This window comes from Micromys minutus (assembly GCF_963924665.1).
Source record: "Micromys minutus genome assembly, chromosome: 33".
NCBI classification, from domain to species: Eukaryota; Metazoa; Chordata; class Mammalia; order Rodentia; family Muridae; genus Micromys; species Micromys minutus.
Window position 1 is genome coordinate 5084304 of NC_137968.1, and position 71791 is coordinate 5156094.

Here is a 71791-nt window from a genome sequence, read left to right on the forward strand (position 1 = left end):
AGGCAAAACAAATGATAAAAAAGGTTGTTTTTTAAAAGGAACCAGAAATAAAGAATGCCTTTGATGAGCTCATTAATATTAATGGACTGAATATGGATGAGAAAAGAAGCTCTTAGGTCAAGACAAGGCAATAGAAACTTTTAAGCCAAAAGCAAAAACAAAACAAAACAAACAAACAAACAAACAAAAAAAAAAAACACTAGAAAGCTGCTGCCTGGTTCTGGTATTCTAGCCTGGTCGGAAAAGCGTCCACAAAGCTTGTAAGAGAAAGGGAGGTGTAAATACTGTTTTTCCTTCTGTATTTTGATCAAGGGCTCTCACCCTGTACTCCCGGCTGACCTTCAATTTGCTCTGAAATCTCCGTTGGTCTTGCATGTGAGATCCTTCTGCCTTGGCCTTTCAGGTACTGCAGTTCCAGGCCTGTGCAACAACACCCAGCTGAGAAATATTCCTTCTATATAGAAACTTCTTTTTTTTTCTGAGACATATTCTTCCCATGAAGAGGGTTAATTTTCTACACAGAAACATCTTACACAGAAAGCCGTTCTTCAATACAGAAGCTGTCTGGCTTTTAATGGTGTAAAGATTAAGACAAACAATATTAAAATGTCTTTAAAAAGTTCTCCTCCTTTACCGCTGTCCTAAGCTTTTTTGTTTGGGTTTGTTTTCGAGGCAGGGTTTCTCTGTAGCCTGGCGGTCTGGGAACTCAGAGATCTGCCTGCTTCTGCCTCCCGAGGGCTGTGATTAAACGTGTGTAACCACGACGAGCTGGCCCTTTGATAAAGGTGGGAAAGAATTCACCAGATTCCATCTCCATTTTGATGTTTGCAGATCTCAAATCTTGTCTGGTTATTCGGCGGTGTCCCAAGTACTGAAATGTGATATATATATATACTGCAGCACAGTGATTGAGCTAAGAGCATTCTCTATTTAAGTCATTTTACAGGATGGAACTGTAGCGTGACATGGTAAGCACACTATTGCCAGTAAGCATTAGGACCCTAGTTCTATCCCCACTAGGAACAAGAAGAAAAGTCACATTGCATCTGCCAGTGCGTTTCTACAAGTTCCTCTGCACCTCATACAGAGTCCCGCGGATTAGGCATTATTGAATGCAAAAGACTAAAAAATAAGCAGGCCATCCATGTATGCATTTTCCCTGCGAGGACTCTAAGCCTCCCCACACCCCCCTTTTAGGTGATTTATCTCAGGCGACAGTGGCAGAGCTGGACTAAAGCAGCTAACTTTCTGTGGGGCTTTCGCAGCGGGAAAGCTGTAGAACCGGCCGAAGCTGGAATTCCACTGGCACCTGCCTTCCAAGGTGGTGGCCAGACTCCCCCCGACTGAATAGGCTTTTCAGCCAAGAACCCGGGAAGTCCCTCGCTAAGTCCAGTCTCCGCGACAAGTGCCACCCAGCAGATCCCCGCGGCCCAGGCTGCTCCCTGCCCGGCAGAGCGCTTTCCCCGCGGACGAGCCGAGGCGACGGCTCGGCGGCCCCCGCACCGCGCCCGGGGCTGGGCTGGGCTGGGCGGGGCGCAGGGCCGGTCCCGCCGCCGCCGCGAGCCCCAACCTGCCCGCCCGACCTGGCGGCGCAGTCTCGCGGGATCGCCCAGCTCTCGCTCCCGGTGCGGGCCCCCGGGACGCTGCCCCCCAGCGCACGCTCGCCCCGGCTGTCCGAGGTGGCGGAGGAGGGACCGCGGCCGCAGGTGCGTCGCCTCCGAGCGGCTCGCAACTCCTGGGAAGCCCCCCGGACGCAGCTGCTCGGCTGCAGGCCGGGAACAGGTGCCCCGACCCCCGGGGGGTTCGGGGGAGCGTCCGGAGGTCCCCGGGAGCTGCCGGTGGAAGGTTTGCGCTGGGCGGGATTCGGGGCGCAGGGGGCTGGGGGTGAGCGCGTTGGAGGGGAAGGTGGGTGCTGGAAGTTTCCTAGGGGACCTCGGTCAACCCTGGCAGACGGATTGGCCTTTGCGAAAACAGGAAAAGCACATCCGCAGGAGACTGCCATTGTAGAGAGAGCTAACGTCCAAGAACTCTGGGTCTTAGGGAATCCCACTTGTCCTCATTTCCCCCATATAGTAAGGTGACCAAGGGGCTCCTAAGTCCCCCTCTAACCACCCGCACCCCTTTCCTTGTTCAAACTTGCTTATGCCATGCCTCTTAGACACTATAAACCTTCATCAGCAGTTCCCCAGAATTGAGGCTTCCTTAGCAAAATGATACACTCTGGGCAGGTGGAAAAGTCTCTAAGAATTGTCCACATTTTTCTTTCCAGCATCAGTCACCTAGCATGAAATTTGTCTTGGGTTTGACTTACAAATGTTGCTGATAACACACTCTGCGTTTGCTTTTACAGCATTTTCAGGACACAGCACATCCTTCAAAATGGTAAAAATAACGAAACGAGGAATCTGTACACTTTATCTCTGAGTTGAGACTCTTTGGTGCGGAAAGGAGCCCAAGACTAATCCAAGCCATGTGGTAAAATCTGGGGAAGATGGAAATGTTCCGGTTTCTGTTGACGGGCATTCTTCTGCCCCTCGTAAGAGGACACAGCCTTTTCACCTGTGAGCCAATCACTGTTCCCAGATGTATGAAAATGGCCTACAACATGACATTTTTCCCTAACCTGATGGGTCATTATGACCAGGGCATAGCTTCTGTGGAAATGGAGGTGAGTCGTTTTTCATGCCGATATTAAAAGTTAGATTATGCGCAGTGTTTTAACTATTACTTTTAAATCTTTAAACATGGTTTCCCCCCCCAATCATATCTTCAAAGTACTTTTAAAAATTAAGTTCCCCCCTCCACTGACATATTTTGTCTACATTTGGGCCGCTCGTTAATTTGCTTAAAAGAAACGTTGAGTTCATAATGGAGGGAAGTTACAGATAATAAAAATGCTTTGCTTTTCTGAATTTGTGTTTTTGATTCTCTAAGACTGATTTCCAAATTTAAAATTTTTCAATGTTTATTTGGTTGGGTTTTTTTTTTTTTTTTTTTGGTTTTTTGTTTTTTTTTTTTTGTTTTTTTTTTTTGTTTTTTTTTTTTTTTTTAAGATAAGGTTTCTCTGTGTAGCACTGGCTGTCCTGGAACTCACTTTGTAGACCAGGCTGGCCTCAAACTCAGAGATACACCTGCCTCTGCCTCCCGAGTGCTGGGATTAAAGGTGTGCACCGTCACACTCTGCTCCAAATTCTGAATTTTTAAATGGTTGACTAAACCTATAATCTGTCTTGCTTGAGCGAAAATGGAAGAAACTTCCATGTTTTTATAAAGTACTTGTCAATTTATTTGGCTTAGTTTTCCCAAAGTTAATACATGATTGGAATGTTTTGGTGCTACAGAGTGTTTTACTAAAAGGTTCTTTCAGGCCTAGCGTGTGCGTATGTTTTCTGCTTATGAGATACTTGTTAAAAGAAAGGCCACTTCTGGGGCGAAGGGCCCGGTGACACTAAGGATTGCCTCAGGTGCCTCAGTTAACTTGTCTCTGGTTTAGAGATATGCAAATGTCCCAGGGAGGTGTGGGAAGAAAGCTGCCTGTAGAGACAGGAACCTGTCCTACCACACTGATCTGTTTGGTTGATAAGTTTCAAGAAGTCGAAAGGAAAAAAAAAAAAAAAAACAAAGAAAGCCAGACAAGAGTGTAGATAAAGGTTTTTCCTCAGGTTATCTCTGAGAGGCGGAAACCCCTAGAAATATAATGTAGATAGGTCTTTTACAACTGACCACATTTGATCTTATAGCTTTGAAGGTCTTTCACTGTCTGCTTGGATAGTTACTTGTCTATCTCTTCGTGACTCCTGTCTGGGTAGGGCGGTTCTTAAATACTAAGATATAATTTTCAAAGATTTAAACGGTATAGTGTTTTTACTCTTTCAGTAGTTTCGCCAAACTAGTGCAAAATGAGGACCGAGCACGGAGCCTCTCAGACCCAGCGAGGTCTCACCTCACAGCTACATCCTCAGCCCTGCAAGGCGTTCTTTTGAACACTCAACAAAGGATGTAGGGAGACTTCCATCGATTAATCAGAACCATAAGTGTATAGTGGATACCACCAAGCAGTAATTACAGCGTTCAGTTCAGTCTGGCCGCCTCTGATTATAATGTTTTATAATACGTGCCTCAGTAAGTGTTCGAGAAGCGTCTTATTTTAATCTGGCTTCCTCTGTCTGTAGAAGCAACGCACATTCTAGGTTTGAGCGCTAACAGTGACCTTAGAAATTCGTAACCTTACACCCAAGGTCCTTCCTGTAGCAGCAGAGGAGCAGCCGGTAACGTCTGCTGTTTTAAAGAGCTTTGAAGGCAGCAACAACTACTTAATGCTTTGGGTCATTGTTTTTAAAGACAGGTGTTTCTGTTCTGCTTTTTTAAAGTTTTTGTTGTTGTAGTTTTGTTTGTTTGAACTTACCTAGCTAGCTTCCCAGGTCATTTCATGTCTGACATCATCAAGATGGTTTTTGGTTCTGCGTGCAGACATCACCAATCTCTTCTGGTATATGATCGTCATGTGCCAAGGGCTCCTAGCTTTGGGTCCAGGTTTCCTGTCACATTTCCGGTGGATTAGTTTTAAGATAAAGGCTGAAGAATCCCTTGGTGCTTACGGCACCCACTTGTTCCTTCTTTGTCTTTTTGCAAAGAGTCTTTGTTCTGAGACAGGATCTTCCTTGGTTGCCAGTCTGGTTTTGAACCGTCTCTGTAGCCCAGGTAGGCAGTGAAAACATTAAACCCTCCTTCTCTCCCTTTCCCAGTGGCAGGGTTAGAAGCGTTCTTTTCTCGTTAAATTAGCGGGGGCTTCTTGTGTTTCCTATACTGGCCTGTGACTTGCTGTATAGCCTGGGCTGGTTTTGAATTCATGAGCCTCCTGCCTCCACGCTCTGAGATCATTGGGCACTCACCACCATGCCTACAACAGAGGTCCTTTTTTTAGCTAGCAAGAATTCCATGTAAGTCAAGAGATTTCTCTTATTTCTCTCTTTAAAAATGTATTATTGTACGTGTGTATATTCATGGTATGTGTGCATGTGTGTGCATGTGTGTGCGTGTGTGTGTGCACGTGTGTGTGTGTGTGTGTGCACGTGCAGATGTGCCATGTACACTGCCAATGTGGAGGTCAGAAAACCATGTGTGGGAGTTGGCTTTCTATTTCCACCAAGAGTCCTGAGCATCTCACTCAGGTTACCAGGCAGATGCCTTCATGCACTGAGCCGTCTCATCGAGTCTCCTCTCTTTCTGTGCCTAGGCTTTCACTTTGTACTAGCTAACATCTTTTTACTGAGATTAGGTTGCTAATCTGTGATCAGATAAGATAGGACGGTGGCTCGTAGTTTAGTTCGTAGACAGCAGCTTCAGAGCACTTTAGGGACCTTGATCTCTGAGAACAGCGTGTGGCTGTAGCGACCAGCTTTCCCACCAGATGTGATTGTTAAAGTTGAAGACCCACTCAGTAAGCCTTTTCTGTGACGGGCCATTATTTTCAGGTTTATAGAGCATGCAGTCTCTGTCACGGAGAGTCGCCTTCTCAGCTGTGGCAGGGAAGCGGCTGTAGACAATGTTGACTGAATTAATATGGCCGTGTCTCAGTAAAACTTTAATGCGGTTGCAGAAATGGTCTGTGGGCAGACGTGTGAGCTGCACTTCGCTAAACCTGTAAGTACTTGAAAGTGTTTAACAAGTAGTTTATCATGGAATAAAAATAAGCATTATTGTGCATTCTTAGCAATATGTTACCTAGGTTCTATCTCACTGTCCACATGAATTATTTATCATTTATTTATTTGTGTTGTGTGTGTGCGGGGGGTTGGGGGAATACAGAAGCCAGACAGAGGAGTATGTTGGCTGTCTTTATTGCTTTCTACCTTATCGTCTTGAGACAGGGGCCCTCACTGAGCTGGGTCTTACTTAGCTAGCAGTCTAGCTGTCGGCCCCTGTTGCTGGGATTACAGACACACACAGCCACACTCAGCCTTTTATGGGTGCTGGGGATTTGAACTCAGATTCCGACACTTGCAACTCTTGCTTTTTGTGGTGGTTTCAAAGAGAAAGGCCCAATAGGGTAATATGTGTAAATACATGGTCCCCAGTTGGTAAAACTATTTGGGAAGGATTAGGAGGCGTGGTCTTGCTTGGAGGAGGTGTCATTGTGGTTGGGCTTTGAAGTTTAAAAGAACTGGCACCTCTCTCTCTCTCTCTCTCTCTCTCTCTCTCTCCCCTCCCTCCCTCCCTCCCTCCCCCTCTCTCTCCCCCTCCCTCCCTCCCTCCCCTCCCCCCCCCACCTCCGTGTGGATCAGCATGTGAGCTCTCAGCTGCTGCTTCAACATTCTGCCTGCCTGCCACCATGCTCCCCTCCATGATGGTCATGGATTCTAACTCTCTGAAACCTGAAGCCCCACATAAAATCTTTCTTCTGTAAGTTTTCTTGGTGATGGTGTTTTACCACAGCAATAAAAAGCTCTCTTTATATGGCTTTGTCTGGCTTCGAACTTGCTTTGTAGACCAAGCTAGCTTTCAACTCATGGAGATCCACCCTCCTTTGGCTCTGGAGTGCTGGGATTAAAGGTCTGGACCACCACACCCTACTCCATATAAACTTTTAAAATCAAATTTATCACAAGTCAAAAGGATCTGACGGGAATAGCATGCTTCTTCAAGTTTGCTTCAGAAATTACTTGAAATAAGAGATTTCAGTCTCCACCCAGCCCCGTTTTGTATTACCTTCATAAGGTGATTTGTATTACAAAGAGTTAAGTTCTGACTAAGTGGTAACTTGTTTTATCGAAAGGATGCTGCCCAGCTGAACTGTCTGTCCCTGATGAAAGAAAATGGCATCTGGCTTTCCACTATGCCCTTTGTTTTCTGTCTACAGCTTTGTTTCAGAGCTTAGGTTGACATCCTGTGAGAGGCTGACTTCATACCGGAGGACTGAGGTTCATCCAGGGAAAATGGAAACAGGAATATTGTATTATTCTTTGCTGAGGTCTAGAGTCACATATTGTGTTTGGACCAGCATGTGGCCATTTATCTTTAAACAGTTCAAAGGAAGTAAGCCATAAACCTTTTCCTTTCCACTTGTTCGTATGCGCTATTAAAACGTGGATATTCAGTTGAAAATAAAAGGAATGGGCAGGGAATGGATCAGTGGATGTCTGAGAGAAAATGGTTTCTGCTGCAGTGGCTCTTCTGAGACATTTGCAGTTTTGTGCTTTTAGCAGAATCCAGAGGACCCTGGCCTGCCGTTGTTTACCTCCTTTTGTTCTGTGCTTATACACATGGCTCTAAAAGAGAGGAGGTGTTCAGTTTCATCCAGCTACTTTGTTTTTTTTTTTTTAGGCTATACTGTGTAAAATGGCTGTAGCTAACCCATAAGTCATATAGGGGTCACAGAGGTGAGGTAAACGCTTCGAAGTGCCCCCAGTCAGGAGTGTATCTCCGCTGCTACTGTGATTGCAGAACCTCAGCTCCCCTTTCTTTGGAAAGTCAGGCTGTAGGTGCAGGGAAAGGTGTCTACAGTGTACAGGAAACCTCATGTGAACAGAGGCTCTGGGTCTTGGTGTCCTGCAGTCCGGGATGTTGTTTCCCTTTGGAAGAGCCCATCCCTGAGGGGCTGTGAGGAGATACGGCATTGTCTTTCCTGCAGACTGCCTGTGGTACATCTCCCTTTGTGTGTTTGTATTGTGTCCACTAATAGTCACTGAACCTGAATTATAGTTTTCTCAGCTTTCATAGTGGACAGTTGCCATGAAAATACGGCATACTACCATGCAGATGTCTTTCCAATTTTCCAAAGGAAATAAATGAAATGTTATAATGCTATCTGCCAAAAAAAAATCTTCAAATAACAATATATAGAAATACTGTGCACTTTTCATTTTATTGTTTCCAGTTTTATTTTATCTTTGTTTTAAAAAGGCTGACTAGCCCGAGATTGGACACATTGATAAAAGTAAGCAAAAGTGTTTGTAACACAGAAATACAGTAATTGATTGATTTTTTTCTTAAAGCAGTGGTTTTCAACCTGTAGGTTATAACCCTTTGGGGGGAGATCAGAAGACTTTCATAGGGGTCGCATGAAACAATAAGAAAACACAGATACTATATTACACGTAATATAGTGTATTAAACGTTCACACGTAACAGTATTAAAATTAGTTATGAAATAGTAACAAAAATAATTTTATGGTTGGGGAGTTACCACAACATGAGGAACTGTATTGAAGGGTCAAAGCGTTGGAAGGTTGAGAACCTCTGTCCTAAGCAGGAGTTTTGAGCACATATGTTCTAAACTGAAAATTAGACTCTGCGGTTGCTCGCCAAGTACCAACAGGATTCCAATCCGTGCTCCAGTAGCAGGATAAATAGTCTTCTTCAGCACTAACAGAGGAGACAAGCCCATTCGAAACCATGCTAAGGATGGACCTCCCTGCCTAGGCTGACCCTTTATGTTTTTCTCAAAGGGAGAAAAAAAAAACAAACATCTTTCTTCTTTCTTAAAGATCATTTTATTATTTTAAAGTTTTATTTATTTTATGGTATGGGTGCTTTGTCTGAATGTGTGTCTGTGTGTCACCCGCGTGCCTGATGCTCTTAGATCTTGGGAGTTAAACATGGCTGCTGGGAACTAAACTTGGGTCCTCTACACTGCGGAGCCATCTCTCCAACCCTCACAAACACCTCTTTTTCTCAGGACCTCAGCTGAAACCATAGCCTGTACTTTTCAATCCCTCTAATACAATGACCCCAGGCCCTTGTTCTGGTTTTCCCTGTCATCACTGTGATATAGGGAGCTACAGGTCCTTTTTCTGTGTCTCCCTGAGATTAGCTGATGTCCATCCATTCAATGTCCATCCCACTCATCCGAGTGCGTATGTCAATCCAGAGACACCTTTCAATACTGGGCGTACGGTAATAAATCAGTAGACCTCTGTGCTCTCCTGGAATTTATAGTCTCATCGGAGAAATAGAAAACAATCTGCTTTGTCTTACATTTTCATTATCGTTTTTCAGCAAAGGTTTATTAAATTCTCAGATTGCCTTTTGCCCATTAAACAGAACCAGACACACATTCAGATCCACTTTAATATTCTTGCTCTGGTTATTGCTTCGTTTCTTTTATACGCTTTTTGATTATTTGTGCTCTGTAAGAGACCTCCCTGGGTTTTTATTTCCTTCCTAGGAGAGGGCACCTGGAGTAGTTAGGCAGAAAGGGCACCTACTGTTACAGCAGTGGGGCAACTTCCAGACTTCCGAGGCAGAGGAGACTCGGGAGGAGGGTCTGCTTGGGAGAAGTGCACATGGGGTTTCGCTGAGGGCAGATCCTGACTGGAGGGGTCTGGGGTCGGAACCTCATGTCACGTAGCTGCACAGCCCATGTGGTGTCATGGCACAGCAGGGACTTAGGAGTATCTGCTGCCACACATGGTATCTTGGCCGCTGGCAATAGCCAGGTCAGCCTCAAAGGGAAGCCATATTCCTGAGTTTGGGTGTCCCTTCTACCACCGTGACCCCTTTGTTCCAGAACCTAGCCATCAGATCTTGAAGTAAGTAGGAAAAAACCCGATTGACATCCACAGAGTGGAAATTTAGTCTACATGGTTAAGGGCTTGCCTTCACACATAACAAAACCATTGGACATTATAGGCTCATTTTGGAAGAAAAAAAAATGTCACAGACTGCTTTTCCGGATTCCTAACCGCAAGTTCTTCCATCTTCCAAGTAAAGGCGCCTGCAGTGACGATTGATCTGAGTGGGGTCCCTACATGGTCCCTGCATGGTAGAGAAAGCTAACGAGTTGTTCTCTGACCTACCGTGTATACCTTAACGTCTCTCTGTCTCTGTCTGTCTGTCTGTCTGTCTGTCTCTCTCTCTCTCTCTCTCTCTCTCTCTCTCTCACACACACACACACACACACACACACACACGCACACGCGTGGGAGCGCGTGGCTAAGACACTATGTATTTGGTTTTCTAAAGTTCTGTTTCTTAGGGCTATTTGAATAAAATGTAACAACATGTTGCAGTTTATCTTGGCTGGGCCCTCTTGTCATTTAGCCAAAGGGAAGTCTCCACGAAGCCATCGGTGGTGGTGGTGGTGGTGCTGTGTAGTTGCTCGTTTTGTGGTGTCGTGCTGGAGTTCAGGGCTTGGGTGTGCCAGGCAAGCTTCCCAGGGCCGAGGCACACCCGAGTTCACCGGTGACTTTAGGAAAGAGCCTGGATATGGCAGAAGTAGGTGCTCTGAGAACATGCACAGTACGCTTCTGCTTCTGTCCCATGTCTCTATGATGAGCGCAGCCACTTGAAGGTGGGAACTGTGGGGACACCTGTCGCCAGGAGTGGGTGGGTTTGAGCTCCGAGTTCAGGGGAGGTGACGTACGTAGCTTGGCGATCTAGATATTATTTAGATTCTCTAGATACCCCATTGTTCTGTTCAGTCCCCACTGGGAACAGGTAACAAAACTTGGGAGGAAATTCCCCTCACGTCAGTGGAAATGAGCCTGTACGTTTGTTCTTACTGTTGCCGTGGGTCAGGGGTGTAGGTCTATGGCCTCATCCTCTATGGGGACTGACATCTGTGACTTGGTATGGGGTCAGGGTGTCTGGCAGGGAACTGGACATGCAGACTTGAGGAGCCGCTTTACTTTAAGGCAGGGGTTCTCATCCGAAGGGTTGTCAAGTGGACGTCTGGCTCCAGCCCTGCTCCCGAATCAGTAGATCTGAGATAGGATGGAGAATCGGCATCTCTAAGACGTCCAGGGACGACGCTTAGGGAATTCCTTTCTATGGCGGGGCAGCCACGGAGCGCCGTGGTTCTTCTGTGTGCCTGGCCTGAGAAGTGCCAGAGAGGAACCTGGGAGGCTGGAGCAGCACGTGAGCTGGCACGTGTGCATGTGTGCATGTGTGCTGGCATGTGTGCATGTGTGCATGTGTGCTGGCATGTGTGCACGTGTGCAGTAAGAAGACTACATCTGAAAAGGTGCTTAGCCATGCAGTTACAGTTGCTTAAGGCACTTAGAACGTTAACATGGGCAAGCAGTGGTGGTCACTAGCTTTGATGGTGTCACTAACCTCAGAAAGCCCTATTGATCTACATTATTGATTTGTTTTTAGTTTTTCTGTCATGATAGAGAAAAGACTTCTTACTGAAGAGACGGCTCAGTGGTTAGAGCACTGGCTGCTCTTCCAGAGGTCCTGAGTTCAAATCCCACCAACCACATGGTGGCTCACAACCATCTGTAACGGGATCTGATGCTCTCTTCTGGTGTGCATGAGAAAAGACCTCTGAACAGTTTGTTTGTGTTTTCTTCCCCAATAATGTTTGTAGAAAACCAATATTGTTTTACATCCCTATGTTTGCTAGATGTGGCTATTTAAGGCATCCATGAACAGATTTTGTAGATGACAGTGGGCTGGATTTGAAGGTCCCTGGCCAAATCCCCATTTGCTGTCTGATCTCCAGAAAACCCTGTTTCTGAAGCTAACGTCAAGTCTAGACCCTGAGAGACACACCCATATCGATATAAACTGTGTTCCTTCTTTTCTTCTTCCTCTGGACCCTTAGAAATAAATCTCAACAGTGTCTTGCAACTAATTTTAGCTTTTTATTTTCAGATTTTGTTTTGATTTGACCCTCACAGATCACGCCAGAGCGGATCTCTTGGTGGAAGCGTTAGAGAGTGAACAGAAAGCTGTTTACTTTCTTCTTACAAAGTCAGACTTTCCCTCGAGGGCTGTGGGCTTAGAGTGCTGCGTGACACATAGCCTCACTCCCTTCCTCACGCTGTCACTGGTGATTTATGTGACAGAGAAGCACGTCACACTGATAGAACTTGACAACGAGGAACAGTATTTGGTTTCCACTTGCTTACACTCTCGTCCTTTGTAAGTCTGTTTTCCTCCGCAGGAATCATTCTGTTCTCTGACTACACAGTTCCTTAGGACCCTCACTTCACATCCCCGTCCTCGTGACCTTCATTCCGGTCTTCATTTCTCTGGTGGCAGCTGCTCACTGTCTCCTGTGACACGTCCTTCTCCGGTGCACCGAGGGTCCGAGAGACTTTGAGGATAATTCTGTCTGTCACTTATCCATCAAATGTCGCCGCATTTCCTCTCTAGATGATAATAGGATGCTTACTGCTTGGCCTCCAGTTAGGCCTGTAGCTCAGTTCTAGATTGGTTTTTTCCCATTTGCTGAGATCACTTACAATCCATTCTTTATGGAATTTGCATACTAGTCTTTTTGGCTTATTTAAGCTAAAGAAAGAAAGAAAGGAAAAGAAAGAAAGAAAGAAAGAGAAAGAAAGAAAGAGGAAAGAAAGAAAGAAAGAGGAAAGAAAGAAAGAAAGAAAGAAAAGAGGAAAGAAAGAAAGAAAGAAAGAGGAAAGAAAGAAAGAAGAACAACAAACAGATGGAACTTGAATAGCTAATAGATTCAGATTCAGACTATCTGGAGGGGCAAAGGAGCCAGAGCATGGATAAGATTGTGTCAGAGGATGTTTGTCGCCCATGCCGGGCCTTTGGACCCTGGACCCTTTTTATGGCACTGTAGAGGTGGTTGGTCCCCTGCAGCTGTCTGACCTAATCTGTGTATCTCTCTCTCTCTTGCCCACTTTCTTTCCAAAAACCATATACCTCAGGCATCCAAACGGCCAGGCCTATGTGTCTGTTGCCAAAATGCCCCCCTGCAGCCTCCTTAGATTGTCTAACGTTTCCTCTAACAGAACTGCTGAGTAGTCAGACAGTGAGTGTTCAGGCGAGGGCTCAGTGCGAAACAGTTGCTACAGAGATTGTTCTGTTGTTTGGGAGTTTAGCGCTGCTGCTGAGTCTGCCACGTTCTTCATGAACTTGAGCCGTCATGAATGTCCTTAGAGGTCATCTAGGAGGCTTCTCGAATTTCCCTCTGAGACCCAGAGAAAGAATTACCTGTGCAAAGTGACACTCGTGCTTGGACTTAGTTGGATTTAGTTGGAATTAGAGTCCTGGCAGCATATTGGCCAAGATTATGTAAACAGCCTCGAGTTCTTGTCCTCACTAGCCGTCTGTCCTAGTTTAGCTGCGTTTACTTTTGTTCATCAGAACAAAATAGAGGCGAGACATCCTCTTCCCGGTTCCTGCCGGTCCTAACAGCGGCAGCTGTCTAGGGTGTCTGAGGACGGCTGGCCCTGACTGGCCCTGGAAAGAGCCGACTTCTCATTTTTCTGAGGATTAGCACTGCAGTTAGCAGGATTGTCTTAGTCACCATTAAACGCCAGATCCTCGAAAGTGTTGCTGATCCTTCTTTGTTACTGTGTGAGTTTGAGAATTCAACAGAAAAATGAAAAGTGCCTGGGTGTGCCCTGAGGACAGGCCTGCTGGGAGCCGACTCTCACCCAGCAGGAAAAGCAAAAAGAAATAGCACAGGTCAACTTTGTAGTCTTTGCATCTGAAGGTTTAGTTCCCAAATACGGAGTTTGAACATTTGGTGGAAAAATGTTGATTCCTAACAAGACTGGAGCAACTTCAGCATCCTGTTGGACATCGGCATCCCGTCGGACATTGGCATCCCGTCATGGGACCGCTGACCCATTGCTTGAAGCAATACTTGTCTCTGAAGTATTTGTCCTCAGGTTATCTGTGCCTCGGGAGGTCTGCACTGTCCTCTTCTGATATGTCCCTCCTCCATCCTTGTTGGATGAGAGGTTTTTGTTAGTCTTCTGATCCGAGGGAGTGATTGTTTGAGGGAGTTGTTTTCAGCAAGAACCGGATAAGGAGTCAAGAGGGCAGACTGAGGTCGCACAGACCAGAGTCTCCTCTGTCTCTGTCACTGTACAAGGTGACCTAACCTCTTAGAGCTCGACCCCTTATCTGCAGGGGTGTCTAAAAAGCTTGTTGTAGGTATTGATAATAGGATACGGTTTGTAATATTATAATATTTATAATTCACAGCTAGAAACAGTAGCAGCGAGTCTGAAATAAGAACATTCAGATTCTAATTCAGCATAGATTTTAGAACTTCCCAGATGATTTCCAGTAAGAAGTTGGCACACTTTCTCCTAGTGACCTGAAGGTTGTCCTGACTGGGTTGTTGTGGTCTGTGATGTGGAGGTGCTGTGAGGTCACTGTAGTGAAGGAAACCAGGAAATTCTCAGCAGGGAGGGTTCCTCCTGGGCCAGAGCAGCTGCGCCTTTATTTGTTTAATGTAGCAAGCTTTTTTTTTGGGGGGGGGGATAAGTTCCCACTTAACCATCTCTTGGCTAGGTAAGGAATGCAGGAATGTTTTGAGAATAATCGACTGAAAGGTCTCCCAGGCTCCAAGACTACGTCCTTTGTCTGTCAGTCTGAGACAGTTGAAAGCTGACTGTTGGATCTGACCCAAAGACATGACCTTTATCACACCCAGTATTTTAAACGTGTACATAAAAGTGCCAAGATTCTAGTTTTGGGAGATTTTTTTCCTAAAACCCGAGGTTCTCTTTTTGTGTGTACAAAATGGGTGTGCCCAACAGTCCTGTGCACACCTCCAAGCACAGGTTGGTTTGCTTCAGGCGGCAGCTGCTGCCGGCACTTTCCCTGTCTCGAGACCCTTGGCTGACGAGCCTGGCCTTCGGACGTGGCTTCAGTTCTCTGTCAGATTCACTCCCTTCTCTGTATGTAAATATCAGTGTTTCTATGGTAGGAATAGAACAGGAACGGGGATAGAACACACAGAAAGTATGTATTGAAAGTAGATTTATTAGCTGCCTGGCATATGGACTGGGTAGTCCTAACAATGGCTAGCTGGGTGCTGGAACGGCAGGGAAACCCATAGCAGCTCCATATACCACAACTTGCTATATTGCCCTGTAATAAAAGTATATGTGTGACTACATGTGTAATTGTCATGTTGCCTCTGAGCTGGACATCAGATTTTAAATGCTGGCCATCAGCTTACTGCGGCAACTGTGGGATTTCTCTGTTAGACTCGACACAGTGCGCGTGCATTCCTTCTACTGAAGCGTCTGGCTGTCAGCCACTTGAAGGACCCCTACCACATTCATAAAGCTGCCCAAGGGCTTTCGCTTATGCTCAGCCATGTTGGGATATACGGGTCTGCTGTGGTGAGACAGTGTTTTGGGTGTGATTGTGGTTTTACCCTAGCGACTTGGCATCTGGGATCGGGAAGACTGTGCTGATATCTTGTCTTTGTTGGCCAGGCGTTTGTTTTGTCCCTTGGTTTCTGTCTCCTCTCTGTGGTGGCCATGTGTTGCCTGGTAGGAAATTCTTCTCGAGTGTGGCCCACTGGGGACTCCAGTAAGTGTGTCTGGCTATTAGGAGCTGAGGCTTAGGATGGGGAAGGGCCAGGTGAGGTCAAGGGCTTTCAAAAGAGGGAGGAAAGCAGCTGTTACACCAGGAGTGACTACGTTAGTCTCCCGGATATGGGGGCAGAGTGAGGAGAGGCCACAGCGGATGCTTGCTAAGGAGCTGGGAATGAGACTGGACCGAGGAGTAGAAGGGGAGGTGAAGAGCTCAGGTTCCCGGGCAGTGCCCTCTAGATTTGGGGGATAGGGTGGGACAGAGCAAGGAGCTGGGGGACAGAATTCTGTGTGATCCAGCGGAGATGAGCACAGGAGGGAAGGGAGGCTGCAGAGCTGGGGCTGAGACTGAGGGTTGGACTTGGAGGAGCAGAGGGAGCGGTGAAGATCTGCAGTCAGTCCGTCTGCTCCCTGCCCAGTGCGGCCTGTGAGTTCCCAGGGAGGCTGGGAAGTCAGGAGAGGAAGATCTGCCCCATACACTGGAGGTGGAGCCGGGGATAAGACTGGGGATTTGATTTGGGGGAGCAGAAGGTGAAGTGAAGGTCTGTAGTGGCCAGAGTGGGTATCAGACAGGCAGAAGTGTCTAGAATTAGGCTGGTTGAGGACAGCACCAACCATGGCATATTGACCTGCTGTTCACACCTCCTTGCCTTGCCTCGGCCCCAGAAGAGGACTGTCGCACTGCCCAGGCGTGTTCCATGCCAGGTGAAAGGCTGACCATTAAGTGCCCTTTTTAATGGCAAAGGCTCCAAGATGCCAACTGTGGTGGCCCTGTTTTTGTGCAGACAGTTTGCCACATCAGGTCAGGTGAACTTTCCGTGGGTCCAGCATTTCTCAAAAACTATTGCCGGGTGATTGCTGGGTGTGGGTTGTAAGTTTTGTGATGAGATCTCCCTGTGGAGCGTAGCCTGGCCTTCTGTTGCTGCCTCATTGTGACCATGAATTCATCCATCTCTCCTTGTTCTTACTGTTTCTTATGCTCTTTGTATTTTAAGAGTATTTTATTATGTATAAGCTGTATTCAATGTATTTTAAAAGTTATTTGTTGCAGGTTATTCAAAGTCTAAATGGTTTCTGTCAAGATCTGTTTTAGTTGCCCATACTGAAGAAAGCACAGGCCCTATTCCATCCTATCTTCCAGAAGTTTCTTGAGTCTTGTAATCACCAGAAAGAGCCTCCCCTGGGTTTCTTTGCTTGTTTGGTGATACGGCTTTGACTTTAGGAGGGTTTTTGTTTGTTTGTTTGTTATGTTTAAGTGACAGCATTTTTTTCCTTGTGGGGAAACAATGCATAGGTTCAGTACATTCCTCTCAAATCAGAATCTCTGGTCCTCTCATACATTCTCTACATGTGATGTCAGTTTTATGCTGATGACTTTAAGGATGTGTCTTCTTTTTAAAGCTATATCATATTGTTTATTTGTGATATGCATGTGTATATATAGATGCTGTGTGTATGTGTCTGTGTGTGCGTATTTTGTGTGTCTGTCTGTCTGTCTCCGTGTGTATGTCTCTCTCTCTGTGTCTGTGTCTCTGTGTGTGTCTGTGTGTGTCTGTCTGTCTCTGTGTGTGTGTGTCTCTCTGTGTGTGTCTGTGTCTCTGTGTCTCTCTGTGTGTGTCTGTCTATGAGTGTGTCTGTGTGTGTGTGTCTGTGTGTGTGTGTATCTGTCTCTGTATGTGTGTGTGTGTGTTTGTGTGTGTATCTGTCTCTGTGTGTGTGTGTGTGTGTATCTGTGTGTGTGTGTGTGTGTGTGTCTGTGTGTGTGTGTGTGTGTGTGTGTGTAGGGTCTGTACAGGCAGTTATAAACTGCCCGGCATGGATGCAGGTTCTCTGGAAGAATGACAGGCACTCTTCCCTGCGGAGCTATCTCTCCTATATCTTTTAAGCATCTCACCTGAGTCACTCTGTGTGACTTCCTGCTGGTAGTTATTCTACATTCAGACACCCCATACACACTCAGACTGTCCCGTCCACAGTCAGATGAGTGAATTGAAAATGATGGTGCGGCATCACAGTGAGGTACTAGTCAACAGTTAGAGAGGGTGAACAGCGTGGGTGCATCTCAGTGACCTGGGCTGGAGAGATGGCTCAGCATAAGAAAGAGCATCCTAGACTCCTGCATCCTTGATGCCTGCATCCTTCTCTGTCATTTTCCTTTCTCGTGTTTTCATCAGTGTCTTTATCACATGTGCTCCACACTCTACTTTGCCCCTCTCTTATTGAAAATATATTTTTTCATTACATAATATATCCTGATTATGATTTCCCTCTCTCCTCCCAGCTCCTCCTCCCCTCCCGTTTATCCGCTCCCTTTCTGTCTCAATAGAAAACAAACGGGCTTCTAAGGAAGTATAACTTATAACATAGCAATGTAATATAATGTGAGAAAATAAAAACTAATACTTCGGGGTAGAACAAAACCAACAGAAGGAAACGAGCCCAAGAGGAGGCACAAGAACCAGACACCACTTGTTCTCACACTCAGGAGTCCACAAAAACAAGCTGGAAGCCATAATGTATACACAAGGGACCTATAGGATAAAAATAGAGAAGGAAAAATATGTACATAAAATTAAAAAAAAAAAAAGCAAAGAGGAAAGGCCAGCTTAGGGGTTTAGGAATGTAACACAAGGAGCCTCCGCAGATGCCATTGTGCTCTGTCTCCACAGCAGGTGCTGCTGGGCACACAGCCCATCCCCGAGAGTGGTTTCTTTTCCCTAGTGACTCCCTTGGAGGAAACTAAGGTTTTTTTTTTTTGCAGATGGTTATCAGTTGGAGATAGCTGCTGGATTAGGATGGAGACGTGTCCATTTCTCCTTTCTGCTCTAGGATGCCGTCTGACACAGACCTGTGCGTTCATATGTGCGTAGATCCAGTTGACTCGGAGCACTTTGTTTCCTTGGTGTCTTCCAGCCCTTCCACCTCCTCTCCTGATGAGGCTCCCTGATTCTGAGGGGAAGGATTTGATGGAGACGTTCCATTAGGGCTGACTGTCTAAGGTCTCACTCTCTGTGTGGGTCTGTATTTGTTCCCATCTGCTACAGCAGGAACCTTCTTGGTACATAGTCTACTTTTTATTAGAAAGCTAGTTTTTAAAATTCTTTCCAGCTCCCAAAACATCATTATTTTACTCTAACCTAAATACTTGGCTAGATATAAAATTCCTTATTGAATGTGACTTTCCACCTGAATTTTAGAATGATCTATTCATTGCCTTTTAGCACACGCACGATACATGACCGGATGTTTAGAATTATTTCCTTTGCATACTTGTCCCTTGGTGAGGTTGTGCTCTTCCTTTCTGGCTAATGGTTTTGACGTCGTCATTGTTCATTCTGCCCATCTGCACAGGTGTTCACTATCCAGTGATATGTAGAGAAGATGTCATGGGGTAGCAGACACTGCTCAAGGTTCTGGGGATACAGCAGCAAATGGACTAGAGTCTTCCCTCCTTTAGTTTCATCCTAGTGGAAAGAGTAAACATGAAGAACACGTGTTATCTGATGACTTTGTAGACAGCAGGTGCAGGGCCCAAGGCAGAGCAGCATGGAGAGATGAGCAGAGGAGAGCCGATGGCGGCAGCCAAACTGGAGCCAGTGTGGGGTCTGGGCACTTGAGGCCCGGAGGCTCGGTAAAGACTGACACGTTCTGGTGAAGTCCTTGAACGAGGCCACACTTAGGTTTCAGAGAATCACATTGGCAGAACTGTGGATGGGTATGGATGTAAGATTAGCAAGCATGGGACATAGTGAGACCCATCGGAGGCGCCCAGTGGGCCAGGAAGGACACAGTGCCTTTGACTGGGTGGCAACAGTGGCAGATGGGAACTAGGTTTTGAAGGCAGAGTCACAGGACTTGTTGATGGACTGGATATACCGTGAAAGAAAAGAAGTAAAGGTTGAGTCTGGAGACCCCGGCCTGAGCATCATGAGACCCAGATGATCGTGGGACTGTTTGGAGGACCAGGGCTGGGTTGTCTGTAGACGGAGGAGCGTGAGGTTGTCGGGAAGCAGATGTGCACATCTGGAGTGCACCAGAGAATGAGGCTGGTGGTTTGTCCAGGAGCAGTGTTCTGGCAGGAGTGTTTCAGGGTCTGCGCTCTAGAGCATTTCCCTTACTTAGATAGAGGCTCAGAAGGTGAAATCCAGAAAAAAATTAGTGTCAGGTAAGACCAAAGGAAAAAAATCTTCAGAAAGCAGAGTTATGTTGGTGATGTAAATAAAGACTCCGAATTTACCACTGGGCTTAGGGTGCTGGCTGTCACATGCAGTTGCACCTGCTGTCCCTTCACGCTGACAGCCATGACTTCTGACGTCGCTGAGTCTGCTCACCTGCCAACTGCACAGGTCTCTACCTCCCTACCTAAAGGATTCTGTCATTTCCACCCTCACTGTACTTTGTCCTTACCTACATCTACAAAGTCATCAGATAACGTGTGTTCTTCATGTTTACTCTTTCTACTAGGATGAAACTAAAGGAAGAAAGGCTCTAGTCCATTTATTGCTGTATCTTTAAGAAATTCAAGGTTGACCAGTTGTCCCTTTTATTAAAAGCAAAATTGCTAAATACTGGGGTGACTGGTAAAAGGAGTTGTGATTGCTTGGCTTGTTTTGTTTTTTTTCCTTATTTTTTTAAAATATTGAACAAAAATTTTTATTGAAGGAGTATCCCCAGAGCCTAGAGTAGTGTCTGCTACCCCATGATGTCTGTTTTAAATATTAAATGTAACTGAATAATGAATGCCTGTGCAGATGGGACGGGTGTATAATGACAAAGCATGATTTCTTCAAAGAGGTGTAACCTATAAAACGATCATCTCCATCTTGTATGAAGGGCTCTTAACACACAAAAGTTCCTACCTCAAAATTTAAACACATTGAACACATTAAAAGAGATTTAAGACTTATTTGGAGGGTAGGTGAAAAAGTATTTATCTCCCTTTTGTCCGGGGCTCTATTCTTGTTTTTAAATAAACTTTTTAAAAGGAAAGAAACAGTCACTCTCGGCTACCTCTCTCTCTGTCTCTCTCTCTCTCTATCTCTCTCTCTCTCTCTCTCTCTCTGTCTCTCTCTCTCTCTCTCTCTCTCTCTCTCTCTCTCTCTCTTTTCATTCTTCTTTTTTTTTAAGTTAGAGTGGTAACATTGCTTGGACCAGGTTTGAGTATCACACCCCCTCATGCCATCTCTCTGTCTGTCTCTGTCTCTGTCTCTGTCTCTGTCTGTCTCTCTCTCTCTCTCTCTCTCTCTCCCGCCCTTGTTCTTCCCTGGCTCCTCCCTGTACCTATCCCAACCCCAGGACTGGCCTGGTACGTTGTCATCTCTTGAAGATGAAATACACTGAGAACAAAACAAATTGTATGGCAGTTTTTACTTTTTATTGCTCGTTTTTATCTTCACAAATAAATGGTAAAAAAAAAAAAAAGTATTTTCTTTAAGCATTTATAATTAACATTTTCCTAACCACATCTCTATTTTTTTTTTTAATAGCACTTTCTGCCTCTTGCAAATCTGGAATGTTCACCAAACATCGAAGTGTTCCTTTGCCAAGCTTTTATACCGACCTGCACAAAGCAGACCCACGTGGTTCCACCTTGTCGGAAATTGTGTGAGGAAATATTTTCCGATTGCAGAAGCTTAATGGACACTTTTGGGATCCGGTGGCCTGAAGAACTTGAATGTAACAGGTAAATGAGATTTTTCAGTGAAAGTGAAAACTACAAATACTAAATGTGAGTAGCATTTCACATCATTAGTGTGTCATGATACTGCTAACATTGACTGATTTTATTTGCTGCGCGGTGGGGTGAGCTCTGTAGACCTACTGGTTAGCCACACGCATGCTTAGTTCTTGCTGTCAGGAAACCTACAGAGAGGGTGAAGGGAAGATAATAAGTGAATGCGATGACTGAGTCACACACTCACCCATCACAATATGAGTACATGTACTGGTGCCTTTCATCGTCCTTGGTGTGGGTAGTGGTCAAGAGGATTGGCTGTTGATCTAAACAATGAAGGGTAAGGTGGAGTTACTTAGGTGATGGAGAGGGGACGGACGCTGCAGCCAATAGGAGCAGCTTGTCCAGGTTCCTTGTGACAGGAGAGAGCTCTTCCTGTGAGAAGCGGAGCAAGCTGGTGCTTGGTTACATCTCAATGCTCAGGAGACTGTCTGTGCCAGGCGGGTCAAGAGCTCAAAGCCAGTCTAGGCTGTAGTGTGAGAGTTCACCTCCAAAGGAAAATAGAGCAAAAGGCAAGGCAGTGGATCTAGCTGCTGCAGTAAGCTTAAGAAAAGCCGTGCAGGCAGTGGTCTTGCCTCGGCTCCTTCCAGCGTGACGTTCTGTTGAAAGCAGTGATGTCAGCAGCTGTGTGAGGGTCGGGACTCCAGGCCACCTCTCATCTCCAGCTTTGCTGAGGCAGAAGAGGGCAAAGGTACAGAACTCACCTCAACAGCCCCTGGGAGTTTGGTTTTATTTGTCACGACTGAACTAATAAGGAAAGTGGGAAATGGGGGTGGGTCCAGAAAGGAGGGAGGGATCCAGGGATGAGGAAGCCCAGGTTGTGGTCACTCTGGGGAAGTCTTCACTCTTACTGAGGTGGTGGGCTTCCGGGGACTAATGGTAGGAGTGGAAATTAAGTCAGCTACTTGCACAGTCTGCAGGAAACTTGGTGTTGAAACAAAGCAAGAGGGCATGGTGGCAAGACGGATGCTCAGAAGATTCACTGTAATGAGATGAGTGGTGTGAACAGAGGACAGACAGACAGACAGACAGTAGAGTTTGTCTGTGGTTGGGGTTGTACTGGACAGGGTTAGTAAGAGGCAAAGGAGCAAACACGGACTGAGAACTTTGGAATTAAGGGAAAGGAAGGCATATAGAAAGTAGAGGAGACAGTCCCTAGATGTTGTCTAAGGAGGACACAGGATCCAGGTGTGGATAGGAGGGTCCTCTGATGTAATGGTAGGATGGAGGTCAGGACGGTTCCAAGGATTAGGGTCACATGGTTACCAAGGTACCCAAAGGAATCTTCCCTGCTAGTATCTGTTGGGAATAACCACATCTGCATCCTGCTGAGCCCTGCCTCGAAGTCTACATTGACAAGTGACAGGTGTGTGGAGTCAAAGAGGGAGCCAGCTGCAGAGAGGCTACATCCCTGTCCCTTCAGGTGATGTGGCTAAGCCTGAGGTCATAGTGGACACTATAACCTGTAGATGGTCTGTAGATTGTTAAAGTTATAGTCTTTACAGTACTGAAGGTTGACTTGATACAGATTTAACGTTTAAACATTGTGTTTAGTTGGTTAAACAATGTCGTTGAGGGTTAGAGAACAAGCTCGTGGTTCTGAGTCATTAAAATGCTGCTTTTTTAAAAGATAATTTCAATTTAAGATGACCAGGAGTAGTCAAGGCTTCACAGTTCAGAGATGCTTTATGTAGTTAGATAATCTTCAAAGGCGTCAGAAGTCCACAGAATATGATATTTATAGACATTTTTAAATTAAAATCATTTGACTAGAGACTTGTCTGCTCCTGACATCACCCCTTAGATTCTAAGAAGAAATTGAGCATCAGTGGAGTTGCTCCAGTTGTGGTGAGACAGCCACTTGGCAAGAATTGCCTCATTCATCTACACACAATACTGTCCAGAAAGGGACACTCTGCGGAATAGTCGACTGATAATCTTTGCCAAGTCAAAATTATCAGCCCTTCAGATTTCTGCACTAAAAGGTCTGTCAGATATGATCCTGGGCCAGAAGGCTGAAGACTGATGCTCCAACGTTTTGAGAGAGGTAGGACTGTCCTAGTGATCAGCAGCAGTCTCTATTTATTGGCTAGTTTTGGAAGCTCTGTTTTGTGTTTCTCATTATCGGGTAATATTAGTCATTCTGAGATTTCTGATGTTGTTGAAGACTGGTAGCCTCTTAGCCAGACCAGCTGTTTGGCATTAAGAAAGTTAATCATCTCCAAAGATGATTTCCAGATGACATAAAAATCTAAAACCGAGATATAAGTCAGATATAGAATTATAGTCTTTCAAGATAGATAAAAGACTGCTTTATTTAATAGACAAAATTGATAGGCTAGATGTTAAGGCTGTCTTATTCTTTATAAATTATAAAACAGTAACAGTTATATTCATCTTATAGTTGGAAAAAAAAACTCTTTAACTGGACAAAAAGGAGGAAATATAGATTGTCCCGAAGCTGTTTGTATTTTAATGTTAATTCCACTTCCCCAAGAAGGGCTGCCTAGTCACATGACTCCAACTGAACCTTCCCATTTTAATTAATAAAAAGGAAAGCCAGTAACTGGGTGGGATGAGGGGGTGGAGAGAAGGGAGGTCTAAGAGGTCAAGGACGAGAGAGGTCAGAGATCGGAGAAGCGGAGGAGGTGAGAGGACAGAAAGGGAAGGTCATCACAACTTGGAGGTTCCGAAGGACCAGCTGGACCCAGGTGGGATTTATTGGTGTTAAATAGCTATGAACATTAAGGATTTTATAGGTCTAGTATCTCATCTAGAAGGGCAGTTTGTATCTTTTCCTATTTGATGTAACTCTTGTTGTGTAGAGTATTTGTGGATTGAGAGTTGAATATATAAACCTGTATGAAAAGCTATCGGGCTGTAGAGTTTTGCTTGTGGGATTTTGGGGGTAGAGAAACACCCCGGGACAGGCAGAGAATAGGTGTTGAAAACCGCCAGGGAAGGGAGTTGTGCGCACAGTTGGGCCGCGGTGTCGGCTCGAACCAGGCGCCAGAGGTGCACGCGGCTCCAAACTAAAAACCCGGCCTCAGGAGTGAGAACTCAGGGCTGGCAGAGAGATAAACCAATTCTGTATTTAATATTTACTGCAATCATGGTCTGTTGACACATTCAGCAGCAGTGGTGGGATGCTGGGCCTGTGTGTTTGGGAAGCAGATACTGGGTTATCTGCAGTTGAAGTCTCATCAGGCGGATACAATGCAAAGGTAATATGGAAGTGGGGCTGGAGAGATGGCTTGCAGTCAACCCGGGTTCGATTCCCAGCACCCACATGGCAGCTCACAAGCACCCATTAGTCCAGTCCCAGGAACTCTGATGCTCTCTTTTAGTCTGCGACAGCACCAGGCATGCACGGGGCACACATACAAACGTCGTGACAGCGCACTCGTGCTCATAAATAACCGAAGGAAGAAGAGTGAGGTGAGCACTGCGGAGGGTTCTCAGCATTAACTTGGTGGAAATTAAAGAATTGCCATGTGGAAATGGGGTGTCCCAGTGAGGCTTGAAAAAGCATTGCAGACAGATTCTGATAAACACGCTATACGTGGGAGCTTACAGACCAGGAGCCGGATGCCTGAGATGATTCCTAATGTCAGGATTCTGAGATGTCATAATACAGACAGGCAGAGCCACTGGGGTTATCACTGGGGAAGGGTTTAACGATCTGCCCGCAGGAAGTCAGATGGCTGAGGATGGCAGCTGCGGGAACAGGGGACACTCTGTCTCTCCACTCTTCACTGTGCCCTTCCTGTATCCTGTCATCCACACCCAAGGTGCCACAGAAAAGAATCCCCCGTGTCAGGGGGCTTTCATCTGAGTGTCAGGAAGATGAAATCCGTAAACTGTGGTTGTTCTCAAAGGTAACATCTGTGAGCAGGATGTTTGCTCTTGATGGGATTGCCTGCACGGTGTCAGAGGAGGAGGGTGCTGACTCCCAGAGCACACACTGGGCCTCAGGTCAGCATCTCCCGCTTTGGAGGTGACCCTCTGTAAGGTTTTGTTGAGAACAAACATTATTTCTTACCCCAAGTCAAATTAGTTCTGTGTTGGAACGACTTGATACATTGTCACAGGAAGGGGAATCTCTGTTTTTAAAGAACTTATGTAACCCCAGTATCAAACTGTATCTCACTTCTTTAAAGCAAGCACCTCTTTTTAAACGGTCAATTGATTTGATCACTGGAAATAGTCTCCCTAGAAGTAAAAGCAGTATTCAGAGTCCGATGTCATCTATGGCAAATGCGCAAGCAGGAGAATCTCTGACTAGAGCCCTAGTCCCGCCCTGCTGAACGGTCGGAAGTTCCACAGACAGCTTCTTTGACTCTGGGACTCGAACAGTGGCAAACTTTAGGCTCTCGGTTCCTGGGGCAGTGCCTCTACCCTTCCAAGTGCCTTTGCTTTGGAACAGGCAAAAAAGCAACCCAGTTCTTGGCAGCAGCCGGTTGCCCAGCTTGTGAAGGTCCAGGCACATCCTAAGCCAGGACTGTAAACAGACATGGCTGCAGACATCCTTTGATGACTTACCAGTGGTCAGTGCTTCTTCTAACTCTGCACCGCTCGCCCGTTCTTTCTCGCTGCCCCTCCCCACAGCACAGCCTGCCCCTCCCCACAGCACAGCCTGCCCCTCCCCACAGCACAGCCTGCCCCTCCCCACAGCACAGCCTGCCCTTCCCCACAGAACAGCCTGCCCTTCCCCACACCACAGCCTGCCCCTCCCCACAGCACAGCCTGCCCTTCCCCACAGAACAGCCTGCCCTTCCCCACAGCACAGCCTGCCCTTCCCCACAGCACAGCCTGCCCTTCCCCACAGCACAGCCTGCCCCTCCCCACAGCACAGCCTGCCCTTCCCCACAGCACAGCCTGCCCTTCCCCACAGCACAGCCTGTCCCTCCCCATAGCACAGCCTGCCCCTCCCCACAGCACAGCCTGCCCCTCCCCACAGCACAGCCTGCCCCTCCCCACAGAACAGCCTGCCCTTCCCCACAGCACAGCCTGTCCCTCCCCTCAGCACAGCCTGCCCCTCCCCACAGAACAGCCTGCCCTTCCCCACACCACAGCCTGCCCCTCCCCACAGAACAGCCTGCCCTTCCCCACAGAACAGCCTGTCCCTCCCCACAGCACAGCCTGCCCACAGTGCCAGAGTCTCAGACCTGACTGTCTTGCACTTTCTTTCTCTTATTCCCATTCATGCTGCCGTTTCTCTGTGTGCCTCTCCTGCGGTCAGGAAACCACGCTTCAGGGCTAGAAACATGGCTCAGTGACTAAGAGCATGCATTACTCTCGCAGAGGACTGGAGTTTGGTTCCCAGCACCCAATCAGGTGGATCACAACTGCCTGTAATTCACAACAGTGTCCCTGTAATATTTGGGCAAGGTAAAGTTGTCTCTATTATAGACACACCTCATTCTGTCTGCTCCTTTCTATGACGGTGAATAAATGCACTTAATATGACTGGTATTTTGTGGGTCTCAGCAATTGCAGCTACAGTTCATAAGAAAGTAGAATTTTGAAAGCCAGGCATAGCGGTGCACACATATAATCTTAGTACTAAGAATGCTAAGGTGGGATGGAGGCTAGCCTGAGGTATGCATCGGGTTTTAGCTAGCCTGGTCTACATAGTAACACACCGGAGAAGGTCTTAAGCACAGTTAACTTAAGAATGACCCTCATCAATTCGTTGAACTTTGAACTTAATCTTGACTAATTATGTTGTTTCCTAGTCTCTAGACATTAGGGATTTAGAATTTTAAATATTTTGTTTATATAGTGAAACTTCACACAGTAACTTGGGGGGGGGGGGACTGTTTTTTTTGGTTTTTTTTTTTTTTTTGTATTTTATCTCGAGGCTGAAGAAAGTATTCTCTGTGGAATTTACACATTCTGATAGATGCATAACTATTTTCCAAAACAAGGGAATAATACGCGGTGAATTGAAAATGCCCATCAGCAGCCCCTCACGTTCTAGAGTAGAAACTGCGTGAGCATCCTTCACAGAAGAACCATCAACACGTTGTGATGCACGGTGACACTGAACGGCCACCATGCCGTTGGTGAACCGCAGCTGACTGACACCTCAGTAGTAAAGGGAAAGCTAGTGTTGCATGTAGAAGTGACGGCATGATGTCATTTATGTGAAGTTCAGAACCTGTGCACCTACCATATAAGGTTATGACTAGTAAGTAATATAGTAAAATACATTTAAATGCTTAGGGAGAAGGAAAACTAAATTGCTGGCAATTAATTCTTCTGAGAAGAGAGAAAGGAAGAGGGCAGGAAGGAAGCCCTGCCGCTCTGCCTCATTGCTTTATCTAAAGGTCTGAGCGAAATGGATGCTGTTACGGCCTTTAAACAAAGTTGAGAGACTGCTAGCGTTCCTTTCACAGGGATATACTTCTACTTTCTGTCTTTGGAGACACGGCCTCTCTGTGGAGCTCTGGCTAACCTGGAACTCACTCTGTAGACCAGGCTGTCTCTCCACCTTACAGCTCTCAACTGGCCTCTGCCACATGAGTGCTGGGATCAATGGGTGTGATATACAGTCGGCCCTTACTTGTTCTCTCTCATCCTCCCTCCCTCCCTATCTCCCTCCCTCCCTCTCTCCCTCCCTCCCTCTCTCCCTCCCTCCCTCCCTCCCTCCCTCCCTCTCTCCCTCCCTCCCTCTCTCCCTCCCTCCCTCCCTCCCTCCCTCCCTCCCTCTCTCCCTCCTTCCCTCCCTCCCCCCCTCTCTGTATATATATATATATATACATATATATATTATATATATATATAAAATCATATAATCTGTCTCTCTGTCTCCCCCTTTCCTCCTCTCCCTCTTTTTCTCAACTTAAGAAAGCATTTTACTGAAATGCGTGAGTGTTTTGCCTGCCTGTCAGTGCAGCGTGTGTTGTATACAGTGCCCGCAGAGGCTAAGAAAGGCATCCAGCCCTCTGGGACTAGAGTTACAGAAAGCTGTTACCTGTCATGAGGATGCCGAGATTCACACCCGGGTCCTCAGGAACAGGAGCTGTGCTCTGACCATTGAGCCACCTCTCCAGCATGTTCTCTATTTTTGTTCTGAGTGTGTTCTCATTATTTTTAAGCCATTCAAACTCATTGTTTTAAAACCTTTCAAAATAGTATCATTGTCTGTAAACTCAGCTTGGTGATAAAGTTCTGCCCAGATGCCCAGAAGAGAAATAGCAGTGCTGTTGCTCAAGTTTGTCCACAAAGAAAGCAGCCAATCACTTCAATGGCGTGAGCCAACCTGGTCCTGAGCCTGTGTCCTGACCATTGTCTTGTCCTTAAGTGTGAGTTCTGCCCTGTCACAGTAGGGAAGACCCTTCTTAGTCATCCTAATTGTATTCCTAACCAGGCATTGCTATGAACATTAGGAAAAGGAAGGAGGGTCGGTTGGTGCTCGGTGAGAAGAGCAGTTGTCCGGCATGCGGACTTTCACATTCAGTACTAACGCACCTGATGGATGATAAAGACAAGTCAGTTTACTTGGGATTTATAGTTCATAGGCCATAATTAGGCAAGCCAGCAGTACTTCGCCTGATTACAGAGTTGGGTGAATTCTACATTCTCTTAAATAGTCTTAAAAGCAGAAAAAAAATTGAAATTATGGTGTGACTAATTATTGTCCGTGAGAGTAGATTTTCATGTTTTCCTGTCTTCTTGTTCCTCTGCTGATATGTTTGTTTACGTGAGCTGAGGCTTCATGAATGGTTTTCAGTCAGTCTCCAATCTCCACCCAGCCCTGGAGATAGTCTACATAGCCTCACACGTATGTCTCCATCAATTATGAAGGCAACAAGGTCATGGTTTATACGTGGAAAACAAGATAAAATAAAGTAGGAGTGGATCCGAGAGGACTAAGGGGAAGGAGGATATTATCAAAATGCATTGTACGTGCATGTGAAATCCTTGATTAATGAAAATACATTTTAAAACTGTAAAAAGTGATGACTTCACGTGTTGAGTTTTTGTGAACTTTACAGGTTGCCATACTGTGATGACACTGTTCCTGTGACCTCTGAACCACACACAGAGCTTTCGGGGCCACAGAAGAAAACAGATCAAGCCCCAAGGGACATTGGATTTTGGTGTCCAAAGCACCTTAGGACTTCCGGGGACCAAGGGTATCGGTTTCTGGGAATTGACCAGTGCGCCCCTCCGTGCCCGAACATGTATTTTAAAAACGATGAACTGGACTTTGCCAAAAGTTTCATAGGAATAGTTTCAATATTTTGTCTTTGTGCAACTCTGTTCACGTTTCTTACTTTCTTAATTGACGTCAGAAGGTTCCGATACCCAGAGAGGCCGATCATCTACTACTCCGTGTGTTACAGCATTGTGTCGCTCATGTACTTTGTGGGGTTTCTGCTAGGCAACAGCACGGCTTGTAATAAGGCGGACGCGAAGCTGGAGTTCGGGGACACGGTCGTGCTGGGGTCCAAGAATAAGGCTTGCAGCGTGGTGTTTATGTTTCTGTATTTCTTCACCATGGCTGGCACCGTGTGGTGGGTGATTCTCACCATCACGTGGTTCTTAGCTGCCGGGAGAAAATGGAGCTGCGAGGCTATTGAGCAGAAGGCGGTGTGGTTCCACGCCGTGGCCTGGGGGACGCCCGGGTTCCTGACCGTCATGCTGCTCGCTATGAACAAGGTGGAAGGAGACAACATCAGCGGCGTCTGCTTCGTCGGCCTCTATGACCTGGACGCATCGCGCTACTTCGTCCTTCTCCCTCTGTGCCTCTGCGTGTTCGTCGGGCTGTCCCTGCTGTTGGCCGGCATCATTTCCTTAAACCACGTTCGACAAGTCATCCAGCATGACGGCCGGAACCAAGAGAAGCTCAAGAAATTCATGATTCGCATTGGCGTCTTCAGTGGCCTGTATCTTGTGCCCCTAGTGACACTTCTTGGCTGCTACGTCTATGAGCTAGTGAACAGGATCACCTGGGAGATCACCTGGTTCTCTGATCATTGTCACCAGTACCGCATCCCGTGTCCTTATCAGGTGGGTGCCATGCTCGGAGTACAGCGCTGTTTGCCTTTGACGAGGAAGCACGCTGGGATTAGTCATGGTGGCGACTTAGACGTCAGTCTGAGGAGAACTGTCAGACCTGGGAGTGAGGCTGCAGGGCTGGCCGGTTACAGTACAGCCAGTGTCCGTGATCATTGTGAGCATTATTGATAACAGCAGTTAAGCTGGGTTATCAAAGCAGACTCACAACCATGAGAAATAGGCCTCAGCACGAGGAGAAAAGAAAAAAAGCACATCTACTGAATTGGAGAGGGCTTTTTTTTTTTTTTCTCACCCCTTCTATGAGTAGGAAAACCCTATGTTTGGGCTTAACCTTTTGTGCAGTGTGTGCATCTAAAAATAGATTTGACTTCTGCCCATCCCATCCTGTCATTCTTAACTAAGGAAAACACACAATAGCAACTACGTTTCATGTGTGTCTCTGATGCTTATGGTTAGCGTAAGGTGCTGTTTTTTAATTAAAAACTGTAAGTTCCTGAAAACATAATTTCTTAGAGCATTTCCGTTGAATTTTTAAATAAGAATTTGGGAATTTAAAAGAAAGTGCATTTTAGCAGTGCACATTGTGCCTGTATATTTAGGAGGCCGGGGCGGGCGATTGTTGAGTGTGAAGTCAGCCTGGGACTACGGCAAGACTGTCGCAAGTAAATTAATTAATGAAAGTAAAATCGATCTTATCTGGCAGGAGACGCAGTTCAGTGGCAGAACTGTTGGTTGTGTGGCTTGTTCCTGACAGCGTGGCTTTTCCATCCCCCGCCCTCCCTCTGCCCGCCCTCCCTCTCTACTTCTTCTCCGTAGCTCCTCCTGAAGAATCACTTCAAGTGATACAAAAATGAACACTCCAGCAGCGTCAGCCGTTGAACTAGCTGGAACCAAGCTAAATATGTGTAAACAGGGGCCGGCTGAGTAAGTTAGAACTCACAAAGGAACCGTAGTTACAAAATTAACACACTGCTCCATAGGTATTCCACTTTTACACTTGAACACTTACAATCTTTGGAAATACTGTTATTTAATAAATATACTGAGACTAGTATGCTTTGAGCAAAAAAATGATTTACTTTTTATGAAATTTCACACTCTCACATCTTACTAATACTTGTGATAGCCAAACAAAACACACGTGCATTCATGCAGAAAGATTAGAAGATATAAATTTGACCTTTTTTTGTTTTAATTTTTACTTTTGATGCATGTGTTTGCCGGCACGTGTGTCTATGCATCCCATGTGCTTGTGTTTATGTGCAGCCTGTGTGTCCTTGGTGTCACCAAGGACAGACAGTTCCCCTGAACTGGAGTCACAGACAGTTGTGACCTACTGTGTGTGCTGGGAACTGAACCTGGGTTCTCTGCAAAAGCAGCAACTGCTCTTAACTGCTGAGTCATCTTTCTAAGGATTTTAAATGTATTTTAAGTGTAGAGTATAGTGAAAAAAAATAGGTAAATACTTATGAGAGGTTAGCAAGTCATTCCAAGGTTCTGAAAGTCACTCAAGCATTTTTTATGTTAAGAACCATGTTTTAATATGCATAAACGTTCCTGTTCAGAACTTAATAAGATGCATTGAACTTAAAATTGTTCATTTTATTTATGCCAAACCTTTCACAATAAAACAGATTAAAATCTATAATTTGTTTAAGCTTTACTTTGAAAATGCTGATTTTTCTTCCTATTTTAAGTGTTAGTACTTGTTTTGTTTTTTAGGCAAACCCAAAAGCTCGACCAGAATTGGCTTTATTTATGATAAAATACCTGATGACATTAATTGTTGGTATCTCTGCGGTCTTCTGGGTCGGAAGCAAAAAGACGTGTACCGAATGGGCTGGGTTCTTCAGGCGGAGCCGCAAGCGAGAGTAAGAGCTGACGTGTTACCAAAAGATCGGTTTAAAGTAAACAGACCGAAATGCCAGTGTTTACCCAGAATCACTGCCCAAAGCAATGACATATTCTGTAATGTCAGCTCATGTGTAAGAGTAAATAGTTCATTTTGGTTATTTATATGTGGTGTGTATAATGTGCTGTGGATATATGCATATATATTAATTCTCAGTTGATTTGATGACTGGACACAAATTTCGTAAGTGTAGCTGGACAGGCAGAGCCTACCCTTAGCCCTGCGTGTGGTGCCCAGGCAGGAAGACAGCGAATGTATCTTCATTCAGAACTATACGCCTTACTTACTGTGTGTATCTCAAATCCGCCTTCCCAGGTAACTTTACCGTAGCCTGTCAACTGAAATTTGGAAGAGAACAAGCAGAGGTCATTGCTTGTCCCTGTCCCTGGCTTACCAGATAGTTAGCAGTTTCTGTGGCGCACAGTCAGCCGGTCCCATTGTGCTGCTGTGTGACTCACTGCTTCAAGCTTCACCACTTAATTTCTCACACGCGCTGCTTCCGTTAGCAAAAGCCCTGTCGGTGCTTTTGCACAGAAACTTCACTTAGGTAATGCAGCCCGCACAGGATGTCTCACTAGTCAAAGTAGATTGGAGGGAAAGTGTCCGTGTGCGACACTTGAGATGTACTGAGCCGCTTCTCTCCTGCGTCTCCCGCAGCCCCATCAGTGAAAGCCGCAGAGTGCTGCAGGAGTCCTGTGACTTCTTCCTGAAGCACAGTTCCAAAGGGAAGCCCAAGAAGAAGCACGGCAAAGCCGGCTCACACAAGCTCAAGGTCATTTCCAAGTCCATGGGGACTAGCACAGGCGTGGCCACAAATCACGGCACCTCCGCCATAGCAATCGCCGACCATGACTACTTAGGGCAGGAAACTTCCACAGACATCCAGACCTCCCCGGAAGCGTCCGTGAAAGAGGGGAGAGCAGACCGAGCCCACACGCCCAGAGCCAAGGGTCGGGACTGTGGAGAACCTGCCTCTGCAGCCGCGTCCGGCTCCAAGCTGTCCGGGGAACAGAGCGACCGGAAGAGCCGAGCAGGCAGCGTGAAGGAAAAAAGCAGCTTATCAGACGGGGCTCCAAGTGAAGGAAGGTGAGATTTACTTTGTTAATGAACTGTCACGATTTTACTGGCACAGACCTTCTCTGGAACCAAAGCACGTTGTGATGAGATGCCTGTACTTTGACCTAAGGAAGTTGGTTTCAGCTAATAATATGCTCCTCAAAAGTTTAGTTCTTAGCTTTGAGAAGAATCTCAATATATGGCGTTCAGTTTGGAGAGTGATGTTTGTTTCTTATGATTGTTAATGGTGTTTGGCATTTCGATAAGTGTTTGAGGCGCGTCTGGAACACAGGACAGACTATAACCATCTAGCCTGGGGGTGGCGGCACAGGCCTGCAATCCCAGCACTGGGAGCTGCGGGCTTGTGAATTTGAGGCAAGTTCAAGGCCAGCCCCGGCTCTAAAACTTGCAGGAAAAGAAACAACTCAAGGAAACGAAACATTAAGTTACATTATTCTGTCTAAAGGTGATGCTTTACGCGAGGATAACTAAATGTTTTCAGTTTCTGAACATGAAAGAATATGGTGGATTTTTCCCCAATGGTCAGAAACTATCCAAAGCTTGTTTTTTTGTTTGTTTGTTTTCTCAGAATGTCGACAGCTAACTGTAGCAAGCTCCCAAGGTTTTATTGCCTAGCCCTTTCAGACTGGGCTAAGTATCCAGTGTTCCCCTGATGTCTCCACCCAGGTGTAACTAGCTAGATACTTTTATTTTCACTGGATTTGAGCATCTGTGCGTTTCCTGGTCCTGGTTGTCCTGGAACTCGCTCTGTAGACCAACCAGGCTGGTCTCAAACTCAGAGATCCGCCTGCCTCTGCCTCCCCAGTTCTGGGATCGAAGGCATGTGCCGCCATGCCCGACAATGTATTTCTAAACCCTGTAATGGCGTCTTACAGGGTGCTCAACAGGAATAGCACTTGGTAACGTGTGTGAAGTCGGTGAAGGTTGTAGTCTGAAGTGCTACCCAGGAGCTGTAAAGGGTTATCTCCCGTAGGGCTGCTTGGGGTGAATGCCTGACATCCTGTGTGCCTCCGCTGTGCATATCAACGCTCTTGTTTTCTAGGGTAAGTCCAAAGAGCAGCGTTCCTGAGGCCGGCCTGATGGAGGGCAGCAATTTACAGGTCCCCAGTTCTCCGGAACCAAACAGCCTCAAAGGTTCCACGTCTCTCCTTGTTCGCTCAACTTCTGGAACTCGGAAAGAGCAGGGTACTGGCAGCCATTCGGATGCCTGAAGAAAACTGTCTGTTATCCTGGAAGCAAATGTATGGACACTGGAGACAACCAATGTATTTGTCTTACTGAGCTTACCCAGTGGGGAGGGCCGCCCAGTGGGAAGTGCTCACCTGGAATTCTTGAGGCCCCGGGCTCACCTCCCAGCACTGCAGAGAGAACTCTGTTACAGTCTTCCTTGCACTTAACCAGCTTTGTCTACTGGTTTTTTGGTTTGGTTGCTTTTATTTTTATTGTTGTTGTTGTTGTTGTGTGTGTGTGTGTATGTGTGTGTGTTTGTTTGAGACAGGGTTTCTTTGTGAGCCCTGGCTGTCCGAAAGCTCCCTCTGTAGACCAGGCTAGCCTCAAACTTCCAGAGACTTGCCTGCCTCTGCCTCCTGAGTGCTGGGAATCACCACCTAGCCTTTTGTCTACTGTTAAACTGGAAAGAAAAAAATAATATAATGCATTTATACCTAAAAAAGGGGGGGAATATCCAGGTTAATAATAATTTTAAATGTGGGGGTGGAAAGGGCGTGGGGAATCTTCCTTCTCTTTATGAAGATTCTTTCATTAAAGTATTTAAGATATTTTATGCTGTTTCACTCTTTTGATATAAATCCAGGATTTTTCTTTGCTGAAATATTTAAAACTTATCCTTGTACCTTTTATACGTAGATATATATTTGAAAATATGCTTATAAGTATTTGAACTTTTTTGAAAATCCTAGAAAATTGAATCAAGTATTTTTATGATGTTTTTAAAAAATATTTTAGCTCCTTTGCAACTGTGATAGCTGTTACTTGATTCCTAAGAAACTCACACAGCAGCCTCTGCAGTGAAAGAGTCAGTGTCACGCCCGGAGGTCTGTGAGAGGTGGTCAGTGCTCAGGGCTACTCCTGACTTCCCCAGAGGAGGAACTTGCTGACAGTCTCCCTGCATGAGAGGGCTGTCTTTCCTCCTGGGTGCCTGTAAATTAGCAGGTGAGATTTTAGGGTTTTTTTTTTTTTTTTTTTTTTTTTTTTTTTTTTTTTTTTTTTACAAATTAGGCCAAGCTATTGATTTTCTTTTTAAGTGTTTCATGACCACTCAAGACGGAATTATGGCCACTTATAGCTGCTCATGCCTGTTTTTATTTTATTTTATTATTTTCTGAGACAACGTCTTACTTTGAAGCTCTCCTCGGCTGTCTGGTGCTCGGTCTGTACCCAGCAGATCACAGGGATCCATCCGCCCCTCTCTGCAGTTCACTTATCTCCCCCAAGTGCTGGGGTTAAAGGCTTGAGCCACCACACTCAGCTTTTATCTTTTTTTAAAAGTTTAAACTTAAAAAAAATGATTTTAGAATACCACAGACACATTGTGTTGTATTTTAGACGCCATGCAAAGTTCCTATCTGCAGCTAAACCTCAAGAGAAAATGTGCTGAGGACAGAGTGTAGCAAACCCATGTGAAAAGACATTTAAAGTACTAAAACTGTTCTCCTCAAGTATTATCTCTGGAGCAAGGTTGTCTCGGACACTTTGAGCCTGTTGCTGTTAAAGTTCAAAATGAAAATTATCATGTACTGTATGGAAAAATGTCAGCACTAATTTTTCCGCAAATGTAAACTTCGGACAAGAACTTTTTTTGGTGTGATCTTTTCATCAATAAAAATCTCTTTGTATAAAAGGTTGTGTTGTGTGCTAGGTCTATAGTACTGATCCAAGAAATCGTATAACTTTTTTCAAATTTGTAATGGCGTAAGTAGTAAGTCAGAAACTTTTAGCAGAGGAAGAAGACAAAGAAAATACTGCATGTTGTCACAGTTTTTTTCCCCAAAGTGTAAGTTTTGCAGCCATTTTGCCTACACTGTGTTAGAGCCCATGGGAGACCTGCTGGGTAAGGCGGAGTGAGCCTTTGTTTTTGCTCCCAACAGTGGATTAGGTCATTTGGACAACCCTCAGTGGTGCAGTATTGCTTTCCACATTCTAAACAGCCAGTAAAGAGAGGACCTGCTGGGTAAGATCCCGTCAACCACCCCAGCGTTTTCGGCTTGTCTTGTCTGCAGCCATTTGTTATGAAGTGCTGTGGAGAAGTGGACAGTGTATGGAAGGAGGAGAAAAGGACCAGAACCTGCCATAAATGTGGAATTGGGACCTAAGCTGCCTGAGAAGCACCATACTTCATGCTATCTGTGTGGGATAGAGAAAGCCCAGACTCTGGCCCTGGGTTAAGGCAGTTCTGGGTAGGAATAGGAGCCTCCTCAATCCTAGGGAATTTTTTGAAGGAAGGGTGTTATTGTTTACACCCTGTGAATTTGTTTCAAGACAAGTTCACTGCCTAAGATGACTTACATTTTACTGTGTACCACAGGCCTACACCTTCTAAGTGGGAATACAGAGCCACACCACCATTCTTGGCCTTTCACAAACCCTAGAGGCTGGAGAGACAGTTCAGCAGTGTATTAGGGTTCTCCAGAGTCACAGAACTTACAGGTAGTCTCTGTATGTTAAGGGAATTTATCGTGATGATTTGCAGCCTGTAGTTCAACTCCCCAACAATGGTCAGCAGCAGCTAGTAGTTGGTCACTCACACAGGACAAGCAGGCAAAGAGTCTTCCTTCTTCCAATGTCCTTATGTAGGCCTCCAGCAGGTGTGGCCCAGATTAAAGGTATGTACCACCACACCTAGATCCAGGACTTTGTCCCAGGTGACCTTGAACTCAGAGATCTCCTTGTTCTGGGATTCATAGCCACTATGCCTCAAGATCTCCAAGCCAAGATCCAGGTCAGAAACTTGTATCTCTCGACCTCAAGAACTGGATCGCAGGTGAGACTACCAATTTTGGATTGTAGTTCATTCGAGATATGGTCAAGTTGACAACCAGGAACAGCCACTACAAGCAGTTAGGAACACTTGTTAGAAGTGCCTGCGTTGAATTCCTAGCATCCACAATCATCCCTGACTCCAGTTCCAGGGGTCTGATGTCACATTTTCTCCTCTGTGGGCATCAGATACACAGGAAGTACACAGACAGACATACAGGCAAAACAATCACACACATAAAATACATGTGTAATTTTTAAAAGCAGTGTATCAGGCCAGGCATGAAGGAAGCACATGCTTTTCATCACAATAGTCAGAAGGCAGAGGTGGGCAGATCTCTGTGAGTTCGAGTCCAGCCTGGTCTACATAGTTCCAGAGCTATGTAGAGAGACCGTGTCTCAAAAAAGGGGGAAAAATAGGGTCTATCATTGGGGTCCAGGAGTCACCCCACAAACCACACAAACACCAACGTTAATTAGACAGGGATAGTTTATTGAGCATTTTCCTGGGAACTGATCAATCAGGGCTTCAGACCAGACTCAGGAGTTGACTGAGATCCTGAGCCAGAATCCTACAGAACTTTTAAGCCTGGAATCTACAAACATCTGTGCCAAGTTATTCCACCAATCAGTATTTAGGCATAGGGGACTTCCTTAGGAACATGGCTTTGTTGTACACTTAACCTGCTGCCATTGGTTTGGGTATTCATCAATGTGGGGGACTTGCCTATCATTCATGGCCGAACTTGCCAAGCAGGATGTCAATTACTTATGTACATGTCTCTTTCTTCCAAGTTGGATGTCAATTTGCAGGAAGGTCTTGGGAACTGAAAACTTTACTCCACCCCTATAATACATGTGTGTCTCTTATTCTGGGGTCCATGCCAGGGGCAGGTTATAGAGGCAACAACCATGAAAGCTCAAAAATAAGAAAAGGAAGTGCTTCCTGGCAGTTGTTTCTGGTCCGGGTTTATTGTGGCTAGCTATTCAAGCAGATCAAACTGACCTCTATCGTGACTGGATTCCAAGAACACCAAATCACAGAATATAATGGGATACACAATGAACTTGGGCATGAGAAGGTTTCCTAGGAACAGCACATGAGGTTTCCTAGGAGCAGCACATGAGAAAGGTTCCTAGGAACAGCAGTAACAGAATATAAAGGCAGACTGAACCAGCAGCAGTTACCCAGGACTGAACATATTCTAGAATAAATCAGGCATGACTGAACAAAATAAATCCACTTTTAAAAACCATGATCTGTCTTACAGTTTTTTTCCCCCCCATGGCTAATGAGCCTCCAGATATTGGAAGTATTAGAAATGTATTCACCTGAGTTACAGGTTGTTATGGTAACAATTTTAAAAAAGGTTTTGTTGCTACTGGTCCCGAAATCTCATGGAGCCAGGCGCCCAGTCCCACACGGTCCTGTACAGTTGAGTAAAATCATGACTCAACAATCAATAATTTATCAAACATGTGTATATGTTAAATTCTCAATCCACAGTACATCCAAACAATAAATTCACTGCCAATTAATAAAGATATAAAAACCGCCTACCTAGACAAGATAAGACCGATCTAGTTTACCTTGATCTGAACCGTCCTCCTCTGCCAACTCTGTCTTGAATCTCCCGCTTTCTCCTTCTCTTCCGCCTTACCACAACATTGCCCCCGCCCCACTGTCTACCATCCAATCACGGCTGCATCATCTTTCCCCTGGAGGAAGGTTACACCGGCAAAAGTGAAACACGCATCCTCACCACTATTCCATTTGCCATACCTCACAGCAGGAGTGGCTGAGAAACGTGTTCAGGATGCATGCTTGTCAGGGAGAGAAACAGGTTTGGTGATGTGTTTGATAAACCCACGTGTCTCGTTCTGCCCCTAGAGGCATTGCCGGTGTACCCGCTGTATGACATGTCCATCAGTGGGTGGCAGAAAGAAGAAAGGCCCAGTGTATACTTAGTGTTCTGACCTGTGTACATCTGAACAATGAATAGCCCAACATTCTCTGCAAAGAGTGAGCCTAAGACAACCACCAGCCCAGCACCAGGGGCCCAGACAGGAGCTAAGCTGAGCAGCCAGTCTGGCCATGCAGGTCCATAATTCAAGAGCAGGGCATAGCACTCCTGAGATGACCCCAGACAGAGACGCCTGGTGCCACTAAGAGGAGTAGGTGATAGAGAAATGGAAAAAAAAACAGGAAGATGTGGGCACGAAGAGGAGAGACAGAACTTGGGGCTGAAGGTAGTGCGGAACAGCTGGACGTGAGCCAGTGATGTTGTGTGGGACTCTGGTGGAGTCCTTGCCGGCATTGTCACAGAGCCAGGTCCTGCAGCAGAAGAGGTCTGTTACCACCTAAGGCCAGGCAGACATCTCTGATCAGGGCTGCTGTTCAGAGACTCGATGTCTGAGGGCTGTGCAGAACCTGCCCCCGACCCTCACCCAGGCATAGCTGGCCCGGCAACATGAGAACAGCCAGCTGCCAACTGGGGGAGCACCACCCACATTGCAGGAGTTTCAGATGAGATGGCCTCAGGATACAAACACCTGCTGCGGGTGGGAGACCTGGCCCCGAGGTCACAAGAGCAGGGGAGATGGTCCTGCCCCTCACCAGCTACAGCACGCAGGAGAATGGCCCTACACTATCCCTGCGCAGGCGGTAGAGCTGACCCTGGGGACAGGAGCAGGTGGAGATGGCCCCAAGAGCATGAACATGGAACAGCTTGTCTGCAATCTGGTGACATGGGCAAGGGAACTATGCCCCACAGCCCCTTTCCACCTATGGCAAGTCATTGCAAAAAGGGCATACTGTGGTTGGTAAACATTATGTCACACTGCAGATTCCACAATGAGATGGAGAAATGAGTGGAACTGGAGCATATGATGTGGAATTCACAAAGAAATAAAAAGTTTGAAATATCCTATTACTGTAATGACACCCTTCAGTTCTTCAATAGCCTTCCTTTATCACAATGTATCATTTAATATATGACTAAACTTCTATATTGGTTTATTTAAAGCAAAAAAAAATCTGTATACACTGTCTTAGTCAGGGTTTCTATTCCTGCACAAACATCATGAACAAGAAGCAAGTTGGGGAGGAAAGGGTTTATTCAGCTTACACTTCCACATCGCTGTTCATCACCAAAGTCAGGACTGGAACCCAAGCAGGTCAGGAAGCAGGAGCTGATGCAGAGGCCATGGAGGGATGTCACTTACTGGCTTGCTTCCCCTGGCTTGCTCAGCCTGCTTTCTTATAGAACCCAGGTCTCCCAGCCCAGGGATGGCTCCACCCACAATGGGCTGGGCCAGGGATGGCTCCACCCACAATGGGCTGGGTCAGGGATGGCTCCACCCACAATGGGCTGGGCCCTCCCCCTTGATCACTAGTTGGGAAAATGCCTTACAGCTGGATCTCATGGAGGCATTTCCTCAACTGAGGCTCCTTTCTCTGTGATAACTCCAGCTTGTGTCAAGTTGACACAAACCAGCCAGTCCAACACTTCTCCTTATTCTTGGCTTAGTACTTAGAAAACTTGAATTTTTAGACATTCATCTTGAATATGTTGAAGAAACCTCAAATGTATTAAATTTTAAAGAAAACAGGTGTGTGTGTGTGTGTGTGTGTGTTGAGGTCACTCTAACTCCAAAGCGGATCAGTAACTTAGAAAGAAGTAACATTAATTTTTGTAAGACTTACAAAATTGAGAGCACTCTGAGTCTTCCAGTGGACCCAGGCTGGATTCCCAGAACCCATGTGATGGCTTACAAACATCCCAGGGGAAATTTGAAACCCTTTACACCTCCACAGGCACCAGGGATATGCATAGAGCACAGAGATACATGCAGACAAAATACCCATGTGCAACAAATAAAATTACAAGATATTACATAGCATTTTTAATGAAAGAAATTCGACTTAAAATAATATGGTCATTGGGTTTACATTTGCAGCAATAAAGTGTACAACGGTGCTCAAAAGCATCCAAGTTGTGATGAAGTAGTCTCGGAAATCCTCAGCAGAATTATACAGAATACAATGAAACCTTAAAGACCCAGCGCACTCATGGAGACCCATAATTGCTAACTAATCATGGCTCTGAAGAAATCTTGCCTGAGCTTTCCAGGCAAAACCAGACCCAAAACCAGCTTGATCTCCAGCCATTATTAAAGTCAGTTTTCCTGCTGCCTCAGTTCAGCTGGTGGGTGTGTCCACTAGCTGCCTCCCAAAAGCCCCGCGTTGCCAAGGCAACAGTTGGTGGCCACACCCACCAGGAAATGAAAGATGTCATTTGTAATAACCACACGGAGCCCTGCTGCTTTCTTTCGGCTTGGAAAGCATAATCTTTAATAGCCCGCAGCCCACAGTCGAAGTCTTGTGATTCCAGATGGCAAAGGTCTCAGCGCAGACACTGTGATCTTCCATGTGCAAAGGAATCCAACTGCTATCAGCTCCCAACCCCAGCGTGTCCATAAAGAGAACCAGGGAAGGTCTAAAGGCTGAGATGGCCAAGGACGGTGGGCACAGGGCTGGTTGGCAGTGGGAAGGGGCGCAGTGAAGTTCATGGGAATCGTGCCTGTGGGAAGGAGGCCCGCTGGGGACAACGGCAAAGGCACCGAGACTTGTGCTGGTAAATGGTCAGTGAGATCGGAGAGAGATTGCTGAGCTGAAAGTTCGGAGCCAAATCTGAGGTTTTCATTTTCCATCCGCAGAAGAAAAATAGACTGGAAAATACTTCAAAGAAAAAAAAATGTCTAATTTTCTACCACAAAAAAGGGATACTTAAAGTTTTGATTAAAACGTCCTTTTAAAGGTTTTCCAAGTAAATTATTTTGCAGTATACATTTTTGATGTGCATATGACTTGTGAATTTCCTAATTTTTTACTTACACTGAGTTTTTAAAAAAACTATGTCACTATTCTTTTAAACCAAATACATATATGTAAGTATACTGTTATACTATTATATATAATATATTTATTTAAATTTTATTGTTTTATTTTTGAGATAGAGTCTCACTACATGGATTTGGCTGGTCTTGAACTTGTGGTAACCCTCCTATTTATGCCTCTTCCATGTTGGCACCACAGGTTAATTTGTTTTTGTTTAAGTCTGAGTAGACTCCACACTCTAGCTGGGTGTCACCAGCCCCCCTGTGGTTTCTGCCCTTCAGGCTGCCTACATGAAAACAACCATGGTCTGTCTAACAAAGCTGATCACTGGCAAACCCTGGCTGGCACTTAACATCTCTTCCTCATGCCCGCTGTTGGGACAGGCTCTCTGGGAAAAGACCAACACGCTGTTGCCAAAGCTACTCTGCTTTGGAAGGCTCTGGGCAAATAGAAAGTGAAGAAAAACAATACAGAAAAATTAGGCCTGGATTTCCTCAACAGAGTCATGACCACCTGGTAACTGGCCCTCAGACTCTCGGGTTGCAAATGCTGGATGCCTCCTCAGAGGCTCTGCCAGAGCCTTTCTGATGCAGATGAGGATGTTTGCAGCTAACCATTGGACTGAGCTGGGGACCCCAACGGAGGAGCTAGAGAAAGGACTGAAGGAGCTGAAAGGGTTTGGAACCTCATGGGAAGAACAACATTATCAACCAATCAAACCCACCACAGCTCCCAGGGACTAAAACACCAACCATTGAGCACACATGGAGAGACCCATGGCTCCAGGTGCATATGTAGCAGAGGATAGAATTGTCTGACATCAGTGGGAGGTGAGGCCTTTGGTCCAGTGAAGGCTCATTTTCCCAGTGTAGGGGAATGCCAAGGCATTGAGGTGGGAGAGGGAGCGTCTTCATGGAGACAATGGGAGGGCGAGGGAGGATGGGATGGGGGATAACATCTGAAATGTAAATACAGAGAATATACATTTTTTTAGAAATGCTGGCTGAAGGCCTTTCTGTTCTGTCTGGACAGAAATCACGGATAGTCAGAGGCAGCGCTGACAGTGCCAGCAGCTCACAAAGCTTGCCTTCCACATCCATTAATGCTAGCTCCAAGCCCTGGGAATAGAAACTTTGCAAACTTCCTAAGCCAGGGGTTTATGCTGTGAATGCTCAAGGCTTGCTGCCTACACTCAGTGACTGGAACCGAGGCTCTTAGCCTCCTCTTGAGTGTTCCAGCCCTAAGCTGGAAACTATGGGGTGCTCACACGCTAGTGCTGTGGTTCTCAACCTGGGGGTCTTGACCCTTTTGGGGGTCATGTATTAGATATTCACATTAGGATTCATAACTTGCAAAATCATAGTTATGAAGTATCAAAGAAATAATATTATGATTGGGGTTCATCACAACATTAGGGTGTTAAAGGGTCACGGCTAGGTTAGGAAGGTTGAGAACTCTCTGGCGCTCCTCAGCTACCTCTCTGTTGCTTCTTCCACACTCAGCCCTCTTCACAATAAAAACTGCAAATAGGCAAAGAAAAATCTATAGGGCCTGATGTTAAAGCACTTGGCAAGATGTGGGGGGGGGGCAAAAAAAAAAAAAAAAAAAAAAAGAGCTCGGAATAACCAAGAAACCATCTACAGAACTTATGAAGCTCAAAAAGAAGGAAGGCCAGAAAGTGGATGCCTCAGTCCTTCTTAGAAGGGAGAATAAAACAGGGGAGGAAATACAAGGTCAAATAGAGGAGCAGGGATTGAAGAAAAGATCTACAGAGACTGCCTCATCTGGAGAACCACCGCATACGCAACCACCAAACCCAAGCACTATTGCTGATGCCAAGAAGTGTTTACTGGCAGGACCCAGACATGGATGCCTCCTCAGAGGCTCTGCCAGAGTCATACTAATACATATGAGGATGCTTGCAGCTAAACATCAGACTGAACATGGGGACCCCAATGATAGAGCTAGAGAAAGGACTGAAATAGCTGAAAGATTTGCACCCTCATGGGAAGAACAACATCATCATCAGCCAAGGCACTGAGGTGGAGTGGGTGATTCGGAGAGGGAGCACCTTCATGGAATCAAGTTGACAGGGAGGAGGGAGGGGAGGGGGAGGAAGGGTATAACATTTAAAATGTAAATACAGAGAATATCCAATAAAATTTTTAAAAAAAAAGATGTGGGGGGTGGGGGCAGGCATTAGTGCACAGGAGAGAAACCTCCCAGACTAACTCTAGGCTGTTTGTATTGCCAGAAGAAGGGTGTGGCACACTTGTGCTTGGATAATAGATCTGACAGTCACGGCCTGCCGTGGGTCCATGCCCAATTCCACCAGTCACCATTACATGCTTTGGGCTAGAGTAGCCTTTCTTTGTCCCAGACACTGTTGAGGACGATTATAAGTTCTAGAGTAATCAAGAGCAGGGTCTTCCCCAGCTACTGCAGGCTGGGCCGTCGGAAGATCATGACTGAGATGTTATCTGTCACTACTGTAGACTAAAGCTTGTAGCTAGAGTAAATCTTCCTGAAGTGGAAGTGTGTGTGTTTTCAGCAACAGCTAAAGCTTCCATGATCCTTGCAGCCGGAGTGAAGGTTCTATCTATAAAATCACTGAGGCAGCAGGGACCCCATGATGATGGGCCAGTCAGTTGCCAATAGAGGGACTTCTTGGGCAATATCTCCCGACTCAAGGCAGCCAGGAATACCAGGTCCAAGAGAAAGGTCTGATGTGTTCACCTAAAGGTCCAACTCCCTGGGTCTCCAACAGCTTAGCTTGTTTATTTGAGGGAAAAGAAAACATTAATGTGTTTATACTATAGACCTATTATTAATAATATCACTTGAAAGAGAGTCTCATGTAGCCCAGACTTGCCTCGAATTTGTTATGTAACTGAGGCTGACTGAATTTCTGATTCTCCATTTGCCTCCCTAGTGCTGAGGTGACCACCATGCCGTTTATGTAGTACTGGGGGACTGAATCTAGTGATTCATACACACAAGAAAACCACTATACCAGCTGCTATGTCCTCATTCTCCTAGACATATTGGTAATAGTAGAATTCTTCTTCTCAAAAAAATTGTTATTAGTTCTTTGAGGATTTCATTAAATGTTTTTAATCATATCTGTTTTGATCTAACTTCTCTCAACTTTGTGTTTTTTTTTTTTTTTTTCTTTAAACACTCACTATCCTAGTTAGGGTTTTATTGCTGTGAGAGACACCATGACCAATGCAACTCTTATAAAGAACAGTATTTAACTGGGGCTGGCTCACAGGTTCAGAGGTCCAGTCCACTATCATCATAGCAGGAGGTATGGCAGTGTCCAGGCAGACATGGTGCAGGAGAAGAAGCTGAGAGTTCTGGCTTCCAGGCAGCTAGGAGGAAGGTCTGAAAAACCACCCCACACTGACACACTTCCTCCAACAAAGCCACAGCCCATAATGGTGCCATTCTCCCGGCCAAGCGTATTCAAACCACCACACTCATACAGTCAAATTTGTGCTGCCTACATGTTCTTGTATTGTGAAGTCTTCCACTGGTGCATGGTTGCCTCACCAAGAACAACATTCTCAAAGAAAAACTGACTCTCCCTTTCCAACAGCTACCGGTTTCTAATAGTCTAGGGGTGGGACTTTCTGCCCATCTCTCCTCTCCATGCTGGTGTTTGGCTTGGGGTAGCACAAATGCTGTGCATACCAACACAATCACTGTGAGTTTCAGATAGCAAGCTGCCCTGTGGCATTAGGAAGACACTGGCTCCTTGTAGTCATCTACTGCCTTGTCTCATACTTGTGTTCTCTCTCTCTCTCTCTCTCTCTCTCTCTCTCTCTCTCTCTCTCTCTCTCTCTCTCTCTCTCTCTCACTGTTATGCAAGGATTCCTGATATATATATTTAGAGCTTAACCATTTACAGTCTCTTCTCTCAGCCTTAGCCAGTTATGGTCTCACCATATAGGTCTCACTCTATGTTAATCACCAACTGCTTCCAGTAGAACCTTCTCTAATGAAGGTCATAGATGCATTGATCTATGATAATAGCCACAAGTCATTAGCTGGATAATGATAATAGGTTCTCCCCTAGAGCCAGGACATGTTGTAACAGACTTTTGGCCTGACAGTGGAGTCAGGTGTGGGTTTCTCGTGGGGTGGGATGTGATCAAACAGAAAGTGGTGTTTGTGTTGCTATTTTACCCCTGTCTTGCCGTGCTGTTGTTAACACGGTCTGCAAAGTTCACAGCCAGGTCCGAGTGATAGTTATGTGTCTCCTCCACAAGTGTACACACAGATTCCTGTGCATCCCTATTTACGACAGCTCAGAAATGGGAACAATCTAGATGTCCACCAAATAATGAATATGTGCTGTACTCAATGTCACCATTTTGTTTATCGTTGTAGCCTTAAAGGACCAACAACTCACTCTGTGGTCTGAGCTGACCTTCAACTCTCAGAGCTCTGCCTGTTTTTACCTTTCTAGTGCTGGAATTCATGGTGTAATGCGCTATACCCTTAACATTCTTAAACCTTAACAGTCTTAACACTATTTCCCAGAACCAATTTCCTGGCCTTGTGCCCCTGGAAAGAGAGAGGCTCTTCCTTTCTCCTCATGCATAGGCTTTCCAGACATCATATAGTCCAAAGGTATTTTGTTTTCGTTCTGGTTAAGGTGCTAGAGATGGCACATGGGCTTAGGCGGGCTAGACAATTGCTCTGTTTTATGTGTGTACCTGGGTCCCCAAAAGTGTTTTGAATGGGACAAGAGAGCTCCCGGATAGAACACATCTGATCTCTACAAGTACAAAGTGAGGAGAAAACTGAATTTGGGTGTGGAAGAGATAAGAGATAAAAAATGGCAGTTACAAAGAATAAACGAAGTTTAGGTACCTCGGTATGAAAGCATTCAAGGACAAACAAATAAAATAAAATAAAAATCAAGTACCTAAATTATACTTGCAAATAACAGTGCTGTGTGAACAACCCCCAGGGACCGATACACTCGGTTTCCTATGGTTACATATACATAAGTTTAGCAAGCTTCTATTATGAGCTTGACTTGACATTGCCATTAAATCACGGTGCAGCATATACGTTTGTATGTATATATATCCAGCTGTATAGGAGGATAATCAGCTTCATGATATTAACTATTTTACTGTCGTCTTAGAATTTTTAATATTCACTAGATAAAAATTTCCTTTTTTCTTCATCCCTCATTTTTCAGAAACTGCATATTTCTTTCTGGAACATGGCACACAAAATTTTATTTATTCATTCTGTGTGAGAACACTAGTGTGTGAAATATATAACTGACATAGTTGACAATTCCTCCTCCTGTAGCTTGGTTTAAAATTGACTTTCACAAGTGACCTATGTTTCTGGATAGGAAGCTTATAAACATTTGGCGTGTCCCACCTATACCGAATCTTAAGTTAAATATTTCAAGATGCCTTTGGTCAGCCAAGCCTGACTCTTGGTATGCAGACATGAGCAAATCACTAAGAAAAATAATTAAAATCCTTACTTTGGATAAGCAGCTTAGAAACCACAATATCTGTTGAACATATTAACAGTGACTCATAGCCACATGAGTTAAATATACTGAAGAATTAAGCGTTTAGCTCATAGTTCTGGAAGTGCTGGGATCTAAAATTATTATAACTCTAAAAAAAATTTGAGATTGAATTAGCTACACTGGACCTGGTTCCTAACCTCAAGGCCAAGAATTTGCTAATAATGTACCCTGCTCAGCTCAGACATGACAGGAACCTCCCTATTTCCCTCTCTCGGGTTACTTTTGTTCCAAGTCTCTGTCAGACAGGAGGAGAGAAATATAATTTGAGGCAGCCTAGGGTGTGTCTTACTTACTTTTAGTGAAATGTCTAACAATCTCAGAACAAAAGGAGTTATAGTGACATGCTGTAAAAGAAGGGTCATGGATACGTCCTTGAGCACCACAGAGTCATAGTGCTGTAGCTTTGGGGTTTTCTAGGCTACTATGCATACAGGACTTTTCAAATGGGGCTGTCCTGGCAAGGGATCACATCCAAGAGCTTCTAGGTCTATGAGATCTGGGTGGAATGCAGACATGCCACTTATCTTTGATCCCTCTGCTAGAATACACTCGTGCCCTTAGTGCAAACTTTGATCTCCAACAGTGTAGATAAATAAAGTTAGTCCATAGAAGGAAGCAGCCATGTTTGAAACTGACATGTAATAAGTGACAAATCAGAGAGAGAGGTGACAGAATGTGTGTGTGTGTGTGTGTGTGTGTGTGTGTGTGTGTGTGTGTGTGTGTGTGTGAAAGAGGCTGAATTCATTAGTGAGTTCTGCTGGGTTTGTGCAGTGCAGTTCAGGTCAGCAGAGGCAGCTGAAACCAAATAAGGGAAGATGAGAACAGATTGCCTGAGTTAGTTTGAGGCTAAACAGAGCAAGTCATAGAGAAACTGAGAGAAGCTAGACTGAATCAGTCAGCTTGGAGAGGATTTTGAGCTAGAACAGCTGAGTTGAACCAACCAGTTTGTCTCAGTCAGGGTTTCTATTTCTGCACAAAACGTCATGACCAAGAAGCAAGTTGGGGAGGAGAGGGTTTATTCAGCTTACACTTCCACATTGCTGTTCATCACCAAAGGAAGTCAGGACTGGAACCCAAGCAGGTCAGGAAGCAGGAGCTGATGCAGAGGCCATGGAGGGATGTCACTTACTGGCTTGCTTCCCTTGGCTTGCTCAGCCTGCTTTCTTATAGAACCCAGGTGTAGCAGCCCAGGGATGGCTCCACCCACAATGGGCTGGGCCAGGGATGGCTCCACCCACAATGGGCTGGACCCTCCCCCCTTGATCACTAGTTGAGAAAATGCTGGATCTCATGGAGGCATTTCCTCAACTGAGGTTCCTTTCTCTGTGATAACTCCAGCTGTGTCAAGTTAACAGAAAACGAGCCAGTACACAGCCAGAGTTCAGAAAGAGCTAGAAAGAGTGAGCTTATTCAGCAATATGTCTTCAAGACAGCAATTACATCTGGCGAACAAAAGAGACTTTTTACACCAAACCAATCCCTCTGGAAAGGAGTTGATACATATATTCACCTTAAAATATAAATGTTCACAGGTTGTGATCTCAGATATTTGGTAATTAAGTTATGGGATTTTACTCAGAGGTTACTGCTTCATATGATGATTGATTGACCTCAGAAACATTATGCCAAATTAATAACAAATATAAAAACAGATACAACTATATATACAAAGAATGCGAGGCCTAGAATAAGATTAGTGATGGTTAGGGTCAAAAATTTGAATTGGCGTGTCTAACACCCTTCTGTCAAATGTCCAGGTAGATGTCTTCTATTTGAGCCCTATCCAAAGATCTGACAAAAGCAACAGTTGGTTATGTTAAAACATCTGTGTCCTCAAGCAAAGCTTTTGTTGCTTCCTAATATTCCTAAAGCCCGGGGACTCATTTCCAGGTCTGCCTCAGGATATGACCCAGAGACCTGTATGGGTTCCTAACTCAATACTCGGCTATCTACCCCATCATACCCATTTTTTAAAATACTTTTTGTAAAAGAGTTTTATTCCCCATCCTTTAAAAAATATTTATTTATTTATTTATTTAATATGAGTAAACTGTTGCTGTCTTCTGACACACCAGAAGAAGACATTGGATCACATGGTAGTTGTGAGCCACCATGTGGTTGCTGGGAATTGAACTCAGGACCTCTGGAAGAGCAGTCAGTGCTCTAACCACTGAGTCATCTCTCAAGCCCCAGGTTCTGTTGTTGTTTTTTGTCTTTTTTTTAAGATCAGCTTTACATTTATAGAAAAAGAAATCAATGGAATCTGCAAAGCTTTCTCACATACCCCTGCCCTCAGACACACGAAGCTCCTTGTGCTTTCGAAATTCTCACCAAGGTGATGTGTTTGTGGCCACTGGTGAAATTATTACCAATAACTCCTGTGAGGCCTGTAGTTTACACCAGGGATCACTCCTTGCGTTGCACATTCTAAGGGTTTAGACACATGTGTCACAGCCATGTGTCTACCATTTTGGCAGCCCCCCCAGGTGATATCAGAGGCTTCTGCCCCACTGTTCCACTGTGCATTTTCCAGTGGGTCGTCTGGTCAGTTTTCTATGTAGCCTTACCAGATATTGACTTCCAGAGGGTTGTCTGGTCAGTATTGTATGTAGCCTTACCAGATTGGCTGTGTTTTTGAAGAGTAAAAGGTTGTCAAAGGACACTGATTCCTTGCCCTAGGGCCCTCTCCTCTGCAGGAAATTTCCCGGAACTTTCTTGAGATTTGAGTTCCCAAAATAACCTCAGAAAGTCTGGATGACCTCTGTGGAATGTTTCAACGCCCTAGGTGTGCCCCGGTGTATGATTCTTTCCCTTTGAATTTCCTCATTGTCCCCTTTTTAATTTCCTCATTCTCCCCCTGTCCTCCCCCTCTTTTGTGGATTTTGCCTTTATAAGCCCGTTACAAGTTCAGGCCAGGGTCGAACTCCTCTACCCCTGTGTGGTGTATGAGTCTCAACCCCAGCATGCTGGCCTGAGATCTCACTCTGTTTCACTTTCAATAAACTTCCTCGTGAGATTGCAGCAAGTCTGGTCTCGGTGCCTCGCTGGGTGTGTGCCTCTCCTGAGATTTGAGTGAGGGTCTCCCTTCGGGGGTCTTTTATTTTCACTTAGAGACAAGCATTTAAAGTTCCTCCATACCTGTATCTTTTTATGGTTTAGAACTCAACCATTCTTTAGCGATAAAAAATATTATGTTTTCTAAATATATCACAGAATAATTCACCTATTGATGGCTGATGTTTCCTTCCAAGTTTTTGTGATAATGACTAAATCTTCTGTATGCATATATGTGCAGTTTTGTGCAGAAATAATTTTTGGACTTTGAGTTAATTCGAAAGACTAGACTTGTCGGGTCACATGGTAAGACTATGCTTAATTTTATAAGAAATGTCAGACTGTTTCCATGTGGCTATGCCTTTGGCAGTTTTGCTGGTCGTGACTGATTATTCCTCCTGTTTCATAACCTCACCAAAACATGTTTAGGGTTGGGCCATCCCAAAAGTACTACCATATTGCTTTCCTAGTTTTTTTTAATATAAATTTTTTCTTTTAATTTATTTACATCTTAAATATTATCCCCTTTCCCGGTTTCCCCTCCACAAGCCCCTTATCCCATTCCTTCCCCCCTGCCTCTATAAGGGTGCTCACCCATTAACCCACCTACTCTCACCTAGCATTCCCCTACACTGGGGCATTGAGCCTTCACAAGACATATGTCTCTGCTACATATGTGGCTGGAGACATGGATCTGCCCATGTGTAATCTTTACTTGGTGGTTTAGTTCCTGGGAGCTCTGGGAAGTCTGGTTGGTTGATATCTTTTGTTCTTTCTGTGGTGTTGAAAACCACCTCAGCCCCTTCAGGCCTTCCTCTAACTCCTACATTGGAGTCCCCATTCTTAGTCAGATGGTTGGCTGCAAGTATCCACATATGAGGTCTTTTTCAATTCCTTCCTTCAGAGACTTGAAGTTCTTTTCATACAGATCTTTCATTTACTTGTTTAGAGTCACAAGATATTTTATATTATTTATGACTATTATGAAGGGTGTCATTTCCCCAATTTCTTTCTCTGCCTGTTTTCCTTTGAGTAGAGGAAGGCTACTGATTTGTTTGAGTCAATTTTATATCAAGTCACTTTACTGAAGTTGTTTATCAGCTGTAGGAGTTCTCTGGTGGAAGTTTTGGGGTCACTTAAGTATACTATCATATCATCTGCAAATAGTCATACCTTAACTTCTTCTTTCCCAATTCGTGTCCCTTTAACCTCCTTTGGTTGTCTAATTGCTCTGGCTAGGACTTCCAGTACGATATTGAATAGATAGGGAGAGAGTGGGCAGCCTTGTCTGGTCTCTCATTTTAGTCAGATTGCTTCAAGTTTCTCTCCAATTAGTTTGATGTTAGCTGGTGGTTTACTGTGTATTGCTTTTACTGTGTTTAGGTATGGGCCTTGGATTTCTAATCTTTCCAAGACTTTTATCATAAAGGGATGTTAAATTTTGTCAAGTGCTTTCTCAGCATCTAATGAGGTGATCTGTGGAGAACCTTTTTGGGGCCATTTGCTTCTAGACACTTGGCAGGAATTTGACATTACCAGGAGAAAAGAAGTAAACTCAAGGCAGAAATCTGACTCTGGGCCTTGACCCAGGAAACAGGCCTGGATTAAGAACATTTACATTTAAGTTAATGCAAAGCTTGGGAAAAGTTCAGCAGAAGCATGTGTGGCAGTCCTCTTGTCCTGCTTAGCCTCTAGAAAGGTGTTTACGGGATTTTGTTTATTGCCTTGCTTGTTCCTTGACTCAGAATTGATCTTATTATTCTGCATGTAATTAAAGTGGTATAAAGACAGATTGGAAAATAATAAACCATCTTCAGCCTCAGAATTGGCTGGAGTCACATTATAGTTTTGTCTGATTGTCTTTTTTTTTTTTTTTTTCTCAATCCTCATTCTTGCCCTGGGGAACCTATTGACTGACTGAACTGGCTTGGTCAAATGGCACCCACTGTGGGACTCCAGTAAGCGGGACACAGCAAAGAACACCATGGGGGGGGTTATGCAAGAAGGAAAGTAAAGAAGACTTGGGCCAGTGGTGAGCAAACCCCATAAGAATGGGGCAAGATGATAATAAAATGCTTTTTGTGTATATGCTTCTGGGTATGCTAAAAGCTAGAAGAGCAAAGATATGTCAAAAACAACTTACTCAGTTTCTGATTTTTATAGAAGAAATCTGTCCTCCATTCCCTGAGGAAGGTACAATAAGTTTACAGACATGGGAGTAAGTGGAAGAAGAGATATAAGGGCAATATACAATGCATGATCCTGAAAAACTTCTCACAGAAGCTTTTAGCCTTTGGAACTTAGTTAGAGATACTTTAGATCCTAGACATGAAAGTATAAAATTGGGTAAGATATTGGAAGATGCAGATAGTGAAAGGAAAGATGAGACTGTTCCATCAGCACCTCCTATTTCTAAGGTTTCAGACAAGGCAGGAAAGAAAAAGTGGGGAGCCTCATGATCCCAGAGGTGAAATTGAATTGGAGGAAGGGGATGCTAAATTTCATAATAAGGATTGGCCTCCTTTTCTGGATTCTTTTAAGGTACATTTTGCAAAAGAACAGGCAAGAATATCCAGAGGCAGAAGAAGTTGAAGCAAAAGGAGATAGCTCAGCTTTTTGAGAGATTTGAACAAGTTCTTAGAGAACAAAAGAATAGCTCAAGTTCAGATTCTGACGAGGATGCACCAATAGTGGTGCCAAAATGAAGACTTTACCTCCTCCAGTGACTTTAAAGAGTAACAGGAATGAGAGGAAAACTCTTACTTTAAGTCTTAGTGTTACTGTTATCACCTGTTCAGGCAGGACTAGAATAGGCTGCAGAATGAGGCAAAAACATATAAGGGTATGTTTTGCAATGTTTGAAACACAGGATTGACAAGGGAATTCTGTTGGGTACCACAGTTCCATTCCCTTTAAACAGCTAAAGGAATTAAAAACTGCCCACGCTCAGTATGAACCTATTACCCCATTCACCATGGCTATGTTAGATGACTTGTCTACTGAGGCTCTTCCACCTGCAGATTGGAAACAGCACATTCGTGTTTGAGGGGGGGAAGGTGATTATCTGTTATAGAAAATGTAATTGTTTTGAAAGATGCCAGCAGACAGCAGAGTTAAATGCTAGAGCTGACAATCTGGTTACTTATGAGATGTTAGCAGGACAAGGTCATTAACAGGACAAGGTCATTAACAGGACATGCAGTTACAATTCAATCCTGGTACTACTTATGCTCAAATTGGTGCTTGCTGCTTGTAAGGCCTGGAATACCTTGCCTAACAAAGGGGGTTTGTCTCCGAATTTTTCTAAAATAAGGCAGGGACCTAATGAACCTTTTCAGGAGTTTGTTGATAGGGTGATTGGAGATGTTGATGCTGGAATGTTTTTTGTAAAACTATGAGAAAAGGCTTATGAGAATGCAAACAGATCCTGTCAGGCTGCCATAAGGCCTTATAGAAAGACTAGAACTATTACAGACTATATTAGATTGTATTCTGATAATGGTCCCTCTTATTTGCAGGGTCTGGCCATGGCCACCCCTCTCCAGGGAAAAACTATACAAGTTTTGTCTCAACCAACTGGGAAAGAAAAGAGGAGGGTCATTGGGCCTCCTGGAAGTTGTTTCAGATGTGTACAGATAGGGCATCAAGTGAGGAGTTGTCCAAATAGAACTAAGGGAGAAAGTAATGAGAAGAAGCCAAGAGTCTGTCCTAGATGCAAGAGAGGGCTGGGCTAATGAATGCAGGTCTAAGAGAGACAGCTTAGGAAATCTTCTCCCTCAGGAAAACGAGAAAGAGAACCAGCCCCAGGCTCTGAAACAATATTATGGGACAATGCAGTTCATTCCCCAGCAAAACAATTCTTTCAGGACCTCTTCCAAGCCACCCCAGGCAGCACAGGACTGGAGTTTGGTCCCTCCACCTACACAGTATTAACCCCCAAAATGGGGAGGCAGGTTCTTCCTACTGGAATATATGGTCTGGTGTCAGGAACTGTAGGATCCTTACTGGGAAGAAGCAGTGCCCCTGTGGCAGGACTGATGATTGTTCCTGGGGTTATAGTTGCAGATTATACTGGGGAAATTAAAATTATGACCTCTTTACCTACCCACATTTCTGCCATTCAACCCAGGCAGCGAATTTCTCAATTAATCCTTGTACCGTTGGTTATGACAAAAAATAAGGTTAAAGCTAATGTCTAAGGAGCAAAAGGATTTGGTTCTTCAGATACTTATGGGGTGCAAGCGATAAAAGCTGAAAGACCTGAACTAGTCTTAAAAATAAATGGAAAAGTGTTTACAGGGCTGCTGGATACAGGAGCAGTTGTATTGGTAATAACTTCTTTTCATTGGCCTGGATCTTGACCTAAAACAGTCACCATTACTCCGTTACAAGAGATAGGGCAAAGTTAGAGTCCTGAGCAAAGCAGTGATAGCTTAGATTGGGAAGATGAGAAAGGTCACCAAGGATATTTTTAGACTTAAATTGTTCCTAATTTGCCTGTTAATTTGTGGGGAAGGGATATAATAAAGGACACTGGAGTCCTTCTATATAGTCCAAACAAATTTACACAACAAATGTTTGGTTGTGATTATTTGCCTAACCAAGGGTTGGGAAAGCAAAATCAGGGTGGATTGGAGCCTGTTGTAGTTACCCTTAGAAAAGGAAAAACTGGTCTAGGGTATTTTTAACATTGACAAGCCTGCACACCACGCAGATAAGATTGCTTGGAAAGGTGATGTTTCTGTGTGGGTTAATCAGTGGTCTCAGCTAATGCAGGAGCAATTGCAATGTGGCCACACTGAGTCTTCTCATTACCCCTGGGACTCCCCTATATTTGTAATTAAGAAAAAAAATCAGACAAGTGGAGATTAATGCAAGATTCAAGAAAGGCTAGTGAAACTATGGAACTTATGGGATCATTACAACCTGGCTTACCTACTTCAGCTGCCATTCCGAAAAATATGTACAAAATTACCATAGGTTTGAAGGACTGATTTTATACTATTCCTTTGCATCCTGGTGACTTCAAAAGGTTTACATTTAGTATGCCTGTTTGTAATTTTAAAGAACCTATAAAGCGATATCATTGGAAGGTTTTGCCTCAAGGAATGAACTTCTAGCCCTACATTGTGCCAAAAATTTGCTGCACAAGGTTAGAACTTTGACTCCTTCTGTGTATATTGTTCATTATATAGATGATATTCTAATAGCTGATCACTCTGAAGGAGTTTTACTATCAGCCTTTGATTTATCCAACGAGCTTTAAAATCATGGGGATTAGTTGTTGCTCCAGAAAAGATTCAAAGGCAATATTCTTTTCAATATTTGGGTCACCAGTTACATCCTGAGCAGATCGCGGCACAGAAAATTTATATAAGAAAAGATAAGGTATTTACTTTAAATGATTTTCAAGAGTTATTAGGAGATGTTAATTGGCTAAGACTTCACCTTAAGCTCACCACAGAAGAGCTTAAGCCTCTGTTTGATGTTCTCAAGGGAGATGCAAATCCTAATTCCCCTAAACAATTAACTGATGAGGGACAAATAGCTTTGCAGAACATAGAGGAAGCTCTTAGTCAACAACATTGTATAGACTATGATCAATTGTTAGCTGTTTGCATCCTTGCTACAATCCATGTGCCCCCAGCTGTCCTTTGGTAAAGGGGACACTTGGTGTGGATTCATCTTTCCTCATCTCCAAGTAAAGTTTTAACACCCAATTATGAAGCCATTGCTGTGTTAATGCCGAATTGTGGGATAGAATCACGAAAATATTTGGGGAAAGAACCTGATGAAATTTTTGCTCCTCATACCAAGCAATTAAATTGGTTCTTGCAGAATTAGCCTATTACATGTGCAAACTTTTCAGGCAAAATTGATAATCATTATCCAAAGGACAAGTTGTTACAACTTGCCTCTATGCATGATTTTGTATTTCCTGTAAATTTACACATGCAGCCCATAGAAATGCGCTTACTGTATTTACAGACAGATCATCTAGTGGGAAGGCAGCATATGTCACCGGATCACATGTTTATTCTCTTGTGTATCTACCTGCTTTACCACAAATAACTGAACTATGTGCTATAGCTGCTGTTTCTGAAACACTGAATGAACAAGCTTTTAATTTGTACACTGATGGCCAATATATAGCTCATGGTTTACAATTGCTTGAAACTATTCCTTTTCTAGATACTGTTAATTCTCGAATTTTGCAATTGTCTATACAAATACAACTTAACTTGAGAGAATGCACTGTCCCTTGTTTTATAGGATATTTAAGAGTCCATACTGGACTCAGTGTGGTCAATGCCACAGCAGGTGTGCATACCAGGCAGATCATAGGCTTTACATAGGAACAGATAGCTAAACATTTTCATTCTTTACATCACCAAAATAATAACAGCTTGAGATAACAATTCAGTATTTCTAGAGAATGTGCTCATCAAATTGTAAAAACCTGTCCTGTATGTCTTCCATTTCTACTTGTACCACATAATGATATTAATCCTTGAGGATTTATGCCTAACCAATTATAGCAAATGGATGTTACTCACATTTCTAATTTTAGAAAATTAAAATATGTACATGTGACTATTGACAGCTTTTCAGGCTTTCTACCTGCAACTGCTTTAACAGGAGAAGCAACTAAAAATGTAATTAGTTATTGCCTATACTGTTTTTCTATGCTTGGCATTTCAGGTCAGATTAAAACAGATAATGGAACTGGCTATTGTAGTCAAGCATTCAAGACTTTCTGCCAACAATTTAATATTAGCCATTTTACTGGGATTTCTTATAATCTTCAAGGACAGGTATTGTGGAACAAGCTCATAGAATGTTAAAAAATATCTTCATAAACTAAAAAGGGGGGAGTTATATCTCCATATACTACAAAACTATTTAAATCATGCTCCTTTTATTTTTAATTTCTTAAATTTGGATGTTCATGAATGTTCAGCTTGTTCCTGCCTTGGGGAACTTGTTGACTGACTGAGCTGGCTTGGTCAATGATCGTGTGTGTGTGTGTGTGTGTGTGTGTGTGTGTGTGTGTTTGAGTTTGTTTATATAGTGAATTTACATTGGTGGATTTCTGTGTAGTAAACCATCCCTGCATCGATACTTGATCATATTGGTTGATTGTTTTGATGTGTTCTTAGATTTGGTTTGCAAAAATTTTATTGAGTGTTTTTTTTTTCTTTTAACCAATATTTATGAGGGAACTTGGTCTGAAGTTCTCTTTCTTTGTTAGGTCTTTGTGTGGTTTAGATATGAGCATAATTGTGGCTTCAAAAAACAACTTACATAGTGTTTCTTCTGTTTCTATTTTATGGAATAGTTTGAAGAGTATTGGTATTAGGTCTTCTTTGAAGGTCTGATAGAATTCTGCACTAAACCCATCTGGTCCTGGGCTTTTTATGGCTAGGAGACATCTAATGACAGCTTTTATTTCTTTAGAGGTTATAGAATTGTTCAGATGGTTTATCTGATTCTGGTTTAATTTTGGTACCTGGTATCTGTTCATTTCATGAAGAATTTTCAGTTTTGTTGAGTATAGGCTTTTGTGATAGGATCTGGTGATTTTGTTAATTTCCTTGGTTTCTGTTCTTGTGCTCCCTTTTCGTTTCTGACTTTGTTAATTTGAATACTGTTTCTGTGCCCCTAGTTACCCTGGATAAGGCTTTATCTATCTTGTTTGTTTTCTCAAAGAAACAGCTCCTGGCTTTGTTGATTCTTTGCATAGTTCGTTTTGTTTATACTTAGGTGATTTCCCCCCTGAGTTTGTTTCCTACCATCTACTCCTCTTGGGTGTATTTGCTTCTTTTTGTTCTAGAGCTTTCAGGTGTGCTGTCAAGATGCTAGTGTATGCTCCCTCTAGTTTCTTTTTGGAGGCACTCAGAGCTATTTTTCTCTTAGCACTGCTTTCACTGTGTCCCATAAGTTTGGGTATGTTCGGCCTTCGTTTTCATTAAACTCAAAAAATGCTTTAATTATTTTCTTTCTTTACCAAGTTATAATTGAGTAGAGCATTGTTCACCTTCCATGTATATGTGGGTTTTCTGTTTTTGTTGTTATTGAAGACCAGCCTTAGTCCCTGGTAATCTGATAGGATGCAAGAGATTGTTTTAATCTTTTTGTATCTGTTGAGGACTGTTTTATGACCATTTACATGGTCAATTTTGGAGAAGGTATCGTGAGGTGCTGAGAAGAAGGTATATTCTTTTGTTTTAGGATAAAATGTTCTACAGATATCTGTTAAATCCATTTGGTTCATAACTTCTGCTAGTTTCACTGTGTCTATGTTCTATTTTCTGTTTCCATGACTTGTTCATCGATGAGAGTGGGATGTTGAAGTCTCCCACTATTATTGTGTGAGGTGCAATGTGTGCTTTGAGCTTTAAGTTTCATTTATGAATGTAGGTGCCTTTGTATTTAGAGCATAGATGTTCAGAATTGAGAGTTCATCTTAGTAGATTTTTTTTTTCTTTGGTGAGCATGAAGTGTCCTTTCTTAGCTTTTTTGATAATTTCTGGTTGAAAATTTTTACCTGATATTAGAATGGCTACTGTTCATTTGCTTAGAAAACAACCATTTACTTGAAAAATTACTCTGAGGTAATGTTTGTCTTTGTTACTAAGGTGTCTTTCCTGTACCCAGCAAAATGCTGTGTGCTATTTACATATCCTGTCTGTTAGTCTATGTCTTTTCATTGGGGGATTGAGTACACTGATGTTAAGAGATATTAAGTACCAGTGATTGTTGCTTCCTGTTATTTTTGTTATTAGAGGTGGAATTATGTTTGCCTGGCTATCTTCTTTTGGGTTTGTTGAAAAAAAAATTACTTTCTTGCTTTTTCTGGGGTGTAGTTTCCATCTATTATCCATTGTAGGGCTGGATTTGTGGGAAAATATTATATAAATTTGTCTTTGACATGGGATATCTTGGTTTCTTCATCTGTGGTAATTGAGAGTTTTGCTGGGTATAGTAACCTGGGCTGGCCTTTGTGTGTTCTCTTAGGGTCTGTATGATATCTATCCAGGATCTTCTAGGTTTCATGGTCTCTGTTGAGAAGTCTGGTGTGATTCTGATAGGACCGTCTTAGTATGTTACTTGACATTTTTCCCTTACTGCTTTTAATATTATTTCTTTAATTTGTTTATTTGGTATTTTGATTAATGTGTTACAGAAGGAATTTATTTCCTGGTTCAGTATATTTGGGGTTCTATAGGCTTCTTGTATGTTTATGAGCGTCTCTTTCTTTAGGTTAAATAAGGTTTCTTCTATAATTTTGTTGAAGATATTTACTGACTCTTTAAGTTGGGAATCTTTGCTCTCTTCTATACATATTATCTTTAGGTTTGGTCTTGTCATTGTGTCCTGGATTTCTTGAATGTTTTGAGTTAGGAGCTTTTTGCATTTTGCATTTTCTTTGACTGTTGGGTCAGTATGTTCTATGGTATATTTTACACCTGAGATTCTCTCTTCTATCTCTTGTATTCTGTTGGTGATGCTTGCATCTATGACTTCTGGTCTCTTTCCTAGGTTTCCTATCTTCAGGGTTGACTTTCTTTGTAGTTTCTTCATTGTTTCTATTTCCATTTTACGATCCTGGATGCTTTTGTTCAATTTCTTCACCTGTTTTGTGTGTGTGTGTGTGTGTGTGTGTGTGTGTGTGTGTGTGTATGTATGTTTTCCTGTATTTCTTTAAGGAATTTATATATTCCTCTTTAAGGGCTTCTACCTGTTACCTGTGTTCTCCTGTACTTTTTTAGGGAGTTATTTGTGTCCTTCTTAAAGTCCTCTATCATCATCATGAGATGTGATTTTTAAATCAGAATCTTGCTTTTCTGGTGTGTTGGGGTATCCAGGACTAGCTGTAGTGAGAGAATTGGGTTCTGATGATGCCAAGTAGCCTTGGTTTCTGTTGTTTATGTTCTTGCACTTGCCTCTTGCCATCGGGTTATCTCTGGTGTTAGCTGTTCTTGCTATCTCTGAGTGAACCTCGTCCCTCCTCTGAGCCTGTGATCTTAGGTGTGTCAGCACTCCTGGAAGACCAGCTCTCTCTTGGTGGGATTTGGGTGTGGTGAGCTGTGGCACAGGGTCAGCTTCAGATGGAAAGCAGAAATGCTTTCCTAGTTTTGACCACACAATGATATGCAACGCTGAGCACCTGCTTCATGTACTTACTTGCCATTTGCCAACATTCCTTTGTGAGGTTACTTTTCAGGGTTTTTTGGTTTCTTCTTTCTCCCCCCCCCTTTTAAAAATTAGATTATTTCCTTCTCTCAAGTCAAACATCTAACTTCATTTTAGTGACACATTTCAAGAGCTTGGCCCTTTTCCAACCTGACTCCACCCATCTGTTCTAGATGCTCCAATGCATGTATGAAGACAAGGACTACAAATTCAGGCCAATTTAATGCTAATTCTTCAGCATCCAAGTGCCAGGTCATTTTGTTTAAATATTTTAGACAATGTGAAAGATATAATATTCATCATCTTGACAGTTTTGGGGAATAATACATATGGCAATCAAAGAAGAGACAACGCTGAAAGTCATTAAAGACATGTTGGTAAATTATATTACTTCCGAGTTTCACAAAACTCTTTTAGTGCTAATCAAAACCCCAATCTCCTGTACATTTACATTTAAAAGTTATAGTTGAAAATTAGATGAACTGCTAAGGTATTAGTGAGAAATACATAAACTTACAAACTGCTCGTCCACTTCACTCTTACTGGTGCGCTGAACTGCAGGCAGAATGGAAGAGGTGTTGGGACAATAATCTTACACCACGTCGAGCAGGAACACCAGAGGACGATTGTGTTCGCAGAGATTTAGCAAAGGACTCCGACTTGGGTTTCTGATGCAAAGAAGTCAACATGGAAGCAAATGCCGTGAAGCTAAATTGTGTTCACGGTTATTGTAATACGAGGAAAGGGGTCAGCAGTAGCACTTTGAAAATTAAATGTCTACTATTTCACTTTCTTCCGATAGGCTAATACCCTAGAAACTGGACGGGGTGATGTCCAGAGAATATGAGCATTGTGAGTCGGGCCACATTCCATCTGAGGAACCCCACACTGTGGGAAAAAGACTCCAGCTCGTAGGTGACATTTTCTTGCCTTACCCAAGACTTTTCAGTAAATAGGGCCCTCAAATGTCATCCCCAAAGCAGAAAGCAGACATTCTACTTTCTAATCTAAGAGATTAGAATTTCTTGGGAAGTAGAGAGCAAGCATTTTACCTCCCCGGTGAGCAAAGATATGTGTGGAAGCTTTGGGGGAGAAGATTTTGCAAAAAGCATCACATAAAAAGATCTTCTCTGAAGCATGCCATTGCAGTCATGAATAAACTAAGCAGCCCCTTTCAGAATAGAAATGGATGCCACAGTTGAAGGACACTTTGTGACACATTTTTTGAACTTAGATTTGGTTATCCTGGTTTATCCTTAGCCTGCCCCCTAGAGGTCTCCCATTTCCACTGGGCACCTAGAGAGAAATTAATAGGGAGCCTACAGAAACAGCACACCTTTCTGGTTTCAGGAATGAGGAATTGATAAAATATTCACCCATCCACCCCAGTGAGATTGCATCCTGTGGCAGACACTCCAAACTGCCTCACCAATGGCTAACACAAAAGAAGGGCTCTCCTTCAGAAGAACCTGAACATGCATCACGTTCCACAGCTTATACCCTTGGAAAATTACACGCTCCGCCACTTAATTTGGCAACAGAGGAGTGAGACAGCCTTGACCAACGAGACGGCAGGGAAATCCACCAAGAGGACTCTGGGAAGAATTTTATTCATCTTGAGTGTCTAACAGGGTGATTTCATGCTTGGGGACAGTCAGGACAATGCTGTGGACAAATGATAAAGACAAGGACACAGAAGGGATAGATTAGAGAAAGCCAACTCCTCCTGAAAGCCAAAGGTCACCTCACACCTATACATCAACCCACTTCACCTGTTTCTGGCTTTGGCGCAGCATCTTGGGCACTGGATTAACATTTCTTCTGCTCTGGACGATTTATTCTTGTCCAAGCATGTTTTCTGTAGCATCGCTAAAGAAATTAGAGGGTCAACAGTGTCTGTAAAGGTAGAAATCATTCATTTAATCAAGATTTAAGGAAGAGGCAGTGAAGTGTCTCTGATGGTTTTGATACTAGCCAGTTATAATGTCTACTGATATTTCTAAGAGATTGTTTCCCAATTATTGCAAGGAATAGAGGAAGGACACTTGTCTAGACTTAATTTTCTACGCAGCAGTTGGTAAGTCGTAGAGCAAACGTTTGTGTCATAGCTGAGCATTATGCTCCTTTGTTATGCTTGTTTTTCTTTAGATGCTCACACATTTCACATTTATTGCTTTATATCCAAACCTCTTGGTCTTTCTTTTTGCTCAGCACCAGTAAATTCTCATGTTGGCGCTTCTGAGCATTCTGCATTCATTTTTTGAAGAGGTACATCTGTATCCCATTTGCTCTGTCAGTTGCAAGGTGAAGGGCAATTAATAGTGTGGAATTTTTGTTTTGTTTTTACAATTTCCACCACAATGTCTCGACTTTATGCCAACAAAGCATATCCATCCATCTAACGTGGGGAGCTGAAGGGAAAACAAGAACAAAAACGGGAAACAAAACAAACACAGTTCAGTGTTGGTAGAGTGAACCATCAGTGTACTGTGGGAGATGGCAGAACTGGATACAGTTGCAAAAATCCTGATTTCTTTGGCTTCCTTTTTTATTACAAAACAGACAGCTCTTTGTACCTTGAGAGACACACAGGCTGCAAAGAGTCATCCGAACTGCCCGGAAAAATGCTTTTAATCTTGACCATTTTCAAACCCAGATCTCCGTGGTGAATCATGTTCTGAAGGGTTCTTACAATGCAGCGTCTGTTCAGACTGTTCAGAGAATGCTGTTTTTTTTTTTTTTTAATTTCCCCTGTACATGAAGCATCATGAAGGGGAGGAAAATGGGCCCAGCTTTGGCTAATTTAATAAGAAGGAAGAAAATGTAACAGGAAATGAAAGACTACCCACGTCGAAAGCGGGCAGCATGCAGTGTAAATTTTCCAGGTCTCACAGCACTCACCTGAAACCCTGCAGTGGGCGTCAGGCCCCAGCTCTATAGACATCAAAAGGGAAGATATAGAATATACTTACCGTAATTGCAGGTCGGGGACTTCGGGTCATCTTTCACCAATGATTTAGATTCTATAATTTCCCATCAACTTGTATTTTCTAAAATTCCTACCCATTGTGAGCCGGTAAGGGTGTGTCTGAGGTCAGCACTGTGAGTAGTTCAACACTGGCTGGCAAGCTAGGTATTTATGGCTGGAGGAGAAGCCACCATGGTGCTGGATGACAAAGCTGAGCTCCTCTTCCAGGACTGGCAGGTACTGTGTGCCCTCAGAACCATCCTCAAGTTTCCCCTGCTATGCTCTGACCTCCAAGGCTGCTTCCTGGGCTTCATCTAAACTGATCCTACTGATGTGTAGGTTAGGTACTTCCTTGAGTTGGACTTCCTACTGTTTCATATGAAACTTTGACCTATCTAATAAAAATAAGGATAATTAATATTGTCTTAGGGTTTCTGTTGTTGTAAAGAGACATTACAACCACAGCAACTATTATAAAGGAAAACATTCAATTGGGGTCTGGTTGGTACAGATCAGAGTCTACCTTCATCATGGCAGGAAGCGTAACGGCATGCAGAGTACCTGCTGCTGGAGAAGTAGCTGAGATGTCTCCTGAGAGGCTCTGCCAGACCATGACGAATACTGAGGCAGATGTTCACAGCCAACCACTGAACTGAGAACTGGGTCCCCAATGGAGGAATTAGAGAAAGGATTGAAGGAGCTGAAGTGGTTTGCAACTCCATAAGAACAACAATACCAACCAACCAGAGCTCCCAGGGACTAAACCATCATCCAAAGAGTGCACATGGAGGGACCCATGGCTCCAGCTGCACATGTAGCAGAGGATGGCCTTGTTGGGCATCAATGGGAAGAGAAGCCCTTGGTCCTGCCAAGGCTTGATGCCCTAGTGTAGGGGAATGTAGGGCAGGGAGGCAGGAAGGAGTGGGAGAGGGGGGCCTTATAGAAGCAGGGGAGAGGGATGGGATAGGGGTTTATGGAGGGAAAACCGGAAAAAGGGATAACATTTAAAATGCAAATAAAATATATCCAATAAAAAATAAAATAATTTTAAAATAAAGTAGCTGAGAGTTCTGCATCTGAATCAGCAGACAGCAGGGAGAGAGAGCCAACATGAGTTTGGCTTGAACATCCGAGATCTAAAAGGCCATCTTCAGTAACACACTTCCTTCTCCAAGGCCACACCCACTCCAAGGCCACACCTACTCTGAGGCCACACCCAATCCAAGGCCACACCCACTCCAAGTGTGCCCAATAGTGCCCCTCTCTATGATCCTGCCTATGTGGGTCATTTCCATTCAAACCACCAAAACTATGGCATAAATTCTTTTTAAGAATCAGGCACTCTGTTAAGGCAAATTCTCTGCACGAGTCCAATGATGACCATGGTCAGCTATCATAATCTTTATTTGGCAAAACTGAGCTTCAAATACATTTTAGGCAGCTTGTTGATTAACTGGCTGGGTTATAATTGAGCCAAAGTCTACATAACATTTACCTTCTATTCCATACACAATGTCTATGTAAAATAAGCACTCTGTCCTGCTGATATGAAATGTAGATAAAAGTTAAGTATATTAAAATTACAACTGTGTGATATGGGTTGCTCTCAATTATGCAATACAATTATAAAATATATGAATTAAATTAGGTGATCTTTAAAATTCAACACTGCAATTCTTTGGTTCAATGGGGCTTTGTTAGAACTTGAATCACAGATAAACTGTACTAAATAATTCTAACCCATTCATTTCCTTCCCTGTTTTCTTTTCAGTAGAATTTGTTGTTTGTTTTAGACTGGGTGCTTTAAGTGCGTAGAAAAATACAATCTTCAGCTACTTTCAGTTATTAACTATTTAAATATTCTTATTTTCCCTTCACAGTGCTGATGGTTGGACGCAGGGCCTCATTTGAAAATCAAGTTGCTCTTAAGCTTTTAAGCTCAATATAGAAGCCGTAGGTTCAACAGGCTTAGACATTTACAAGATTTAATTGTCCTAAAGCTCAGCTCTAATTGAAACCAAGTTGAATAAGTCGTTCTATACATTTTAATCTACCTTTCCTTCATTGCACTGAATCGCCTTATGTGCAAAATTCCTGCCAAGAAAACTTAAGAATATAGAACATAGAATTTTTTTAAAATTTCAATTGCCCCAAGACTTCTTATCAATTCAGTAGACCAAGAAGCTGGAGTCGTGGCTTATAGACAAAGAGCGTCTGCAAAGTCAGTCTCTGAACCCAACTTCCTGTACCCAAAGATGGAAAAAAAAAAGCCTAAATTTTCGGGTTTATAATTGTAGTGACTAGATCTTATTTAACATATAAACCTCTACAAAGATGACTAAATATGATTATTCATTTAGAATCAACATTACCATCCACTGTTGAATTCTCTTTAAGTGTGACGTATACCCTGAATCAACTAAACCGTGTCATCACAGCTGTTATAAGACATCACTAACATTAGACTCCAAAATTAGGTCTGGAAAGGTCTCACTTGTTCATCGGGAGCTGGAGAAGCATCATTCTGAAATAACACTCAGGACCCAGAGCCCATTCATGATGTCCAAGTGGAAGGAAAGCCTAGAAGGGTAGGACAGACCTAAGGATTAGACCAGAACAGTTCAGCAGGCTAAGGCAGAAACTCCCCAAGGTCTTTTGGGAACCCACAGACCTACGCAATAAAGCATAGTGAAATTAACTGAAATCCAGAGCGACAGTGCAGAGGACTACTTTACAGACCTGGAAGGCTGGATTTGCAGACGTCCTTTGTATGCACCGAAGCACCTCATTTTGTTACATTTTTAGATACGGGCAATGACACACAGCTCACCTGTTACATTGTAACAGGGTAGAGTCTGTGAATACGACTTCCTCACCGATCTGGATTCCCGCTTTATGTAGAAAGGGACCAGAGGCAGGGGCAGACTCTTTGGTGCATCTGTCCTTTCCCTTCCAGGCACTAGACAGCACTTTGTCTACAGAGGGCCTTCTGTGAGACCTTCATCCTGCTGGCTAAGAGGACAGGATTGATGGGTATGTGATCCGAGCAATCAATCACACATTGGAAAGGGATCCCACACTCAAAAGCAAGGTCTTGTTCCCTAGACATTACCGTTGAGGTGCCAGCGTCCTTCCTGCCTCAGCCTTCCATGAGCATAAATTAGGGGAATGAACTGCTGTTCCTAGTTTTCAAATACATTTTTATTACTATATATGGTATCATTTAGCGGTTTCATGCATTTATAAAATAAAGTGTGGTCATCTTCCATCTTTGCCTCTCATCTCTCATGTCCTCTTTCATTCCCATCTCCCACTGACACACACACACACACACACACACACACACATACACACACACACACACATATATATATGTGTGTGTATGTATGTATGTATATATATGTGTGTATGTGTGTGCGTGTGTGTGTATTCCTAGTGAATTTAATTAGAGTTGCTTGCCTTAGTGTTCATAGAGAGTTGTTTATTGGAGCAAGTGCCATTTATCAGTGGTGATCTCACTGAATAAATGATGCCCTCCTCCCACAAATGCAGCTAACTCGAAATAGTCTGTCCCTGACAGGGCTGGAGCCCTTAGAGCCCCTCCCCCTTCCACGATAAGAAACGTGACAGGCCCAGTCTTGTGCGTCCCAGTGAGTTAATGAGTTCAATATCTGCATCATGTCCTAAGATGTCTTTTTGGTACATACCCTCCCATCCTCTGGATCTTCTACAACGATTTCTGTCCTACGACGTCCTCTGAGCCTTGGAAGTGACAATACTGCTACTGAGTTTAGGGAGGGTCGTCCTACCAATCTTAACTCAGCGCTTTGTCCAATTCTGAGCATCTTCGTCGACCTCTGATGCTTCAGGAAGAGAATCCTCTGATAAGGGCTGGATGCAACGCCGACCTCTGATGTCAACCGAAGCCATGGAAGACTCAATATTAGTTGTTTTAAACAACAGAAGATCATTTCTGAATTCACAATTGATAGGACAAATTATGTAGCTTTTGAATGCCTTTGGATTGCTGCTTCTGCCGAGCGGGAGTCAAACTTACCTACAGAAGGCACCAACAAACATGCAACTGAGTGTGCTTGACTGTGTTGTGTAGTTATCGGTTCTGTAGTTATCCGTCCCAAGGTCTCACTCCGCAGAAGCCGATCCAGTGCGGAGCCAGACACACCAATTTTGACATTTAAAACAATATAAAACAAAGGATTAGACCAAAAAAACTGTATAATCCTGTTCTTGGGCTTCTAATAATCTGTCATGTCAAGAAATCAACTCAAAATCCGGTGGGACTCAAGTTAAGAGAATGTGAGTCTCCTGTTGTGGTAATTTTAAAATAACCACAAACCCTCACTAGCTGGCATCTGACGAGCCACAAAGCCTTAGTGGGGTAATTTATAAAACAAACTAACACTTATCAATTTCAATATCAATAAGTAAGCAACTGGTAAAACCAGGACTTTAGCCCAAAGTATATCGATCTGTCCAGCTCTCAGTCTGGAGCTTTAGACCTTCATTTATTAATAACTTGCTCAATAATATAAGTCTGTTATGTACCCTGGTACTACACACTTCTATTTTTAATAACCATCTTAACTTGTAAATATCAGCATTCTGTACTTGGAGTCAGTGACTAATTTTCACTATCTTAATTCCGAACCGTGGGTGAAAATCCCCTACGTGAATCGGGTGAACTCTGTACTCTGCCAACTAGAAAAGCTTGACTTGAGCACTAAATCTTTATACCATCTTCCACGACCGCCCCAGCGTCTTATTTTCACTCACCTTCCCTTGGCGTGTCACTGCCAAGCCTTGCATGCCCGCTTTGTGCATCCCGCCACTTCCAACTCAAGTCACCACATGAAAGAACACACCAAAATACTCTGATCCAACTGGTTGCCCACCCAGATAAGTCAAATAATTCTGTACAATTCCACCTCTTATAAAATATGCATCACAATCTTATCCATATAGAGAAACTTCCACATCTGCTTCCATGTTGCCTCCTCTTGAATCTCCCACTTTCTCCTCCTCCTCCTCTCTCCTTCCTAGACTTTTCCCCGCCTTCCTTTCCTTCTCATCCAATGATAGGCCTTATTGTATAATGACATCATCCTATATGACTGGAGACGGAAGGGTGGGAGAGGGGTTGGGCGGAGGGGGGTTGACGGGAGTATGCTACTCCTCTGTCAGGGCTCCTTATCTGTGGCTCTCTCTAGTGGTGGTGGGGGTTGCCTGGCTGTGTCGCTAACAGGAGCCCTGCTGAGTTGAATCTGGCTTCACACCTATGGCCATCCAGGAACACCATAGTGTTGCTACAGACGTGTCTAGACCCTTCGGTCACTGATATTCCACAGGAGTCCCTGCTCCTAGCTGGCCCTACCTGGTAGGTAGCCTGGTCTTGTGGAGACAATTTTTTTTCCCCAGCATGAAAATGGACAGATGGATGGAGCTTTTTTTCTTTTTTCTTTTTCTTTTTGTCTTTTTCAATTATATATGTTTATTATTTAAAACAATTTTTAAATTTAAATATTTTGATCACATCCTTCCCCTCCCCCCAGTCCTTCCAGATTCACTTTCATCCCTAATCACCCAGTTTTAAGTTCTTTCTCAAAAAACCAAAAACCTAATTGCATAGCAGAAACCCCCCAAAACAAAGAAAAATGATAAAGTAAAACGATATAAACAAACAAACTAACAAGCAACAACAAAAACACCGCCAAACTATAACCAAATAAAAGCACACAAAAAGTTTGTGTGTGTAGTTCAATTATGTGTTGGTGAGTTGAACATGAGACCCGTCCTTACCTGATTCTCTGGACTTCCTTGTTATCTGTTATTCTGACCTTCATTCTGTTCCCAACTTTGTTCATTTGGATCTTCTCTCTCCTCCTGTTAGTGCACTTGGATAAGAGTTTGTCAATCTTATTGATTTGCTCAAAGAACCAACTCTGTTTCACTTTTTCTATTGCTCTTGTTGTTCCTGATTTATTGATTTCAGCCCTGAGTTTGTTTCTCGCTGTCTATTTTTCGGAGTATGATTTCTTCTTTCTATTCTAAAGCTTTCAGACGTGCTGCTAAATTGCAAGGATGAGGTCTCTCTATTTTTCATATAGGCACATAATACTGTGAACTCTCTTCTTAGAACGGCTTTCGTTGTGTCCCATGAGTTTGGATATGCTGTGCCTTCATTTTCATTCACTCTACACAGTCTCGGATTTCTTCATTTCTCTAACCATTCTTTTTTATTCAGTAGAGAGTTGTTTAGCTCCATGAGTTTGGGGTTTTGCTGGGCATAGTGGTCTGCACTGGCGTTTGTGGTCTCTTAGTCTGAAACACATCTGTCCTAGCCTTTCTGGCTTTTAGGGTCTCTATTGATATTGATGTATTTGCTGTTTTTTTCCCCCATACAGCTTTTGGGGGAGTGGTGTGTTTTGTTTTGTCTTGTTTTATAGAGACAGGGATTGACAGTGTAGCCCTTGCTGTCTTAGAGCTTGCTCTGTAGACCAGGCTGGCCATGAACTCAGAGAGATCTGCCTGCCTCTGCCTCCCTAGTGCTGGGGTTAAAGGTGTGCACCACCACCACACAGTCCATAATCCCATATTTTATCAAGGGATTCGGGTTCCACAAATGCACTTATATATTACCATAAAACGTCTTTAATGATCAGTTTTTTGGGGTGCTCATTTCTGGTTTTGTTATAAATATTAATAATTTTTAATTATTTATTAATAATTAAAAGCTTGAAGCTCTTAATATTCTTTATTTGTTCTGTTCATTTAATGTTTTGATTATTATGTGCTGAGGGGATTTTCTGGTTCAGTCTATTAGGTGTTCCGAATGCTTCTTGTACTTTGATAGGTGTATCTTTAATTTTATTCAAAGCCTACTTTTAATGATGGTTCTTAAATGCTTTAGCCTTCCTTCTAACCCACCACCCACCAGAGATAGTGGAATAGAAAGGATACAGGGGGGAAGGGTTAGAAATGGTTCTTTGGAGCAAATCCCGTCTGTGTTGTCAGGAAAATCAACAGTTCGGTTACCAAGTCAGCAGTGGCAGCTTAATGCACTGCAAACGCTTGACAGGAATCCCAGCAGTCCTAGCCAGTAGTGTCGGGATAGCACTAGTGGTGGCATGACCCAGCAGAAACAGCCAAGCCTCCGCTGATCAGCATGAGTCAGCAGGACCAAAAGGAATGCCTGCCGGGAGAAGTTCTTGGCTGTGTTTCTCTCAACAAATGGAAGATCAGCGAAGACTGGAGGCGGATAAGCGTTGCAGAGCTAGCTCTGTAAGGAAGCCCCTCTCACAGTTCACTGAGTGCTAGTTACACTCCCTCCAAGCTCCACGTGTCCTCCACGGGTCTCCTCAGCGTGTGAGTTTGTACCTACTGGAATCACTTGAAACTGCAGCACACCGCCAGGTTTTTTCTGGTGTGTTTCTCTCTATGGAGTCCCGGCAAATGAAGGTCAATCGCACACTGTAAGGCGGACCAACACATGTGCGGCATGTATTAGTGAAGAATCCATCATGTCTCCTTTCATGTATGTTTTAGCAAAAAACATCCTTTTACCTGTGTCTTCTTCAGGAAAACACCCCTTCATGTGTTTGCCCCAGCAAAACACCTTTGACACAACTGACTTTCCAAAGAACTCGTAAGTTTCCACTTTAGATAGGCATCTTCTTCTATAGGTTGAGAAAGTTTTCTATCTATCACTCTGTTGAAAATATTTCCTGTGCATTTGGCCTGTATTTCTTCTCCTTCCTTAATCCTTATTTTAGAATCGGTCTCTAATCTCTCAGATTTCCTTGGATGTTTTGAACCAGGAGTTATTTTTAGATTTAACATTTTCTTTGATTTGTGCATTCATTTTTTTTTTCCTACCAGTGTCTGAGATTCTCTTTTTCATCTCTTGAATTCTGTTGGTGACGCTTGCCTCTGTGGATGCTGTTCAAGTTCCTATATTTTCATTCCCAGGTTTCCCTCGGTTTGGGTTTTCTTTATTAATTCTATTAGGGGCATCCAGACACTGCCTCACAGATCACATATGTCCCAGGTGGTCAGGACCGCCATGCAGACTCAGAAGCC

The 71791-nt window shown here is 43.9% G+C and overlaps 1 protein-coding gene across 2 annotated transcripts; it reads left to right on the top strand.

Moving 5' to 3' along the window:
* Nucleotides 1-1516: 1516 nt before the first annotated feature.
* On the top strand, nt 1517-35110 carry FZD6 (frizzled class receptor 6). 2 transcript variants are annotated; one of them, XM_080909481.1, is made up of 7 exons: nt 1517-1706; nt 2351-2668; nt 20744-20940; nt 28995-30012; nt 31744-31892; nt 32591-33019; nt 34053-35110. In XM_080909481.1, exons 2-7 carry the CDS (start codon nt 2492-2494, stop codon nt 34219-34221), a joined length of 2139 nt encoding a protein of 712 aa, XP_080765607.1. In that variant the 5' UTR covers nt 1517-1706; nt 2351-2491; the 3' UTR covers nt 34222-35110. The 2 variants fall into 2 exon arrangements, with proteins under 2 accessions (XP_080765607.1, XP_080765608.1); XM_080909482.1 differs by lacking the exons at nt 1517-1706; nt 2351-2668 and adding an exon at nt 18035-18119.
* The last annotated feature ends 36681 nt before the right edge of the window (nt 35111-71791 follow it).

Excerpts from the sequence above, each read along its gene's own strand:
- FZD6 (XM_080909481.1), top strand. The coding sequence starts at position 2,492 with ATGGAAATGTTCCGGTTTCTGTTGACGGGCATTCTTCTGCCCCTCGTA. Across the intron at positions 2,669-20,743 it reads TAGCTTCTGTGGAAATGGAG|CACTTTCTGCCTCTTGCAAA; the intron begins GTGAGTCGTTTT and ends TTTTTTTAATAG. Across the intron at positions 20,941-28,994 it reads GAAGAACTTGAATGTAACAG|GTTGCCATACTGTGATGACA; the intron begins GTAAATGAGATT and ends TGAACTTTACAG.